Below are 71,629 nucleotides of genomic sequence, written 5' to 3' on the forward strand. Positions count from 1 at the left end.
AATAAGGCAAGAGCTACAATAATAAGATATTCACTGTAGGCACATGCACCTCTTGATGGCTCTGCTGTCTACTTCATTTTAATTGATTTGTGTAGGTGGCAGAGGAAAGTGGAGCCCGATTGCACCCTCTTCATCCAGGCACAGAGAGGAGTCTCTCCACACTGATCTCACCCCTCCTGTGGAGAAGGTAGGCTCCAGCCACCTCTGTGACAGTTTTCCCCCTTCCTCAGAGGACTCTCTGAAGACATAGGGATGGTAAAGGCACTGAGCCAGAGAAGAAGCAGGCAGGCAGGGAGCTCTTTGTCCTCTTATTGGCCCCATGGAGACAGGGGTAGAAAAGTAATACAGACTAAGGCTATAGTAATAATGATACATGATACTATACTTCATGCTTCTATAGCATTCGCCATCCAGCCCCAGGTTACATGGCATGTCCGTGGCAGAGCAGGGCATAGACCCGATCTATTGAGCCATGCTGTCTCCCCTTTTGATTTCCCATGGCTCCACTCTATGGTGAAGATTCCCTTTCAAAAGGAGTTGCTGGGGCAATTAGCAACCAGGGAAGCCCTGACAATGCAGCTGCAATGGACGCCCTCCTGCAGTTGTCCCTGGGATCCATGGGCAATCCCAAGAGATCCAGGAGTTTGGAGGCCAGCCCCATGGCCAGTCCCACCAAGTGAGACCCTAATGCTCCTCCTTCTACCCTCATCCACCTGAAAGGGCAATTCAGGAGAAACCCCTATGGGAAGAACCTTCCTACCCACCCCCTTCCTGTTGTCAGACCTTGAGGTTTCTGGGAGGATTTCAATGCAAAGAAGCTGGTAACTGGGAAAATATGTTGTAAAATCAATATTTGTAAAACACTGTTAGTAAATGAAGCCCTGCACAGCCATAGCCCCCTTTACCTATGGGACATGAGCACTCTGTAGACACAAATCCTCTTGATCCCCTGTGACTATTCTAATCATCCCCATTTCACCTATGGGGAAAGAGAGAGAATGAGATTAATGCATCTTGCCCGGGACTGTTCGGGAAATCTGGGACAGAGCTGGGAAAAGACCTTACATCTCCTAGCTACCAGCCCCACGCTTTGACACTAAGACCATCCAGCAAATGGCAAATTTTAACTGAGCTGTGACTGAGGATCACTTTGGGCTGCCTTGGGCGGCCCCCTGGCTTGACTGCTATAAAGCTGAGCTCAGCTTTGCCTCAGGGCCAGTTTGAGTCTTCCGGTGTTTGAATATTTTAGAGAGTGGGTGAAGGTGTTTGGTTTGTTTGTTAAGGGAAGCTGCTGTCACTCTTTTAACTGGGTTTAAGAGCAGATCAAGGAGATTTCTGAGCTGTGGTTGGGCAGCAACACAAGGGAGCCCAGCACAGAGGTTCAGTCATCACTGACGGAAGAGGGGAGAACAGGGGCTGCAGGTTTGTATAATTTTTGGTGGTGCCCAGAACAGGTCCAAATCCCCCCCGACACACACACACACACACGCATCTGCCTAAGGCTCTGGGAGGGAGTTTGGGTGCAGGAGGGGGTTTGGGGTGCGGGCTCTGGGCTGGGGCAGGAGGTTGGGGTGTGGGAGAGGTTAGGGGTTGGGCTCTGGGATGGAGTTTGGGAGTGGGATGCAGGCTCTAGGCTGGGGCAGGAGGTTGGGGTGCAGGAGGAGGTGCAGGGGGTGGGCTCTATGAGGGAGTTTGGGTGCGGGCTCTAGGCTGGAGCAGGGGGTTGGAATGCGGGAGAGGGTGAGGAGTGTGGCACTTACCTCAGGTGGCTCCCGAATGTGACCCTTACACCCCTCTGGCAGCGGCTCCTAGGCGGGGGAGTCAGGGGGTCTCCGCGTGCCACTGCCCACAGGCACCGCCCCCGCAGCTCCCATTGGCCACAGTTCCCGGCCAATGGGAGCTGCGGCGTCAGCTCGGGGCGGGGACAGCATGCGGAGACGCACACCCTCCAGGGCCGTAGGGTCATTCCAAAGCCACTTCCAGGAGTGGCGTGGAGCAAGGCCCGGCAGGAAGACGCCTTAGCCACGCTGCGCTGCCGGTGGTGTCGGTGGTGGGCGGGGGCCCCCAGGCCCTTTTAAATCACCCGGGGGCAGCAGGCGGGACCGGGAGATGCTCCAGGGGTGGCGCACAGGCAGGGCCAGCTCTAACTTTTTTGCCGCCCCAAGCAAAAAAAAAAGAGCGCCGCCCTCCATAGTGCTGCCATAACGCACACCCTCAGCACCGCGGCGCCGAACCCCCCCGCTGAACTCCCCCAGCCCACCGGCGGAGAGCCGTGCCGCCGAACCCCCCAGCCGCCTCGCGGAGTGCCGCCAAACACACCCCCCCCCCCGCGTAGCGCCGCGCCGCCAAACCCCCCCCCCGCCGAGCCCCGCAGCCCCTCGCGGAGTGCCACGCAGCCGAACACCCGGCACCCCGCCGGGCGCCGCCGAACCCCCCCCGCTGAGCGCCGCCAAACACCCCCACCGCTGAGCTGCGCTGCCAAACCCGCCCGCCAAGCACCGCGCTGCCGAACCCCTCCGCCGCCACACACACCTCCCGCCAAGTGCCATGCCGCCAAACACCCCCACCACCGAGCCCCGCTGTCGAATCAGCCTGCCGAGCACCGCGCTGCCGAAGTCCCCCGCCACCACACACACCTCCCGCTGAGCGCCGCGCCGCCAAACACCCCCACCGCCGAGCTGCGCTGCTGAACACACACACACACATGGCGCGCCCCGCCACGCCACCACACACACCCCCGCAGAGCGCTGCTGCCGAATCCCGCCCCCAGCGCCCCCAGCCGCCAAAACAAAATCAACCCACCCCACCCCTAGCGCTGCCCGACCGAATCCAAAAAAAAAAAAAAAACCCTGAGCGCCCCCCCCCCCCCGCGACCCCCAAGATTGGCCGCCCCTTACCAGGAGCCGCCCCAAGCATGTGCTTGGTCGGCTGGTGCCTGGAGCCAGCCCTGCACGCAGGGCCAGAAGGAGGGGCCGGGGGAGAGACCCATCCCTGAACATTGGTGGAGCCGGGCCCCCCGGGCCCTGAATATTCCTGGAACATGGGCACCACAGGCCCATAAAGAGAGGGAAAGGAGGTCGCTGGAGAAGAGTATACACAGTTAATACAGGCAACCTTATTTCTGGCCTTTCCTACATTTTGAGTGCTTGACTTTTCCACCTTAATAATGTCCCTTTAATTTATTTTTGTCTGTACTTTCCTAGGTTTTTATAAAGGAAACTGAAAAAACAGAAATTCCATCATGTAGCATCATATTGACACCTACATGGTTCATCAGCAGGGCTGGAACCTTTAGATTCACCACACAAACTTCTGCCACTTGAGTTGATGGAGTAACTGATAGCAGTAGTGGGTTGTCATCATCCTCTATGTGGACTAGCATTAGAAGGGGCTGGGCTATTTTGCTAGTGGGTTTCACAAATATTTGCTGACAGCAGAGGAATGATGAAAGTAGGTTCTATTCTAGGCTCTGGAGGAAAGTGTGCTCTAGTGGTAACAGACTCTTCTGTCCATTCCCCCAAGCATGATCCATTCTGGCCTGTCCCCCGCAACCTCTCCCTGCCCCAGTCCTCTCTACTTCCCACCCCAGATTCTTCATAGCCCCCTCCATTTCCATCCCCACCTCCTAGTCCCAGTCTCCTTGCCCAGCCAGTCCCAGTCTCTCTCCCAGTCCCAGTTTCCCTCTTCCCCCACCACCAGCTTCTAGTCCCAATTTCCACCCTCCCTCCCATGCTCCATGTCCCATTCTATTCTTCCCACCACCTTTGCAGGTCCCTTCTGCATTCGAATCAGACAATTTAGTTTTCACACTGCCTGGGCCCAGCATGGAGGGTCACTGACAGCACAGGAGAGACGAACTCCTTGCTCTCAGTTCAGATGCCTGAACCGAACAAGGAGTGCAGCAGCCCAGAGCCACAATTGCAGGGAAAGTCCTGCTCAACCCTGGGCTGGAAGCATGCCAAGTGCATACAGAATCTTCTAGAAATTTAGCTGTTAAAATCTGTCTCTACTGAGCATGTACAAACTGTGCTTTTTCAAAGGCCTCTAACTTGGCCAAGTTTAGATGGATTTTCATAGTGATGGCAGAAGGCATATCCCTGATCCAAAGGCCAGCCCCTCCCTGGCAAATTTAAAAACCCTGCTCCACAGCATAGAGGTTCTCGGGCTTTTCAAAGAAAAGGTCACCAGAGTTTTTTAACCTGGGCAAAACAATGTCTTTTTCCCTAGCCTTGTTCTTGGAAATGGCTGAACTGTTTTGGATAGAATTTTCTAAAACTTCAGCTTGAGGCAGACACCCAGCACAGCCAATTTCAGCCCAAACAGTTACAGTTTGTCAAAGTTATAAGCTAGTGCAAACAAGGTCTTATAATGGGAAGTGTCTGGCAATCTTAATAATTGGCGGTGCCAGGAAAAAAACTATATAATGGATCAGCTATCCTAGCTGATGTCTCTGCAAATGTCGGTGTTTAGGGAAACTCTTCAAATCCTTATATATTTTTTTGGTTTTAACTTGTGTGTGTTTTCACCCATAAATCACCTTTCTCTTAAGAGCCAGGTTGGACAGCACCATTCTCCACCCCTCAACCCACAGCATCTTTATCATCACACTAGCTTTTCAGATCAGCTTACTGCAGACAAGTATTTGTTTAGACAGAAACAAGTATTCAGTACTTAGTACAGAAGCAGACATGATAGTCACTTGAGCCATCAGCCCTCATTTTCTTGGCTAATACAGATATTATGCCAGTCTTTCCTCTAAAAGCCAATGTGTTTTTTGAAGGGGCCTCCCTCTAAGCCTCAGGGTTTTCTGCTAAGTCACTCCACGCATTTATTACTGCATATAAAATGTTACAATATTTTTCTCAAAGGGTGGACATTGTGTCTAAATGGTTTTTCCAGTGATCTGGAAAGCTTTACATTTGCCATCCAGTGAATGTAAACGTACAAGACTTCACTTTCCCTGCTTACATTTACATAGGCCTCAAAGAAGACAGAAACACAGATTGGGAGCCAAATTGGCCACAGCTTTTAGAAGCGTTTAGAATAAATAAATGAGCCAATTGACCAAACCTAAAATCCAACAGGCAATTCCTGCCAAACTTGATGGGCCACATCATCATAAAACCTGTGCATGGTTTCACGCCCATATCTATGCCACAGCACAGCCCCACTGGTGTGATCTCTTGTGTACTTGAAAAGTAAACAGGTGCCACAGGTGTCCCACTTTGGAGCTGATTGACTATAGCCTAAAAATGGCCTAACATACTACGCTGGGCCTTTGTACAGATGTGCCCCACAATCACTGTTCATTTTACATAACACTTGTGGCTCTGTATTTGGTAATGATACAATCTATTCTCATGCTTCAGGGCTTCATCCAGTTGCCTACGGGTGTCAGGAAGGAACTGCTTCACCGAATGCATAATCATAATCTGGGAGGAGTTTTTTGCCTTCCTCTGAAGCATCAGAGATTTGCCACAATTGGAGACAGAATACCAGGATAAGAACTGCTATAATTGGCCAGACCAATGATCCACCTTGTCCAGTACCCTGTCTTCTAACAGCCAGATGCTTCAGAGGGAATTAACTGAACAGGGCAATTTCAAGTCATCCATCCCCTGTCATCCAGTCCCAGTTTCAGGCAGTTGGAGATTAAGGGATACCTGGCGCATGAGATTGCATCCCTGATGATCTTGGCTAGTGGCCATTGATGGACCTACCCTCCATGAACTTATCTAATTCTTTTTTTGAACCTAGTTATACTTTTGGCCTTCACAAAATCCACTGGCAACAAGTTCCACCATCAACAATGTTGACGGTGCCTTGTGTGAACCAGTATTTCCTTATGTTTGTTTTAAACCTGCTGCCAAGTTTGGGTGACCCCTAGTTCTTGTGTTATGTGAAAGGGTAAATAGCTCTTGCCTATTCACTTTCTTCACACCATTCACGATTTTATAGCCTTCTAACATATTCCTCCCTCCCTCCCCCCAGTCCTCTCTTTTCTAAGATGAACAGTCCCTGTGTCTGTCCTGGTCTCTGCCTGTAGCACGCAACAGTTTAGTCTGCTTTGGACCAAAATGTTTGATTTAACTGAAGTTGTTGTGGACTCAACATAGGGGTATTTGGAGGAAATTTCATGGCCTGTGTTATGCAGGAGGACAGACTAGACGGTCTAATGGTCCTATCTGGCATTAAACTCTATGAAACGGACAATAGCAAGCTCTTACCCACACTGCTACAGGTTCCAAGTCCCGTCCCTGCACATGCATGGGTTGGAGGGCAGCTTCTTCCCTGGATCCTGCTTTATCTAATAGGGCCATTTGCCACATTATAAACTGAGCACAACTGAAGTCCAAATGTGAAAGATTAGCAATATATATGTGAGTGTTCAGAGTCTCTGGATCACCAAGGATAGACAGAGATAGAGATAGCAATTCACAAGAGGGGTGCCAATTCTTTCCTTGACCCATTAAGGTAATCTGAGCACGTTATGCTAAATTCATGAAACACAGCTTAAAACAAAGGTCTTGGGTGACATTTTCAAAAGTACCTAAATAATTTAGGAATCTATGTCCTACTGACCCCTTAAATCACTTAGGTGTTTTTGAAAATTTTAGCCCTTGCCTACTTGCATGACTATTAAAAGAGTTTTTTTTCTTTTAGCCAAAATTTCCCCTTCTCCCACTACTATGTGCCAGTTGGCTTCCCTACTCTGCCTCCATTTCAGGGAGTTGCATGCAGGTAGGTTATGAAGCACTTTGTGATCACTTGGGAAGAAAGGACACTACATAAGTGTTAAATATAGCACATCAAAATCAAAGAGCAGATGGACAACATATATGGAACCCTTGCACATTAAAGACTGAATTAGTAAGAGCGGTTCTACATGGAAATCCAGCATGTGGATGGAAAAGGGAGGCAGAACCAAGTGTTGAAACAGGAGAGAGGCCTCACTGAACCTGAGGACATTCCTTTCTTACCAGACCCAGGTAGCTCCTAGCCATGCAGGCATTAGACCCTGGGCCCAGCCAATCCAGTTCTGTAGTATAAAGCAGGCCAGAAATTAAACTCTGACAACAATAATAACTGGGGACCTGATCCAGTGAGAAAACTTCAATTGCCATCAGTGGGCTTTGAATCAGCTCTATAATGCTGTAGGCACAGATGCACACTTCATCTGACCTTGAAGCAAGAGGAGGCTGCCGAGAAAGCAGAACTACAGTAGCCAAGAAAAACAGGTTAATGATGTAATTGGAGGGACCAGCTCCTTGCTCCTTCAGGGTCCGAAGCTACAAGCTGTTCCTTGGAAGGGGCATGCTTATGATCAGGCCCTTACTTAGTACTTGAAACAGAAAGACTGTCATCTCCCAGTTTCCCTGATTGCCTGTCTCAGGAAGCCCAGCTTGTGAGGCAGATGTGGCTGCCGCGAGCCATAAGGAACAGGTGCCAAACTCCTTCTGGTGTAAGCTGCAGAAACAGAGTGAGGAGTGAAAGATTATAAAGAGCTAGTAATGCAGGCTTCCCGGCCCTGTGAAGAATCAGGAGACTAGCAACCCCAAACAAACCCATGGATTCCTACTCCTTCGCAGGGAACCAGGGACCTCAGCCAGAATTCATTTGGAAAGTCCCAAGTGGAACTCAGCACTCCTGGTATGTTATGCTTAATGGGGCCCATAGCCAGTTCAATCAAACTACCCTCTACAACAAATCAAAGTGCTCCTGTCACTCCGGGATCTCTGCCAATGCTACTCCCTGTTCTCCAGTCTCCATGAAGAACCCCAACACTTTATGTATTGGAGGTTCTTTGAACCTCCTATTGGAGGTCCTTGAATCCAAACTTTGGGAGTCAATGAGTCCCCCTCCAAGCCCCTGGCCTGCATCAGCCAGTCAATGGATTTTGCCTTCATCCAGCCCTCCTCAGCACTCACCTGCAAGAGTCTGCAATTGCCAGGTTCCAGAAGGCCTGGATGAGCCCGGTTGCTAGTGTGTTTGATCATCTCCCACACAAAGATAGCCAAAAAGACAGTGGGCACTTTGATCCCTGAATACAAGGCCGTAGGAGAAGCCTAGTCATTGTTAAATTGCTGCTGCTGCTCACCCTGGAACATACCTTCCAATAGGTAGCATGAGGAGAACTTGCTACAAGTATCAAGACATCCCACTGCCTGGGAGCAGGAAGATACCCCTACCAGGCAGGAGACAACTGTCAACAAGACCAAATGCTGAGAAAATTGAGCACGGGATCTTCAGGGTTGAGCCACTCAGCCTGTAAATTGTGTTAGACTTCCTTGAGTGCTCAGAACTTCATCAGTCCTGCCCTATAGTGCATGCAGAATCTTCTGTTTAGCCCATAACAGCAAGGCTTGGAGAAGAAAGAAAACACTTGCCCACTCATCAGTAAGGAATAACATACATTCTCTGGCAAGTGCAGCAGCAGCCTGTCTGGTCAGTTCCATTGCTCTCACAGCCTCCTGAGCAGCAATGATATGAGCCAGAGCCAGACTCTTTTCTGACTCTACAGCTGCTTGGGAGGCTGTGTACAGTAGGGACTCAGTCCTTCACAGCTGGAGGCACTCTGCAAGAAGATCATATGAGGGAGGGAAAGAAGAGATGGAGGAAGAGACTCCTCTTCACTAGACGTATTAGACTGAGCACCTGCCTCTGCTGCCCATAGGATTCTATCTTAGGGATTTATACTGGTGCCCCTCACCTAAAATACTGGCAGCAATGGCAGACTCAACTTTAGCAGTGGGGGAAAGTGTGTGAAAGTAGGATAGGCTGAGGGGAGACAGAGGTGGAGTGACATTATGATTAGACTAATCACGATATATTTGTGTGCAGACACTATCATTAGTGTCTGCACTAATGAATAGATTACATCCAACTGTATACAAGCTTAGAAATGAGGGAAGGCTGTAACCACTGAGGACTGGCAGGCAGAGTGGTGCTAGGTGGTACGATAATTAGCAGTACATGAAATGAAATTAAGAAGGGGAAAGTGCGTAGTGAATATCCTGGTGAGATTTACTAGACAGTGGAATAATCTCCCAAGGGGAATGATGGAAGGCCCATTACAATAGGCATTTCAAAGTATACAGGGCAATGCACTAGCACTGCACATTTGCTGGAGGGAACAATCCTGCAGTGGCAGGAGATGCCTAGACCTTTCCTTCTCTTCTTTATATTTCTAAACTCTCCTTCAGAGAGGAGGAGACTGTAGACAAGGCTGCAGAGAGGGAGGAGAGGACACAACGTTATCCCACAAGCCAAGAAACTGGTGGGGGAACTCCAAATATACCAGACATTAACAAACTAGGGTCAGTGCAAAAGATAAAGCACACCCACAAGCAGTCTTCAGGAACATCACTGTAGTGCGATACCCAGTGACTTCCCCTCTGCTCCATTCCCAGCAGACAGGCTGAGAAGTAGTGCAGGAAACTTCACCAGGGAACTCTCCCTGGACCTTGCTGGACCTTCCCCAACAAGCTATTGTATCAGGTCCTAGCTAATATGTTTGGCTACTGGGTGGTAGTTGGCTCATATTTTTTTCCTGCATCAGGGACCAGTGCGAGTGACTGATCCACCTATTGTGTGAGCTCCCCAAAATCCTAGGTAGCAAGACAGAGAAGTTTAGAATAGACTGCTTAAAAAGTACTTATCCCTGATCCAGCCATCTCCAGCAACAAACTTGATGCGACTGGGGCAGGCATCTATCTAAGGTACTCACAGTCTATAATGTATTTAACCTCACAAAACTCCTGTGAGGTAGGGAGGTCTTATTATCCACATTATACAGATGGGAAACTGAGGCAGAGAGACACTAAGGGCATGGCTACACTTGCAGATGTAGAGCGCTGGGAGTTAAACCAGCCTTCGGAGACCGCAGCAGGGAAAATGCTGCCCTGTGTTTACACTGTCAGCTGCAAATGCACTGGCATGGCCACATTAGCAGCTCTTGCAACACCACAAAGAGCAGTGCATTGTGGTAGCTATCCCAGCATGCAAGTGGCTGCAAAGTGCTTTTCAAATGGGGGGGGTGGAGTGTGACAGGGAGTGTGTTGTATGTATGTGGAGGGAGAAACAGTGGGTTTTGGGGGGGCTGAGAGCATGTCAGCACGCTGTCTTGTAAGTTCAGATAGCAGCAGACACCCTCCCCCCGCTTCTCTCTCAAACACACTCACAGCAAGCAGCATTCCACAGTAATGGTTGCTTTGTCCCGGAGCATATAAGCAGCCAGCTGTCAGAAACGGAGCTTTGAAAGGGCATATCCGCATTCCTGCAGCTGATTCCAAAACAATGAGAAGAGTGGCCACTTGACTTCTGGGGATTATGGGACGTTTCAGGAGGTCAATCACAGCGCAGTAATGCAACACCTCGTTCACACTGACACCTGGGCGTTTTAGCAGGGCTGCAGCAAGCTCTATGCTTCTTGTGGAGGTGGAGTATCAGGAGCGCTCCAGCTGCGGGGTCCAGGCGTTCTACATGCCTTGCCAGTGCAGACACATCGGGAGTTAGAGCGCCCTGGGCTGCTTTAATGTGCTCTAACTTGCAAGTGTAGCCAAGCCTTAAGTGACTTGCCCAAGGTCACACAAAAAGTCTGCAGCAGAGCAGGGAATTAGACTTGTGATCCCAGCTAGGCCCCTAATTCTGGACCATCCCTACTCTCTGCTCCTCTGTGGGAAAAAAAGTAGACAGTAAAGAGAGGAGTTGGAGATGATAAAATGGGGCAGAGGAGAGGAGGGGGAATAGTGAGCAAGGCACAGGAGAGGGCTAGAGATGAGAAAGAAAAACAGAGAAATGATTGCCTCCCTGCCGGGGGGGAGGGATAAAGTGTGGGAAAGGAGAAGGACAGTCATCAGGGAGAGTGAGTGGCAAGATTTAAGAGGAGATTTTATGGGTAGGGGGCCAGGGATAGAGTGTGCTCACTTTTGGTTTGTGCCTGGGATCCAGTCAAATCTCATTAGCACTAGGCACCGCCCTGGGGAGGCAAGATGAACTGGGAAACTGAGAACCTCATCAGATCCCAGGTCTGCTAGCAGCTCTGACTCATGTCTAGGGCCCACCTTTGGAATGTCCTCACTCTGGACCTGATGGAGTGATCCCTTAGGGCATGATGCTTGTACTTTGCTTAGCATTTCATTAACTGTAATGTGGTTTTGTTCTCCTTTTGTTTTCTCCTCTTGAATCACAGCCCCAGCTGCCACTCCAATAGGGCTAGAAATTAATCCAATAAAAATCTTTCCTTGTGGAATCAAAACTGCGTGCTGACGTTTATGTGATTGATTTATTCCAGACTATAAACTCATTTTGCACAGTCTACATTTCATGTAGCAAATAATAACAGCCCAATAATCAGGGTGATTTATAACCCTGATCCAAAATTGCAATTCACGTGAACGTCTGCCGTCTATAGAGTACATGGCCAAAGGCAGAAGCACAACACTGTACACAATCCTCCAGTGCAAACACTGATAGAACAACGAAAACGTTCCTCCTATTAGTTCCAGTCTTTGTTTTCATCGGGTTTTGATCAGCCTACTCTTGTGGGGTTTGACAGGTTAACCCCACACATCCTCGGCTGTGATCGAAATGATTAAACAGGGCGATTGTTTAGTCCGCAAAGCGTAAGGAATTCTTTTGTTTTTGGAGATCACTAAAGGCAGATCAGAACCCTCCATGAAGCTGCCGAGGAAAGAGGGACCCGGGGAGATGAAAGCAGCATTTCAATAGAAGGAGAGGTCATTCCATTCCTCCCCAGACTACGGAATCCGGGTTGGGATTGCTTTCTGAACTCTGTGTTGGGAGATGTGTGCGCAGCTCGGTGAATATATAAAGCAATATGTTCCTGTGTTCCATACCCACGCCTTTCCAGGGCCCCCCAGAGGATTCAGGGGACCTGGGACAAAAGCAATTTCGGGGGGGGGGGGGGGGGCTTCCATGAAAAAGTTGCAATACTATAGAATACTATATTCTCGTGGGGGCCCCTGCGGCACCCAGGGCCTGGGGCAAATTGCCCCACTTGTCGCCCCTCCCCCAGCAGCCCTGCGCCTTTCAGACAGCTCAGTTGAAGTCAGATGGTTCTGCTCTGAGCCCCCTTCTAAAGAAATTAGACCAATTATTTCAGGGCATGGCAGCAATGCATTGTTTACGTGTTGCCTGCAGTTAGGGAAAGACTCCGTGGTCTAAACCCCACACGGAGTCCCAATCTGCCTTCACATTGGCTGCACGGTGTTCCCAGTGAAGCTCAATGGCGCACGGATCACAATATTCCCTCCTGACAAACTAGCCCATTTCCCCTCCATCGGGATCATCATAGGGTTGAAAAGGTGTGGGGTGAATCCACTCAGTGAGCCCTATGGAAAATGAGATTTACAACCTGGAAACTGTAGCAATTGTGGGGGCCGGAGTCCAATGGAGATTTACCTTCTTTCCAAGCGCACCTTCCTGCGGTGGAAACTAAGATGGTACACGCAGGATTCTCACGGGAGTTTCTTTCCGAGATCCGAAACTATCCTAAGCAGTCGGCAACCTGCCCCCACGTGGATGCCCTGGCCCCCCTGTGGGGTGGGGGGGCATGTCCCTGAGTTTCTAGTGCTCTGTGAGCCGAGCCGCCAGCAGAAAGTCCGCGCATGCTCTAGGAACACTGACCAGTGTGTCTTTCACTTGGAGGTTTATGTCACCGATAAACCAGGTAGCGTGAGCTTGTGACTTTCACATCAAGCCAGGGTGAGGAAAGCGCTTTTGCGTTATTAATAGGACGGGTAAAGTAGGGTGGTTAGCTCAACCAATCCCAGGAGTCCTCTCCTTTTTTCAACGCCGAAGCCCATGGTTTTGCGACAAACATCCGTTTATTTAGCGGGACTGGATCAAAAACGGGGGGTTATTTAAGACCTGAGTTTCTTCCGCAGTTTCTAGATCAGATATCTGTGAGAAACAGGGTAACGGTGTGAACAGAGAATGAGGGTTTCACGGACCAACCCGACCCGAGTAGCTTTCTCTTTGACTAGATCTATCGATATCTAGACACATAGATATTTAACCGCAGACTGTCACTAGGCAATTTACCGGCCATCAGTCCAGCTTGATTGTTGGTGACACGAAATTAATGGTATAAAAATGTTTTCACTTTTTCTTCGGAGAAATTTCTAACACCAGACTTCAGTTTGCACTGGGCAGAATCCAGGTCCTAAAGTGTTGTGGCTTAGAAACCATCACACACAGCAGGCTTGATTTCCATATCAAAAGTAGATCGGGGAGGGTTTGGAAGCAGAAAGCTCAAGCCATCGGACATGAAGAAATGCCTGCTTCTAGAGTGCTCTGCGACTCCACAATAGTGACTTTATGCAAGAAAGCCAGTAAATTATTAATATCCTGCACAGCTATGGAAAAACCTCCAGTTGTCTGCTTCAAAGAAATTATGCGGTGTGAGAATCTCTATTAGTAACAATACGAACAATTTGCAAGAACATATGTCCCCACGTGAATCAATCAACCGATCTGGACTGTTTAACTAATATTTCAGAGACGGGTTTTTAAAACAGAGTTTCCGTATGTTTAATTTTTTAGCTGTACAAAGAATTCTTCTATAGTTTTTTATAACCTTGTGAATGGATTATCTCCAAGCTACGATACATTACGTTTGCTGGGAAGGTTTATACAATACAGTGATTGATATATATTGCCAAAAATCAAAACTGGTAGGAACAGACAGAAAGACATACAGAAAGAAAGGATATTCTGCCTCGCTCTACTTCTAAAGGGTCAAGTGGAACAAACACCCCATTGGAACTCTCTGAAAAACGATCGAATTCTGTATTAGACATAAAAATAATGCCTCTCAAAGCCTCTTCTGATTTATTCTTGATTATGCATTTAAAATACACTTCTTTCCACCGTTTCTCTTGTGAAGTGCGTGGGAGGCAAAACATGGTCCTGTTTTATTGACTGATTGATTTATTTATTTGTAAAGAATAAGAACGCCTCTCCTTCTCTTAGAATAGCGCTGCCTTCTCAGCAAAGTCTAGTTTCCTTTCCTGGCAGAGTTAATCCTAATTAAAAATAAATTACATGCTGTATAGAACTTGAAATGGAAAAGATAATCCTATTACATATGAGAATATATCCTGCTTCTCTTTCCCTCTAAACTGTGGGAGATATCAGATCAAGCTGAGCCACCCATTGTAAACTCTTTGAAAACTTTCCTATAGATCTAATCCATCACGTGACGGCCATGTCAATCTTGCTGTCTGCACGCGAGTTTCACAATGCTGGTATTAGGCAGAGTCAGAGAAATCCAGCTTTTCTGAGCCCACCACATTTGCATTCCGAGAAAATGCCAACCATTGTGGCCATGTTTGTTCTCATGATCGCGAGACAGTTGTCTGCTAAGTTGCTAAGATAAAGAGAAAGGGACTCCTTTGAGACAGCCAAAGCCTTTTGGTATGATAACAAGGCGATTTGGGGCGCTTTTGTTGGACCAGATCAGCGCTGCGCGGATTTTTTTTCCCCCCGCTCTCGGTGAGGATTTGAGGGAGGCGCTGATGCGCTGTTTTAAATCCCATTTCCATAATCTGGCTGCTGCCCGCCAGGCTGGAGAATGCTGGCAATCCGCAGGCACCCGAGCTCACTTCACTCGCGTGCCATCACACCACTCGGGGTAATTACTCTTAACACAGCTCCTCGGCAGTAATTAGGAAGCTGGGCTTTGGGACGCTTGGCACGCCCTGCTGCTGAAAGGCAGCAAAGCGCCTTCCTCGCATTATACCAACTCGTTTTAGATCTGTCGGTTCGCCACAGCTTTGAGTCAGGTGCCTGAATGATCCGTGCCGTAGTGATTTCTTTGGTAGTTTGTGCCACTAAGAATTAGGACTACCGCAGCTACGACCAGATATGAGACTAAAGCAAATGTCATTCACTGGCCAAGCACACCCCGATTTCCGGATCAATGTGATTGTCAGATGTGGGGCCAAATTACCCTCTCATTTACACCTCCGAAGCCCTATTGATTTCAAAGAAGTTACTCCGGATTTACACCAGATATATCTGAAGCTGCCCAGTAATTATACCGGATTGGTAACTGTGTAATTGAAATCAGAATCCGGACTAGCGGGAACAGATTTTGGACCATTGTCTTCAATTCCCTTAAAAATAAACCAACTTTGTTCAATTTCCCTCTGGTCTTTTTTGCTCCAGTGAGATCCTTTGTGTCCTCGGCTGAGGTTATGCAAAGGCTGTGAACACTGAGAAGTCGGTAGTATTAAAGCAAACTGGTAATTTAACTTGGCGATCAGATCTGGATGTCAGGAGAGGGCCTTTGTGGCTCACATGGAGCCCGATCCAACTTCCCTTGAAATCAATGGGAGTCTTTCCATTGACTTCAGGGGGGATCCGATCGGGCCCAGGGCGTGGCTCATGCGCACAGCTGGAACAAATGGACAGATGTTTCTATTCACTGTAAAGTACTAATACAAGTCAGCTTTGGCTGCATTAGTAACCAGCCCTTAAAAGCTCATAGGATGCCTGTTGTGACTAGGGCTGTATACAGATGTACATATAAGTACTGGCCAGTGACAAGTTCGTTGTCCTGCAGGGGTCCCATTAAGGCACGATCAGCCCCAAGGAGGAAGCCTCTGGTGACAGAGGGATTAGGGAGGACTCCAGCTACTAGAATCGGACATTCTAGTCAGACGGGCGGAGGGGATCGATATGTGTGGAACGTGGGCAAAGGGGGAGAACTATTGCAATCCGCGTGAGGGGAAGGTTACTAGCGAGGATGTCACGAGACCAATGTGCTGTTGAGGTAGATGCTTTGTATTTCCTATACACAATGCCTGCTGCAGCTGCTACGGCAATTGCTCTTTTTCATCCCTGAAATACACAGCGAAGGGATACAAATAAAGGGGAAGAGCACCAGGAGGCAGAGCGCTTCTGGGCAGCATTAACTCATGCCGCCTTGGGTCTGTAGACGTCTTTACATTTATAGATATACTCTGGTAAGGGCTCTCTTTCTTGCACATTGTAGAAAGCTTGGCGCTTGCCTCTCCCCCAATCTTGCAGCCTGATTCTGCTTTTTCCTACTAGCATGGTAACCGCTTGAAGTGCTCAACCGAGCGGATACTTTTTATACAAAGTTTACAGATCAAAACAGCACTCGGTTCAATTTAAAGTGCATAGTGTCTTTTTCTTTCCTCATCGCGCTACACAAAAACACGATGTACCAATTGCAATGTGTATTTCTGTTTCAGAATGTGACCTAAAACGTGGAATCCATTTAGGGGTCGGTCCCCCAGGAGAGACTATTGATACAATGTTCTCTCTTCTCCCACTGACTTTATTTGAATGGTCTCTTTCACCAGGACCGTACCTGATATCAGGTACGCATTCTCTTTGCCCGCTATTCCCGCACAGTGCTTAGACCTAACATGCAGCTGGGGGGTGATGGGGGGACCCAATGAATGCACGTTGCATGCGCTGTCTCAGTATCCCCTCGGACTGCAGGACTAGTAAAACTTGGTGACTCGCTGCTATGTCTTCATACTTTTCTAGGCAGATGGTTTAGTTCCCCAAGGTTCGTGCCAGGTTTCAACCTCATGCTGTTATTTTGTTCTTCTGGAACGAGACTAGTGTTGCTTCCCAGAGAGGCCCTATTAGGACAAAAAGAAAATCCTCTAAATAGGCGTAACAGGGCATCAGGAGGGATAGATCTTAAATGTATTTTAATATGAGCTGGGCATTGTGTGTAATTCAGCGCCCATCATCGTTTAGTCAAAGAGTTATGGCAGTGATTGGGAATGAATAGAGGGACATAATGGATACATGTGGCGTTTGCTCATTATATTCAACTTAGCCCAACTCCTCTGTGGAAACTGTTCAACTTTCTTTCCCTTTAGCTTGTCATAGTGAAATAATACAGACATTGGTGCCTCAAATGGGATAGCCTGCCATGCTATTATATTGCTACAGCTAACGAGAGCTTCATAAGCCTTTGATACAGTCTGATCTTTGAAACCTTTCCAAATCTCCTCAAGCTTATGCTAAATCCTATTTGGAACTTTTTTTTTCTTTTTTTTTTTTTGCCTGCTAGTGCCCAAGGCTTAAGAAAGCCACTTGGGCAGTGACATGCATACTAAAGCACGCTAGGAATATCTTCTGGAAGGCAAACTACAGGTCTGATCACAGGATCTCACGCGAGTAAAGCACAATTATGTGGACAAATTTGAATAAAATCAATTCTCAGTTAATCCTTCAATCTCGTTTAGGGGCTTGCTATGATTATCAATACAGAAATCAACGGAAAGAAAATCAACCCCCGCTATATATGCATTGTGCAACACTTTATTAATCGATAATCATAGGCAGACGCATAATAAATACACATTCACGCACACACAGCCCAAGCAAGCTATTTCTCTGCGTTTTTAAGTGACTAGCTCAGAAGAGCAGATATTTGCACACTAGGCACCTGTTCAACAGCAGGGTGCTGTAGTGGTACAATTAACAAAACACTCCGCGCATTTTACTCCACGCTCCCTGTGCCAACTCATTTGCAGCTCGCCTTCAAAAAAAAAGAGTTAAAGAAAACAAAGAAGCGATTCCCTAATTTTCCTTTCTTGTTTTCCTCTCTAAGCCTTTTCCACATTAAAGGGATTTTCTGGGAGGCTTTCAGGAGAGCAGTGTGAAAAGAGTGCCTGCCATTGGCTGCTCGGCTCCGTAAAATTTGCATATCCGCGTCTATTAAAGGCCCCCAGGAGACGCCGTCCGGTTTAGAAGCTGGATAAACTGAGCCTGGCGCACCGGCATCGCTGGCACCTCTCGGGTTAGGGCAACTATAAGCAATCGGCTCATTTGCCTTGCAGAGCAGAACATGCATGATCTGCACCTGGGAGCAGGAGAGTTACCCTCCCATCTCCTCCTGCTTTAGGGGCAGACTCACTTCCCTAACAGCTGGACAACCGTTTCTCCGCATCTTCAGCCCCGTTCAGGTTAGCAATTCATTGCAGGTGACATGGGTCTTGATAGGGACAGGCGCAGCCTCGCCTCTCCGCCGCGCCTCGTCTACCTCTGCTGCCTGCTCTCGGTCACCTTCTGCAAGACGGTGAGATACCGCACTTACGAGGAGGACGCGCCGGGCACGGTCATCGGCACTTTGGCAGAAGAGATGCACGTGAAAGCGCCCGGAGAGATAAGTTTCCGCCTGATGGAGCAGTTCAGCAACAGCTCGCTGGTCCGGGTGCGGGAGGGGGACGGGCAGCTGAGCATCGGCGAGGAAGGGATCGACCGGGAGCGGCTGTGCGGCCAGTCCCTCCAGTGCGTCCTGGCTTTCGACGTGGTGAGCTTGTGGCAGGAGCAGTACCGGCTGGTGCACGTGGAGCTGGAGGTGCGGGACATCAACGACAACGCGCCGCGCTTCCCCCAGGCGCACATCCCGCTCGAGGTGTCCGAGAGCGCCGCGCCCGGCACCCGCCTGCCGCTGGAGATCGCCGTGGACCCGGACGTGGGCTCCAACGCCATCCAGAGCTTCCAGCTCTCGCGCAACAGCCACTTCGGCATCGAGGCGCAGACGCGGGCGGACGGCGGGAAAAGCGCCGAGCTGGTGCTGCTGCAGGAGCTGGACCGCGAGACCCAGGCCGCCTACACCCTGGAGCTGGTGGCCCAGGACGGCGGCAGCCCGGCCCGCTCGGGCACGGCCACGGTGAGCGTCCGGGTGCTGGACGCCAACGACAACAGCCCGGCCTTCCCGCAGGGCTCGGTCACGGTGGAGCTGGGCGAGGACGCGCCGCGGGGCTCCCTGCTGCTGGACCTGGACGCGGCCGATCCCGACGAGGGGCCCAACGGGGAGATCGTCTACGGCTTCGGCAGCCAGGTGCCGGCCGAGGCGCGGCAGCTCTTCCGGCTGGACCCGCTCTCGGGCCGCCTGACGCTGGAGGGGCCGGTGGATTACGAGCGGCAGCGGACCTACGAGCTGGACGTGCAGGCGCAGGACCGGGGCGCCAGCCCCCTGGCGGCCACGTGCAAAGTCATCGTGCGCCTGGCCGACGTGAACGACAACGCGCCGGGCATCAGCATCAGCCCCCTGAGCGGCGCCCCCGCCGGCGCCGGGGTGGCCTACGTCAGCGAGGCGGCGGCGCGCGACAGCTTCGTGGCGCTGGTCAGCACCTCGGACAGGGACTCGGGCCCCAACGGGCAGGTGCGCTGCGCCCTCTACGGGCACGAGCACTTCGCGCTGCAGCGCGCCTACGCCGACAGCTACGTGCTCGTCACCGCCGCGCCGCTGGACCGCGAGCGCATCCCCGAGTACAACCTGACCCTGGTGGCCGAGGACCTGGGCTCGCCGCCCTTCAAGACCATCCGGCAGTACACGGTGCGCGTGAGCGACGAGAACGACAACGCGCCGCTCTTCTCCAAGCCCGTCTACGAGGTGGCGGTGCTGGAGAACAACCCGCCGGGCGCCTACCTCGCCACCGTGGTGGCCCGGGACCCCGACCTGGGCCGCAACGGGAAGGTCCTTTACAGGCTGCTGGAGACACAGAGCCCGGGCGCCCCCATCTCCACCTACGTCTCTGTGGATCCGGCCACTGGGGCCATCTACGCCCTCAGGACATTCAACTATGAGATCCTCAAGCAGCTGGACCTGAGGATACAGGCCAGCGATGGGGGCTCTCCTCAACTGTCCAGCAGCGCCTTGATCAAAGTGAGGATGGTGGACCAGAATGACAACGCCCCGGTCATCACCCACCCCGCGCTCACCAACGGCTCCATGGAGATTGGGGTCTCCAGCAAGGCACCCCCCGATTTCCTGGTGGCTCAGATCAAAGCCAGAGATGCGGACGATGGGGTCAATGCGGAGCTCACCTTCTCCTTCGTGGAGGAGCCGCAGCAGCAGCCAGAGCTCTTCGCCATCAACAAGAAGACAGGTGAGATCGTGCTCAGGGGGGACCTGTCTGAAGAGCTGGGGCAGGTGTTCAAAGTCATCCTCAGCGTGACTGACAATGGCAGGCCCCCCCTTGTCACCACAGCCACAATCAACTTCCTGGTGACTGCCACGGCACCCTCCAGCAGCCATGAGGTGGCCAAGCCAAGCTCCTGGGAGGAGAAGGCTTTGGAGTGGGACATTCCCCTGATTGTCATCATCATCCTAGCTGGGAGCTGCACCCTGCTGCTGGTGGCCATCATCACCATTGCAACCACCTGCAACAAGCGCAAGAAGGAGACCGAGATCAAGAACAACGGGCCCCTGACGGAGCGGATCGACATCTCCCACCTAGAGAAGGGGATGCAGGAGGATAGCAGCCCCAGAGGGAATGCGTTTGAAGCACGATCCTTTCCCAGCAAAGCTTCTTTCACTAACCTAGCCCCTTCTCCACCTGCTGAAGAAGTCTCCTCTTCTGAGACCAGCACTGTGAATGCCTGTCTCTACGAGGGTCAGAAACGACTTAGGGCAACTAACGGGGAGGTAAGATCCCACTGCACTTGTTTGTGCTTTAGCTTGGGGGACTGGAAGGAGGTATGGGGTGGTTTGTAAGAGGGGAATCTTGATAAGGTTGTGATGTTGACATATGCTTATTTCTCGCACACTCCCAATCCCCTCCAGCCCTATGCCTCTTCTCCTAATTATAGCAAAGAATCCACCCCACCTGTGGCCATCTGGAAAGGTCATTCTTTCAATACCATATCGGCCCGAGAAGCGGAAAAGTTCAGTGGCAAAGACAGTGGCAAAGGCGACAGCGACTTTAATGACAGTGACTCTGACATCAGCGGGGATGCCCTGAAGAAGGATCTCATCACTCACATGCAGAATGGTAAGGGTTCGGTCAATTTCACAGCACAGACCGGCTGCAATGAAAATAAAAACTGGCCCAGGAATAAAAGGATCTATCTATCTATCTAAGGTACATTGAGCTGACTGGACCAGTTTTATAGCAGTCACACCATTTGCATCTTTCCAAGGCAGCGCTCACTGCAGGAGTAGTCCTGCCAGCATTTTCACAGCATGCAACTTAAGTATCTACGTGCATGTCGAGAACATAGTGCAAATTAGAAGCAGCTAGCCTATTATAAAATTCATTTTCAAAAAGCTCTTCCTGCTGACATACATTGTGAGTTAGGGCTTGCTAGCTAAATGGAATAATGATAGCTTGCAGAGTGTGCTTTGCAGCAGTGTCCTGAAGTATTGTTCCTCCATCTCCCCCATCCTCATCTTAGCTTTTGATGATCTGGGCAATAACTCTCTGATGAGCTCAGAATTATGTGGCTGTTTCTCCAGCGATTACAGGTCTAAAGTTTTTGTTTGTATTTTTAGGATTATGGGCTTGTACTGCTGAATGTAAAATCCTGGGCCATTCGGACCGCTGCTGGAGCCCATCCTGTGGCCGATCCAACCCTCACTCATCTCCTCATCCCTCAGCTCAGCTATCCACCTTCTGCAAAAGCACCTCCTTGCCCAGGGACCCCCTTCGCAGAGACAACTACTACCAGGCCCAGCTGCCCAAGACAGTGGGTCTGCAGAGTGTCTACGAGAAAGTGTTACACAGAGACTTTGACAGGACAATCACATTGCTGTCCCCTCCTCGCTCTGGGAGGCTTCCAGAACTTCAGGAGATGGGGGTGCCCCTATACCAAGCCCCCTCGACTAGATACCTAGCCCCCCAGACTGACACTAGCGAGAAGGTTTAATGCTGCACGCTCCCCATCCAAGCACACACATACACAAACACTTCTAGGTCACTCTCAAGAGCCCTTAAGTTATTGACCAGATTCAGTGTTGTACATATAAATATGCAAGACGTGCCTTAAAAATGAAGTTGTTGGGAAAGATTTCCAATCACATTGATACTGTTTGGTATTTGCAAACAAAAACTGTATGTAGTTAATGTAATTTTTATGAAATGTGCAGTATTTAATTTTTCCCCTACCCTGTTCTTTTGCTTTTAGTTCACGTATGGCCTGCTATTTTTGTAGTGTTTTTAACCTGTATATTGTGTAATGTAATGTTTGTATATAAGGAAAATTCGTTATATTTTTATATAATAAAAGCTAAACAAATTGAAATTATTGCCAAAGGAATTGTCTGAAAGACACAAAATAATAATATCCTGAATTACTTAGAATCAAATAAGGGAAATTCCTCCTTCACAGTGTAATAATAACCTAAGCAACCCAGTGTATTGAGAAGTTTGCCTTGCCAACTGTGACCTGTATTTCTTGAGTCTGTGGTCAATTTCAAGTTAAATGTTATTTAATTCCATTTGGTTTCTGTAATCTGTGTCACCAATAAACTCACTAATAAAGGTTTTGTGATGTGTTTGAGGAGTCTGCTTGTGGATTTCATCCTTCAAAAATTACAGCCCTCTACAGGTAAACAAAATCCATTTGTATAAAAAATTATACCTTAATGAGAATTACTGTTATACTTTCAGAGTTACCCTTTACTTTTGTTGAGTGGCACCTTACTCCACATTTAGTCCCATTGATTTCAATAGCACTACTGGTGGATGAAGATGCTACTTAACAAGATCAAGAACGGTAGAATCTGGTGGTAACTTCGTGTCCGTGGAATCTCTGCCATCTCAATGGCCTATAGCCAGATCCTTAGCTGATGTAAATCAAGGTAGTTCCATTGAAACCAGTGGAGCCATGCTGATTTACACCAGTTGAAGATCTAGCCCTTAGTCTCCCTTGCCTTAAAATGGTTTAGGATTTGATCCTGCAACACTTATACACAAAAGTAGTTTTACTCAAGTGTGTAACTCCACTGAAATAATTGGATTTACTCATCTGAGTACAGTGTGTGTGTAGGCTTGGATCATTGTTATAGAACATTAATATGTATACACTAGATCAGGGCTCGGCAACCTTTGGCACGCGGCTTGCCAGGGTAAGCACCCTGGTGAGCCAGGCCAGTTTGTTTACCTGCTGTGTCCGCAGGTTCAGCCGATCGCGGCTCCCACTGGGTTTGCCATCCCAGGCCAATGGGGGCTGTGGGAAGCGGCGCGGACCGAGGGAAGTGCTGGCCGCCGCTTTCCACCACCCCCATTGGCCTGGAGCGGCAAACCGCGGCCAGTGGGTGCCGTGATCGGCCAAACCTGCGGACGCGACAGGTAAACAAACTGGCCCAGCCCGCCAAGGTGCTTACCCTAGCGGGCTGCGGGCCAAAGGTTGCTGATCCCTGCACTAGATTAAGAACAGAAGGCAAGGCGGCCCAATATACATGTGTGATAATATGTCACAATATAGATGTAATAAAACTTTTTTTCAAGAGAAAGAAAAGTTTGAAAAAAATTATATTTCACTTTCAACGCTACCCCCATGATTTCATTCTCAAATAAACAGACATTCTTGAATCTTAAATGGAATGACATTTAAGAAATACCAGGGGTGTAGAACAAGATGATTTTTTTTCCCTAGCCAGTTGTTCAAAAATGACCTAATAGCTTTTAATACCAGTGTTAACTTTTGCAAAGGACAGTTGCATACTCTGAGTTAAATTATACATGTGCACATGTTTTGCATCAAACAGTAACATTTTGTGCTAGAACATTTGCAAAAGGCAATGCATGTTGGTTTTATTTGCAATTATTCAGTGAGAAAAGTGTAATATTAATGACTATATTCATACTGTCTCACACAGAAAAATTAATGACCTTTGAGTTAAAGATACTAGACTCTATGACCCACGAATGCAAATGAAAATTCATATCTCATCAAAATTTCAGTCATCAATTTCCCTTCTCAACCTCACCCAGTTACCTTCCAGTCCCACAGTGAACATCTCTCCACCGTCATCCTGAACAAACAATGTGTTATGTGCTGACTATATAAACATATATGTGTGTTTTGAGAAGTAATACAGGTTTCATGAATTACATTGTATGTAGGTTTAATAAATTACATTGCCTGTGATTTTGTATCATTGTGTGTAAGCAAGTGAGGTGCAGTATCAGAAGGCCTGATCCACAGCTCACTGAAGTCAATTGGAATCTTTCCATTGACTGGTTCAGGACTAGACTGTAAATGGTGAGTGTGCTGTATGTTTTTCTGTAGTGTTTGGGAAAATTTATGTGAATGGGTGATATGTATCATTGGTGAGTGTTCTAAATTTGGTAGTAATAATTATGTAGCAATTACAGAACTGAAATTTGCATTACATTATATTTAGGGTGGAAGTTAAGGCTGCATGTTGGTCACTAAGCAGGGTGGAACTAAATCATTTTATTGACTAATTTTCCATAGCTCAAAAAAGTAATTCTGAATGTAGTGTAATTAGTTCTGGTGGATATTGAAAATGAATCTCTTTGTTAAAATTGGAATGCAGTCCTAAAACAGTTAGGAGTCCTTAAAGGAAAGAAACTAGATTATATTGGTGTGACTTCCTTAACTCATATTTAAAGCAGTTTCACTGTATATTTTGCTAATATGTGCTCTTAACATTTTTAAGAGACTACACATTTTCACCATATATTAGCTTTGTGCTGCACTAATAACCCTATAATAAACTCCTAGACAAACTAACCCTATAAGCTACTTAAAAGTCTGATTCTGTGTGTCAAATTCTCTGCTGGCATAACTCCACTCACTGCAATAATGTATTGCCAGCAGAGAATTGGTCCCAACAAGTCTATCACTATGTTCAAGAAAGGAGGACTGGATGTCCCATGAGGATGGGGATGGACTAGCTCACATCTGGTCCATTTTATTGTAGGATATTATGCTGCATGTACAGAAAAAATGACTACCGTGCAGCTGCCTCACTCTGCTATATGACTGCTACATGGGAGTTCATTTCTACGTGACTAAGGGATTGACCCAGAAGAGGAGTTGGAGTCAGAACAGAGGACTAGCTGCTCTGCATAACACGCCCCTTTTCAGCGCACTGGAACTTGTGATGCAAATGTTATCATAAGTTACTTCGGTCCTGTTTACAAAGTTGTACCTCTCTTTGAACAGATCACAGAGAGGGTATCAATGGGACCAGCCAACGTTCACGCAACAGGGATTAACACTAGGCTGCCATTGATATGGGAGGTGTTAGCAATGGGGAAAGGCTGGGATCTATGGCTCACTTATTCCCATGGATCTTGGCCTTATATGACAATAAGCAGTCTTGGCTGTGGTTGTTCAGTTCTATCACCAGCCCTGAAGCCCAGAAAAAAAATGCATCTCTCTGGATGGCTAAATCCACCTTCTATATTGTTATCTATGAAAGGAACAAAACCCACTAATATCAGATGTCTCTGACACATGCATCATCCACAAGACATACCCATATTTTTGTAAATATTGTCCTCCAACATTGCTTTTCCAGTGTTTGTAATCACCACTTGTCAAGTTATGTCTTCATCAGGCCCCTATCCTGCAAACTCTTACTCAACCTAGCAGTCTCAGAGAAACCAAATTCTGCCATGAACTTCAGTGGGCTTACTAGAATGAGAACTAGACACATGAGTAAAGATTTGCAAGATGTGAATTCTTCAGATCACAGACCCTGGGTGAAATCCTGGAAATCAATGGGACTTTTGCCACTGACTTCAATTGGGACAGGCTTTCACTTCTGTATTTGTATTTGTCTAGTAAAAGTAGTGCTTATTTGTGGCATTACACATAATGATAGCAATGAGGGCCACAGTTAGTAGTGACCAAAAGTCCCAATGGCTATTCAGTGACATATATGAGTTGGTGGGCTCAGTCTAGTTCTTAGCAAACAGCTGTTCACCTCCCCCAAACTGCCAGCAGAGTTGGCATTTTTGTGGCAGTCCGGTCAGAGCGGACAAAGACTGAATGAACAATGAGTTTAAACACCCTGGAGATGGCCCATCCATAAATTAGATGAGGCATAAACGTGGCCAGAGGAAGGACTGTTTTGATGGTACACATTACAAGTTCTCATACAGAGGTTTAGCTGCAAGGCAAGGGATGGGCTTCATTACAGTGCTGTCATCTCTGGATTCTACCCACAGAAATAAAAACCACTCAAGAGAGAACACAGGGAGTATGTGGCTAGGGTTGGAGGGGACTCAGCCACTCCCCGTCCTCAATCTCTCTTTTGTCATTTTCTAAGCCACCCCACCACCAGTGGGCATGCCCAACTCGGGCAGGCAAAGCCCTGTGTCTGGCAGCACCAGGGCCAGGAAAAAGGCAGGGAGGGATTGGGTGAGACACCATACGGAGTAGGGGCCCTGCCTGTATGGGACCTATTTGGAGGGGAGAATCTTGAGGTGATCGGGGGGGAAAGGGGTCACAGAGGAGGGGGATCCTGAGATGATTGAGGTAAAGTGGGGGTCCTGGAGCAAGGGGGGCTCCTGAGGTAACTGAGGTGGGAGAAGGGGGTGCCAGAGAAGAGGGATCCTGAGGTGACTGGGGGGGAAAGGAGGATCTTGGGGAAAGGGGGATCCTTAGGATGTTGGAGGGGAGAAGGCAGGTCCTGGTGGCGGGAGGATGTGAGGGAATGGGGGTGGGGGAGATGGGGTGTCCTGTAGGAGGGAGGGATCCTGAATGAGTGGGGCAGGGAAGGGGGGTCCTGTGGGAAGGAGGGGATCCTGAAGGTATTGGGGCAGAGAAGGGGTGTCCCAGGAGAGGGGGGACAGGGCCAGAAAGGGGGGTGCAGCAGGGCAGGGCCTCCACACTGACCCAGACATTAAGTGACACTGTGGCAGGCTCCTCCAAATCTGTGAGCAATAAGAGTCAAAGGGCCAGAGCGGGAAGCTGGGCCCAGCCCCGCTGTGCAGTTAGTGTGGGCAGTGGCGTATTAGCTACAAGGCCCACAGGGCCTGTGCCCAGGGACCCCGGCCAAATGGGGGGGCCCTGGAAAAAATCCGCCACCTGCGGCGGAAGCCTGGAGCCCCAGCCACCAGGAGGGTGGGGAGGGGGAAGCCCTTGCGACCCGATTCTGCTCTGTGGCAGCAGTGCTGGGCGGGGGAAACTCCTCCCTCCCCAGCGGCCTCAACCCCCTCCCGTAGCAGCCGTGGGATGGGGGAAGCCCCTCCCTTCCCAGAGGCTCCAGACCCCATCCCCAGCAGAAGCCGCGGGATAGGGGAAGCCCCTCTCCCCTCTGTTAGGCCAGTTCATCATTTTTTTTTTTCACAGTTGCTGTTTCCCTCCATTTTGGTCCCCTGTTCTTGTTCGTTAGTCGGCACTCTTTTTGAGCTAAGGCGGGGAAAATAGTGGCAGGAAAGAGTCATGTGATATGGGTAATCTACCCAGCAACGGATTATAAAGGAATGGTGCACACAGTATCAAGGGCTGTCTGCCCCAGGGGCAGCTGTGCTTGCAGTATCATCAAGAGAGAAGAGGAGAAGACTTCACTGACCTGCCCTGCTACCATCCTGTTCCCTCCTCTTTTGATTCTGATCCTTTGTGGTGTCCCTCCTGATTCTGTGTAGTGTTCCAAGTGGTCCTTGGTGCCATCGTTTCCCGGTGGTTGTTTGTGTTCCAGTCGTAGTCCATGATCTGTGGTGTTGCCGGTCCCAGTGTGTCTCTGTGGAGATGGTGATGTACTTGATTATTTGGTTTTCTCTGTACCCACTTATTTGTTCTGAGATCCTGGCTTAATGCCAATATTAGGGTGTTAATTACTGAATGGTTTTATAGTTTGGGGTGGCTTGTTTAATAACATACTTGGTTGTTTATGCTATACCTGCCTCTCCACTGCATTATTGGGATAAAGGAATCACCACTGGTGATAGATACAGTGGAGGAAAGACCTGTGGCAGGGAGGGGTCCTTTATAAATATTGCCTCCCTGGGTTAAGCGACTATTCTTGTAGTTTTTTCCAGTTAACACCTCCACCCAGTGGCCCCCAACCCTGTCCCCGGCAGAAGTCACGAGGCGGCAGGGCAAGGCCCCCCCCACAGCAGACCCCGTCCCCAGCAGAAGCTGCAGGGCAGCAGAGCAAGCCGCTGCGCTCGACCCGCTTTCTGGCAGAAGCCCCAAGCAGGTACGGTGGGAGAAGCCCCAGTGCCCCAACGCTGGTCCCCCGCAGAAGCACAGGGGGTGGCAGGGGAAGCCTCAGCTGCAGCCCTGGGACTAGAGGAGCTCTCACTCCCCGCTGCGCAGGGCCGGCTCTAGGTTTTTTGCCGCCGCAAGCAAAAAAAATGTTGGTTGCCCCCCCCCCCCCCCCCGTCCCAGCTCTGGGCTCCTCGCCGCATCCCCCCTGCTGCCCCAGCCCTGGGCTCTCCCCCCCACCCACACCCCCTGCCGCCCCAGCTCTGGGCTCCCTCATTCCTCCCCACCATTGCCCCCCACACACACCTCCTGCCGCCCCAGCCCTGGGCTCTCTTCCCCCCCTCCCCCCCACCTGCACCCTCCTTCCGCTGCAGCCCTGGGTCACTGGTAACTCGCTCCCACAGCAGGTCATTCAGCAGGAATTTTGGATGTGCACAGAACACAGACAGGATTGGTTCCCATATGGTTACAGAACTGCAGTAAAGAGGAACAGTTTTCAGCTTGTGTGATTGGAGGATATCTGGATGCATATTATAAGACTGTCCCACATAAATGAGGAAAAGTTGAGGTGCCTTTATTATTCTTTTCTTCCACTCTTTCTTTCTATGGGGAATTTGCCAATGCAATATCACTGTCTTCCTTTTAAACAAACAAACAAACAAACAAACAAAAAGGCAATGGCTGTTGAAAATAGCAATTCCAGTCCTAATAACCACTGGGAAGCATTTCTTGCTCAATTTTATCCTACTTTTTCTACAGCAAGTTACAGTGGATCAGTATATTTGATTTGGGAGAAATGAAGTAACAGTCGCCCAAAGAGACTCCTGAATTTTGAGGTGTTCAAATCTGGAAGGCAGGTGCTGGGGGGGGGGGGTGCTGTGGCTCTGCGGTGGAGCACGGCAGCATGTATGCAGCAGTGTGTCTGGCGCTGCGTGGAGCCAGACATGCTGGTCTGAGTGGCACGGTAAGAGGGTTGGGGGGTTGGATGGGGTGGAGGTTCGGGGGGGCAGTCAGGGGCAGGGAGAAGGGGGGGTTAGATGGGTCAGGGTTTTGGGGGGCAGTCAGGGGACAGGCAGCGGTTGGATAGACGTGGGAGTCCTGAGGGCTTGTCAGGGGACAGGTAGGGTGGGGTCCTAGAGCAGAAGTTGGGGGGGGGTCTCAGGAGGGGGCAGTTGGGGACAAGGAGAAGGGAGGCTTAGATGGGGTCCCAAGGGGCAGTTAGGGGCAGGGGTCCCAGGAGGGGGCAATCAGGGAGCAGGGGGGGTTGGATGGGTTGGGATTTCTGTGGGGGGCAGTCGGAGGGAGTGGATGGTGGCAGGGTGGAGCTATCCTCCCTCCCTGTGGAGTGTCCTATTTTTTGAATGTTAAAATATGGTATCCCTACTCACAGTGCAGCTCTCCATTCAGAGCAGGCTGCAACATGAGGTCTCAGCTACCTCACTCCCTCGCCCTCTTTCCTGTTGGTAGTGGCCAAGGGAATGCTGGGAACTGTAGTTCTTTCCCTGCTCCAGGGCTGGCTCTATAGGCAGGGAGCTAACCAAGCTAACTACAGCTCCCAGGGCCCCCTGTTGTTTCTGAGCTCCCATGCTGGATCCCTGCCGCCCCTGCAAATGGGCTGCTCCAAGCACGTGCTTGCTTTGCTGGTGCCTAGAGTCTCCCCTGCCGCTGCGGCTCCCAAGGCCATGGTGCGGGAACAGAGCTTCTCAGGTCTTGGGGCTGCAGTGTGGGGGGGAGGGGCAGAAAGGGGCAAAAGGGGTTGCGGGGTTGCAGTGTGGGGTGGAATGGGGGGGGACCGTGACTGGAACAGGGCGGGCCCCAGAAAAGGGGCAGAAAGGGGTGGAGCTGTGGGCAGGACCGCAGGTGGAAGGGGTAAGGAGGGGCACCCCTTGTTCTGGCCCAGAGCCCCAGGAAACCTTAATCCACTTCTGAGTGTGGGATGGGCTCAGTCCCCCCAATGAATACCTTCACCAGCCACCTATGATGTGAACTATTTCCCAGGAACATTTGTGTTTAAAATGGCATCTTTGTGAAGCAGATTCAAAACAGACCATTAATTCATGGCAAGATTGGGGGGCTCGTAGGGGGTTTTCCAACAAGCATTCTCCGAGTAATAACTGCCTTTAGGAAAAAGCAACAGAGGGTCCTGTGGCACCTTTGAGACTAACAGAAGTACTGGGAGCATAAGCTTTCGTGGGTAAGAACCTCACTTCTTCAGATGCAAGTGACTTGCATCTGAAGAAGTGAGGTTCTTACCCACGAAAGCTTATGCTCCCAGTACTTCTGTTAGTCTCAAAGGTGCCACAGGACCCTCTGTTGCTTTTTACAGATTCAGACTAACACGGCTACCCCTCTGATACTTGCCTTTAGGAACATTCTTTAGGAAACCCATCTCCCTTACAAGGGAATCTCTCAGTAGAATATATGTAGGAAGTGATATATTTTAGAATATAAGTCTGCAGTGCTTGGCAAGGAAGGGTCCAATGCTCTTAGACAAACTGTGGACATGAATTCCACTGGCTGAAATGATTTACAGTGGGTGGGATTTTCAAAAGAGGTCCACATAGATCTAATTCTGCTCCCATTGAAATCAGTGGTAAAACTTCCATTCACTTCAGTGGAGACACTGAGTATTTTTGAAAATCATGCCTAGTTTATTGTTAGTAACCGCACTGAGAACACTGAACTGAGTATACTGACAATATAACGCATACAAAGATTTCTCACCAAAAACTAGTTCCCAACTCATCAAGACAATGTTGAATAGCCGGGCCACTAGAAAGCAAGCAAACTCTCATCCTGATGTCCATGCCAATATATTGCAGAAGTAGGAAAAATCTACACTGAGGAGTAAGTAAACCACAGCATGGCCGAGGCAAACACCAAGCAGTAGTTTATTTCTGCCTCTGCCTCAGACTCTTCCATGTGACTTTGAGCAAGTCACTGAGGGTGCATCCAGCCTGTAATAAAAAAACCTGTGGCACTGAACCTCAGATCCTGGCTCCAGGATTAAAAATAGCAATGTAGACGTTCAGACTCAGGCTGAACCCTGGGCTCTGAGACCCAGCCCCCTTGCAGGGTTTCAGATGAGCAAAGTCAATGAACTTTGGGGGAATATCTAGAAGGAAAAGAAGACCTACCTTCATCCTGCACCTAGGAAGTAAGCAGATAGCTCATTTGCATGCATGAAACTGGGATCTCAGCCAACCTTGTTTGGAAACACTGAAGAGGACGTTGAGTGAGATAAATTTCTTTAGTCAAGAGGTTAACCCACTGTGACATTCTCTGATTAAAATATGACCATGTAGATCATTGTTGCTACCACTGTTATATAATTGTAACAAATCTTATACAGTGTGTTAAGTAAGGCATCAATAGACAGGGTATGATTTGCTGGTTATGATTATGCTATTTGTATGCATGTACCATTTTGGTATTTGAAGTTATGACTGTTGGCATTATACCTGTATTTCAAAATGTTTGCTCCTGGGTAGCGCCCACAAGGTAGTTACCCAGCACATCTTGGAGGGACTATTCAAATTGAGTGGCTCATCAAAAAAACATTTAACTCACAATAGAAGTCACCTACCTACCCTGAATGGACTTTCCTATGAACTTGCTGTTTGAGGTATAGGTAATGACTTCTACTGTGACTAAGCAGAATCATGCATGGACATGTGACTTGCACTCCAAACACCATCTTGTCACCTGTGATTTTCCACCAGCTGTGCTGAAGGCTTTGTTTGAAACAATGGGTTTCCCGCCACATGGCAGAAGCTATAAAAGGCCCTGAAAACACCTCCAGTTTGCCTCTTTCCTGCTCCAGTCTCTGGACTATGGACTTATACTAATGAGAGCATTCTAAGCAAGGAATCGAGCTGGCTGTATTTTAAAGAATCCTTATTGAGGTTGCAGGAACAAACCATCCCGATGTGTAGAAAGAATAGTAAATATAGCAGGCGACCAGCTTGTCTTAACAGTGAAATCCTCGCTGATCTTAAACACACACAAAAAAGCTTACAAGAAGTGGAAGCTTGGACAAATGACCAGGGAGGAGTATAAAAATATTGCTCAGGCATGCAGGAGTGAAATCAGGAAGGCCAAATCACACTTGGAGTTGCAGCTAGCAATGGATGTTAAGAGTAACAAGAAGGGTTTCTACATGTATGTTAGAAACAAGAAGGTCAGGGAAAGTGTGGGCCCCTTAATGAATGGGGGAGGCAAACTAGTGACAGAGGATGTGGAAGAAGCTAATGTACTCAATGCTTTTTTTGCCTCTGTCTTCACGAACAAGGTCAGCTCCCAGACTGCTGCATTGGGCAGCACAGCATGGGGAGGCGGTGACCAGCCCTCTCTGGAGAAAGAAGTGATTCAGGACTATTTAGAAAAGCTGGACGAGCACAAGTCCATGGGGCAGGATGTACTGCATTCGAGGGTGCTAAAGGAGTCGGAGGATGTGATTGTAGAGCCATTGGCCATTATCTTTGAAAACTCATGGCGATCGGGGGAGGTCCTGGATGACTGGAAAAAGGCTAATGTAGTGCCCATCTTTTAAAAAGGGAAGAAGGAGGATCCGGGGAACTACAGGCCAGTCAGCCTCACCTCAGTCCCTGGAAATATCATGGAGCAGGTCCTTAAGGAATCAATTCTGAAGCACTTAAGAGGAGAGGAAAGTGATCAGGAACAGTCAGCATGGATTTACCAAGGGCAAGTCATGCCTGACTAACCTAATTGCCTTCTATGATGAGATAACTGGCTCTGTGGATGAGGGGAAAGCAGTGGACGTGATATTCCTTATCTTTAGCAAAGCTTTTGATACGTTCTCCCACAATATTCTTGCCAGCAAGTTAAAGAAGTATGGGCTGGATTAATGGACTATAAGGTGGATAGAAAGCTGGCTAGATCATCAGGCTCAACACGTAGTGATCAATGGCTCCATGTCTAGTTGGCAGCCGGTATCAAGCAGAGTCCCCCAGGTTCGGTCCTGGGGCCGGTTTTGTTCAATATCTTCATTAATGATATGGAGGATGGCGTGGATTGCACCCTCAGCAAGTTTGCAGATGACACCAAACTGGGAGGAGTGGTAGATACGCTGGAGGGTCGGGATAGGATACAGAGGGACCTAGACAAATTAGAGGATTAGCCCTAAAGAAATCTGATGAGGTTCAACAAGGACAAGTGCAGAGTCCTGCACTTAGGAAGGAAGAATCCCATGCACTGCTACAGACTGGGGACTGAGTGGCTAGGCAGCAGTTCTGCTGAAAATAACACTCGTTACAGTGTACGAGAAGCTGGATATGAGTCAACAGTGTGACCTTGTTGCCAAGAAGGCTAACGGCATGTTGGGCTGCATTAGTAGGAGCATTGCCAGCAGATCGAGGGAAGTGACCGTTCCCCTATATTCGGCATTGGTGAGGCCTCATCTGGAGTACTGTGTCCAGTTTTGGGCCCCACACTACAAGAAGGATGTGGAAAAATTGGAAAGAGTCCAGTGGAGGGCAACAAAAATGATTAGCGGGCTGGAGCACATGACTTATGAGGAAAGGCTGAGGGAACTGGGATTATTTAGTCTGCAGAAGAGAAGAATGAGGGGGGATTTGATAACTGCTTTCAACTACCTAAAAGGGTTGGACTAGATGACCTCCTGAGGTCCCTTCCAATCCTGATAGTCTATGATTCTATGATTGAGGACCTTCCAATGATTTGAAAGCAACCAGAGCCTTGATTTAAGCCAGCAGTTGATTCCATCACTGCTACAAGCCTGATCCAAGAACTTTGCAATTGTTATATATATTTTATTCCTTTAACCAATTTTAACTCTCACCTTTCTTTCTTTTTTATAAATAAACCTTTAGATTTTAGATACTAAGGATTGGCAACAGCATGATTCTTGGGTAAGATCTGAGTGATGTATTGACCTTAGTGTGTGGTTGGTCCTTTGGGATCAGAAGGACCCTTTTTTGATGAAACTGGTTTTAAGGAACCATTCATCTGTAAGTCTAGTGTTTTGATGGTGATACAAGGACTGGAATACCTAAGGAAATTGCTTTTCTGACTTCTTGTTAGGCAGTGTGGTGAAACAGAAGTTTACTTTTGTTGCTGGTTTGATAAATCCTATGGGGGATTAACTACCAGTTTTGGGGTGTATCTGCCTTATTTTTCAGCAGTTTGTCCTGAATTTGGCATTCTCAGTTGTGACCCACAGAGGCATGGTTATACCCGCTAGTTAAGTTTAGTCTCCAGAAAGCGTGTTATGATTTTGTCTGATATGTAACCATTTGTTTCTAATGTTCTTACTCACTATCTCCTGAATCTCTAGTCTTTGATCATTCATTTATTCTCATTGTCACTATAAATAGACCCCAGTTCTGTGGTGTTAAGCAAAGTGCTAGTCCGGAGATGAATCTTACAACCTGGTGTTTACACTATTCCTCCGGGAACAACAGGCCTGGTATTTCTGTGAGGGTTCAGTGGAAAGGGGCTGGACACTACAGGAAACACTCAAAGCGGGTTCGGGGGTTGGTGTGTGCCGTTCACTGAACTGCACACAGGAAGCAAGGCCTGCAGAGGTCTGGACACAGTGTGTGTGTTGCCAGAAGCTGCTGGTTTTAGGGAGCCAAGTCCCAGCAGGCACAGACAAGACTTCTTCATGCTAAGGACAGGAGGTGGTGAGGTGCCTGAAAACCTGGAGAGCATCACAGGAGATGTCAATAAGAAAAGACCAGGAATCACTGGGATTAGGAAATGGAAGAAGAGAACAGAGCAAGAAACACACAACATGTAGCTCACTGGGAAGACTTGATTTTATTTGTGTTGATGTATGTTATCTCTTCCTGGCAGACCTCCTTTAAGATGGGATAAAAGGGATTGGTAACTATTCTGACAATCACTATTACTGCGTACTCTAGATTCTATAGTAAAAAAAACTGGAGGCAACCTCCCGAGAAAATGGCCTAATATTCACCAGAATATACACAGTTCCCCTTCAGCAGCTGATGGCCTAAAGGCCCCCAGCAGCGGCGGCTCTATATATTTTGTCGCCCCAAGCACGGCAGTGAGGCAGGCTTCGGCGGCATGCCTGCGGGTGGTCTGCCAGTCCCACGCCTTCAGCGTACCAGCCGCTGAATTGCCCCTGGAGCTGCAGGACCAGCAGACCTCCCGTAGGCATGCCGCCGAAGCCTGCCTCACTGCTGCCCTCACAGCAACCGGCAGGCTGCCCCCCGCGGCTTCCCGCCCCAGGCACACGCTTGGTGCACTGGTGCCTGGAGCCGCCCCTGGCCCCCAGCCACCAATATTATTTTGTAGAACTGCCCCCTAAAAATAACCCTCAAATGTTGTCAACTTCATATGAACACCAGCAAAGACAGCGAGGCTCCATTTTTCCTGCAACAAAGATCCTTCTTCCTTTTTATTCAAAACGAGTCAGTCACATTTGGGGAAGTCAAAGAATCCTCAACCTGACCCTTCCAAAAACCCTCTGGCACATCTTAAAAGCAACTTTGCTTGACAACTGACTAAAGGACAACATCAAAAAGCAGTAACAAACACTGGTGCTTGTCCAGAGGCCTGGTCCTGAAATCTTTTTGCATGTGAATCTCCCATTGGCTTCATCTCAATTTCTACTTCTGGAACAACTGTGCAGTCAGCATTTTCCAACTGGCCTACAGTGAGATTGCCCAGAGACTCCAAAGATCCCCCCAAGCTGTGGCACATGTAGCACTGATCCATTTGCTCTGTGGATTTAAGGCTTGATTGTGCAGCGACACAGCCTCAATAGAACCCACAGATCTATTAGGGAGGCCCATCACTGGGAAAAATGTGGGGCCAGGTGACATGGGAAGTAGGATTCTGCTGGGGTTGACTTCTGTGTATGAATTCAGCATGCTGCTGAGTTATGCATGATGGGATGAAATCTGATACACCCCATAACGCAGGGCATGGCAGCATGCTAAATTGAAACACAGTAATTAATAACACCTCGGTCTTACATAGCATTTTTCATCCATAGATCTCAGACCATTTTCGGTTAATATTGTTAGCCTCACTTTACATGGGAGGAACACTAAGACACAGGAAGATGAAGTGATTTGCCCAAGATCCTACAGTAGGTCTGTGACTAGAACCAAGATCTCATTGCTTACAGGCCAACACAAAGTCTACAATACAGCCACAACCAAGATAGAGGCAGCGGGTCCACCAGAGAATTACAACATGAAACAGGAGCAAAGGGGCTTCCACCCTCTTAATATGAAGGAAGAAAAGACCATCCCCATAGCATGGTCCACCCCAGCCAAGATCACACTTAGAGGCCTTTCCTCTCTGCTTGTCCTCCCGGCCCTTGGCTTTCCCATATGATGCTAACAGGCAGGTTTAGTTAAGACATTCAAACAGGCTTATAAATTCTGCTCTGGAGCCTACCATGGTTAAGACTTCGTTAGATTTTATCACCTCCACATGACCTGATTTTTATTGGAGGTTGTTTATTTTTTTTTATTTTATTTAACTGCACAACTGATTATCCGTGTAACAACTTTAATCAATTATCTGTGGCAAAGAACTTCTATGCAAGTTAATTAGCATCATTCTTCCCTGACCTAGCAATATCTGATTGCATCATAGAAGAGCTTAACTTTGAAATGGCAACACACTTCATTAAAAATAACTAATAGCTTCAGGGTTTAAAGATGTAAATGTTCATTTTCTTAATGAGAAAAAAAGGAGTGGGGGCACACACAGACTCTACCTGTCTATATTCATTATACTATGAACACATGGGATGAGTCACATTTGCAAAACTCAAGTTTAATTAACAGGCTTATTTTACAATGATATTTCTCATTACACTAAATTAAATGTTTAAACAGCCAGTGCAAACATTTTGATCCAAGACAAAAATGCTTGCACAGTGCTAGTTTAAGCATTTAATTTATTATAATCCTTTCCATAGGAAATGCCTTAGAAGTTGGTTTTTGCACCATGAAAGGCCATTAGTATTATTTCTTCTGGTCATGTTTAATCCAAGACCATCAAAAACGTTAGGCGTGAATGAAATTGGACTGGAAGCAATGGTGATAAATGAGATAGTAAAGGAATTTTCCTTCCTCACTGGCTGCTCTGGAGCCTGCGGCAGGTGCCAGTTCTGGTGCTAAGCTAAGCTCTGTCAGGTTGCATTGTCATTAAGAGATCAGACAGAAATTAATCAAAGAATGTGTGTGAGTCCAAAGCATGTTTTATTCTGTGATCTCTTACCTTCACCCCATCTACCCTACTTCTGTTCCCCATGGGGACAATTTCTGGAGGAGATCTCATGCAATAAGTGTGCTTTATTTTAAAACCCTGTAACCACCAACAATTCCCCTAGGGATAATTTGATAGATGTAAATCCCAATGAGATAAGAAGCGCAACATCCCAGTGCTGTGGGTTGCCTGTGATGAATAATGTGGCCTTTGGACTGATGGAAAAACTCCAGTATAACTGCCTATCTGCCTCCTTTCAGGGACAGGGAAGCCAGTAGGTGGCGCTCTAGTTCTTGCAATCTTTGACCTGTTTGACATGGACAGTCCAGGACACAAAGGAAGTGAGTGGATTTTTAACTTACAAAAATAGTAATAAAGATAATTTAACAAATGAATTGAGGCGGCATCATGATACTTCTGCAAATCCTACTGCATGAAAGCTGAAAAGCAAAATCATAGGTTATTCTGTAAGAAAGAAGCAAATACGATACTGCAAAGCTTTAAAATTAACTTGAGTTCCTTTTAATTTTATTACATTTCTGCCCTTGATTGAATTTGTGTGAGATGCTAGGCTGACTGTAATGAAATCAGAACCCTTCTTTAGGCCCACAGAACAGGTGTAAGCTTCCTCTCACTGCCCCACTAGGGTGCCTTGTATCCTGGAGATATGCGATCTGGTTCAATCTCTATTAAGTCCTTGGTCTTTCCTATGAGACTGCTGAGAAATGTGATTATTTTTTCTATGTGTGATTTGGACACCTGGTTATTGAGTCTATCGACTGCTTTCACACAGGCTGTCAAACAACCATCAAATCATAGAATCATAGAATATCAGGGTTGGAAGGGACGTCAGGAAGTCATTTAGTCCAACCCCCTGCTCAAAGCAGGACCAATCCCCAACTAAATCATCCCAGCCAGGGCTTTGTCAAGCTTGACCTTAAAAACCTCTAAGGATGGAGATTCCACCACCTCCCTAGGTAACCCATTCCAGTGCTTCATCACCCTCCTAGGGAAAAAGGTTTTCCTAACATCCAACCTAAACCTTCCCCACTGCAACTTGAGACCATTACTCCTTGTTCTGTCATCTGCTACCACTGAGAACAGTCTAGATCCATCCTCTTTGGAAGACCCTTTCAGGTAGTTGAAGGCTGCTATCAAATCCCCCCTCATTCTTCTCTTCTGCAGACTAAATAATCCCAGTTCCCTCAGCCTTTCCTCAAAAGTCATGTGCTCCAGCCCCCTAATCATTTTTGTTGCCCTCCACTGGACTCTTTCCAATTTTTCCACATGTACAATCTACCAGGAATGTGGGCAGGCCCCATGTCCTATTCCATGGGAGCAGGAATCTCCTCCACCCCCTACATGGGAGGAAGTCAGCAAGAGAGTCCTCAAAATACCATGGAATTAAAGCTGCAGAAAGAGAGAGAAATGCAAAAAAGGATTTGGGGTACTGTTTTGCTGATCCTATTTTCTGATTTTCTATCCCATTTACTATTTTTATTCAGTTTTGCAAATGTAGACCATGCAATATTATGCAGCCATGTCAACAGAATGACAAAATAAGAATGATCAAACAACCAGCTATGAGATGCTATTTTTCCAATAAAATATTAAACCGTGATAGTTAGGCAAGTGGAAGCAAACAATCCAGCCTTCCTTTTATAGGAAAGATAATGGTTTTGACCAGCATCATTCATTCATACTCTCTCTTCCTCCTACAATATAAAGCCACAAATACACTGGCACTGATGTAAATAATTGTAGTATTTTGGTGCTGTTGAATTTGCCTGCATAGTCACTCCAGTTTAGTACATTATTAAAAGGTGAATAATCAAAATTAATAAGTAAATCCCTTTAGGGAATCTAATTATGTTGCAAAGAGCACTATCAAAATGCAAGTTGTTGATCTATTTAGTCAGGTGACAATGAACTAGAAACCAGTCAATGCAGTGACTGGTTCATGCTGAATTAGTCCTCAGCAAAGGAGAACCAAATAAATATTTCCTGGCTTTATCTTAGTTGAATGATCACACACCAGAGTTGTTGGGTTTGTTTGTTTGTTTTAAACAGACATCTTAAATATTTAGCTACAAACTACTGAATCTACCCAAACTGCAAAATTAAACTCAGGATCTGCTTATGATCTGACAAATATTCTGCCAGCAGGTCTCCATTTATTTTTGTTTTTTTTCCTGCTTCACAAATCACTGCTTTTACAAAAACTAAGCAGATTAACAAGCTGATCCCTCTGCTTAACTAATTGGCAATTGGGAACAGCAAAAATTCATTCCAGTTGGTAAGATGGTCATTACAAAAATATCAGCTTAGTTTGGAAACTGGGGGTACAGTCTTTTTCCTAGGATACTCAATGGGCAGCTTTATCTAGGCCACAAAAGGCCTTAGGTATTTCTTAGTGTTTTCAGGTTTATTCATCTATTGTTTCCTTAGTGTAGATATTCAGTATATCTTTCCAGCAGGCAAGAAACTGAGACTTCTATGTACAAGTTTCATCTGCTGAGACTGTGGGGGGAAAAAATCTCATTAGTTCATTCTGGTACAGTGGAAGCAAAGTGTGAAAAAACTCCAAATATGTAGATTTAAAAAATAATACACAAAACTCTTTCTTCCCTAAAAGGGAGTTGGGGAGATGAGTAGGCTACAGAAGGTCTAGACTTTGATTGTCGAGATGTCTAAAAAGAAATGGTGGCCTGGGGTCATTTTAATCAGGTTGCATGTCAGCTTGCAAAATCTCTAAATTAGCTACTGCTCGAGGAGATAAAGATGTTTTTATTTCTTGAAGAATGCAAACAGATTGCTGTGACATGTTCTCAGTCATTATGACAGATCAGATCCACTCTTTGTGCTGTGAGTTTGAGGGAAAAATCAGCCACTCTGGTGATTCCTACTGAGATTTGGGTATCTCCCAATTTGTAAGAGACATTGACGGAGTTTATAAAAATCCTTCTGAAAGTGAAGTTTATATGCAAAGACTCTGATAAAAGAGATTGACCGTAATTGGGTAGCAAGTTTCTTTCACATTTTTAATAACCTCCGGGCCTTCATAGCAGTCTGATGAAAGGGAAGTTGTGAAAAGAAACAATCTGTATTTATGCAAAAAAACCAATCATATCTTGAGTTATGCAGAAAATGACAAGAAACCAACTCAGCCTTTAAAAAGAAGGATTCATTTTCCATTTTCTTACTGACTTTTTAAAAACTAAGTTTCATGGGTGGATTTCAAGGGAGCCAGGATAGTTTAGCTGGTCGTTTAGCCACAATCTCAGGAGTCGTAAGACCTACACTCTATTGTAGACTCTGCCCCGTGCCAGTGTGTAGTCACTGATTTTGGGTGCCCAATTTTGGGATGCCTGACTCAAGAATCATAGGCCTATATTTTCAAAAGTGGCCTTTGGCTTGGGGTGCCCAATTTGATGTCTCAAGCAGAGCACCCAAAAACTGAGGCATCCACATTTTTTAAACATGTGGCCTGTGTCTCAGGTCCCCCATTTGTAAAATGGTGCTGATGATATTTACATACCCATACAAATTGCTTTGAGATCTTTAGATGAAAAGGCACAAGGTACATGTCTTTTGGGTCACCCCTTTCACACGTTGCAGTTCTGTCCGTGTGTAGCTTCCCTACTATTAGCAGGGAAATAATGAGTTGTGAAAAAAGCAAATCATAAGAAGTTTTAATCACAAAGGACAAAGCAAGGAGGAATGTCAGGAATGGTAGAAGTGGCTATTTTTAAGTGTACTCCTAACAGACCACTGATGGATCAACTGTGTGAGAGTTCAGGATAACGGACTACAGCTAGTTAACCAAGGGCTCAGTTCTGACTTCAACTATGCACCTGTGAAAAGGAATAAGAACCTCTCTCCTTATGTGTCTACACAGGCTACCCAGAATCTGGTTTTAGGTCTGTAGGCCTCAACCCATTTGCCCAATTACTCCCTTCCCAGGCCAGAGCAGCTAGGTTGGGAGGTGAAGAAGTGAGTGGGGAATGGGTGAAGTCTTGGCTCCACCTTCTATCTGGTGGCCAGGGCAGTTGAGCCAAACTGTCAGTAGATAGTAACTTACTATTGATGTATGTCCTAGGTGTCTTCCCTGGGAAAAAGAAAGAAGAAGGAGAGGAGTTGTGATGCTGAAGTATGTCTGAAGCCAGGGCCGGCCCAACCCATTAGGTGACCTAAGCGGTCGCCTAGGGCACTGCGATTTGGGGGGCGGCGACCGCGGTGGTATTTCCGCGGCGGGACCTTCCGCCGCCTCTGTGCGGGGGCGGCATTTCGGGGTGGGACCTTCCGCCGCCTAGGGTGGCAGAAAAACTGGCGGCGCTCCTGTCTGAAGCACAGTGCATCCTGGGAGTAGTGCAGCTTCCACACCATCCTTTGCACAGGGCTATGTGAAGTTACAGTCTAGGCCCAAGGACGTAGAGGAGTTATTTAGAGTGCTACATGGGGCTAGAATTAGAAGTTATAGGGTTAAATTAAGAAAAGAAAAACAGGATACCATGAAAAAGTCACATGCGAGTGAAATGTTTGCATTCAGCTATCAGAGTCGTACCAAAGAAGTGGAGTAAGCATCGTCTCTTGGGACTTTTAAAACTAGATTGGATGAGGAGCCAGAGAACGTGTTGTGGGGACAAGCCCACACTGGCAGAGCAATGGTTGTTTGCTAGTTTGCTAATAAGTTGTTAGCTAGTTTTTCCATTTCTATGATTCCACAAGTGAAAAGAAGTCGAGATTGTTTCCTCCTGATGCAAACTGCCGCATGCTTTCTCCCAAAGGCCCTGCCAATGACAGCAGAAAATCCTCATCTTCCATGTTATAAGAGCTTTAGGATTTTTCTTTGGCTTTCTGCCATCATATCTTGTGGGAACCCAGGGCAATGAGGCAGTGCCAGAGCCCAGATGTCATTGATGTATTAATTCCAAGGGACAGTCCCCTGTGGGGTAAGAATCTTGCTGAAAGTTCTCCAATTAAGAGGCTTACCTTATACTTTTGCCTCTGCATATCCATTTTGGAAGGTGAACCTAACATATTTTAGTCGTTGTGCCTTCTAGTTAAATTAGTGAAAAGCCTGGGATGTGTGTGTGGTGCTATTACTGGTTATACAGTATAGTCAGCACACTGCCTCCACTTGATTTTGCTGATAAAGTTGCAAGATAAATCTTTTGACTCTGCATTCTTCTTTCACCAGCATTAGCCCCAAGAAGCCCTCTGATGTCGAAGTCTAGTGACTAGAGCAAAGGTTTGGGAACAAGCGTCCTGAGTTCAAATCTTAATGAGCCTCCTGTTCAGTGTATTATAATTAGACCTCAGGCACTTGACCTCTTTGTACCGCTGTCAACTCTGCTTTAAAACTGGCTAAAGGGTCAACCTCATGGAAACCAGATGCTGCATCTCAGTTGAGCCTGGAGTCGAGATTTTTGTGGGTAAATAGATTAAAATTGTTGTTGATTTTTCTTTTTTAAGTGTGTAGCGACCCTGATACAATATCATTATAATATCCGCTTTTGCCATTTCAGTGACAGTCAAAATAAAATGAAGTGATGTCAGAGAAAGCTATATTAGAGTAAAAATAATGTCACATAAAACTGCATTTCAGCACAGTCAGAGCTGAGTCCTACCCTGGCCAGTGCAGCGATGAGGAGCAAAGATGGCACAATCCCAACAGCTGGGGGAAAAGATCCCTCAATGTGAGCCTGGGCTAGCAGTTCAGGGGTGCACTTTGCTGCCTTACTTCACTGCTCTTGCCAGTCTCCTGTGATCTACATCCAACCCCTGGTTTCTGCCTTGCTCCTGCTCCATTCCTGATCCTTGCTTCATCTCTGGTTCCCGCCCCTATGCTCCACTCCTGACCATTGGCTACCAGTCCCGGCTCCGATCCTGGTTCATCTTCTGGCTACCGACTCCAACTTGACTTCCGAGCCCTTATCCCAGCCCTCCCTCCTGGGCCAGACTGCCTACGCCCCAGTTCCTAGCAGTAAGTTGCTGCCATGAGAGGGTCTGACTTTGTCACTGGGTGGAGCATTTCCCTGCAATATTACACAGCATCCTTTTCTTCAGGATTCAAGGGCAGGTCTGAGAAGGGCAGTTGCATTAGGGCCAGACTTACAACTTGGTGGGCCCCAAGCAAGAGTGAGGCCCCCAAGCTGCCAGGGATTTGGATCAGGCCATGGATTGCCTCCTGATCTGGTTCAGCTGCCAGAGGTGGGTGTGTCTGGCAGTGAGATAATTCTTCTGCCTTTTGTCCTCCTGCCAGAGATAATGATTGGACAAAGGGCATGGGATGTGGGTCACGCCAGTGCCCATATATTTACTTATGCTTAAGATTATTCACAAGTTTCTTTACCAGTCACATGGAGAGAGTGTCTCTTGCTAGTCATAGCTCATTTCTGATCAGTATCTGCAGCTTCAGTGGTGGTGAATGCCCAGATTCTGTCCTTTCCTGGAGGTGGGTGGCGGCAGCAGCAGCAGTGATAGCAGGAGAGATGTATTCACTCCATTGCAGTCCATCAGTCCAGCCCTGTATCAAACCAAAGCAGTAAAGAAGTGGGCTCCATGTTAATTGCACAGGGTCACACAACAGCTCAATGCAGAACTGATTAATACTGAAATTTTTAAACCTCTCCGGGGCCCCCTTTGCAGTCTGCTTAGGCCACTTCCATATAATGGCCAACCTGTTAGACAGCCATCAGGGCTATGTGTGCTTAAAGAACACATCTGTTTGGAGAACAGTAATCATTCTCTTTCAGTACCTAGGGCATATTTATTAAATACAGTCAGCAGTCTGTGCCCCTGGTTAGCACGTTTTGCTCCTTAACAGATGTGAACAGGCAGCTAGTTCTCTGGCACAGCTTGCTTCCTATTTAACACCTTCCAAGTTTACTGGCAGAGAAAGTAAACTAGCCATCAGGCAAGAAGGGTCCAACACCTGCCCACTCCAGATCAGGAAAATCAGGATTTTTTTCCCTCAAAGTAAAAAACTTGTTAAACATCATGGGCCAGATCCTGAGCTGGTGTAAATCAGCCGATTGACAGCAGTTGAGGATCTGGTCCCTTTACTGTTCAAGAAAGCAGAGACAGTTCAGCATGCAGCTGATTCCACACCTGCAAAAGTCAATGGGTTGTTGACTTCAGTGGGTGCAGGATCAATCCTTTTTTGAAGCAGCTATTTGTCTTGTTTGTTTTTACATTTTTGCTCTGGAAGTCGTCGAATTTAAGGCCAGAAGGGACCACCAGATCACCTAGTTTCACCTTCTGTATATCATAGGCCACTAAACATCATCCAGCTCCACCCTCACAAACCAAGCCCAGAAACCAGAATTAGATCAAAGTATTACTGCCTTCAGGAGACTAAACTATTGTGTGCCACAGGCAGAGAACAAGAGGGACCGAGGTACACAAGTGCCCAAGGCCCCTGCAATGGCAGGGAATTGATGAGATATACCCAGCTGGTCCAAGCAAGTGACCCCACACCACCTGCTGCAGAGGAAGGTGAAAACACCCAAAGGTCACTGCCAATCTGATGTGGGAAAAATTCCTGCTGACCCCACATATGGTGATCAGTTAGACCCTGAGCATATGAGCAAGACACACCAGTGAGTAATGCTTCACTAAATAGTATTGACAGAACAATGACAGTCAAATGAAACAGACATGTTAGCTCATCTGCCTGCCATGTTCCCTACAATCCAGTCTCTAGTGCTTTGTCATAGTCTAGTATTAGTCGGGTTGGGTTTTGAGGTGGTGTGAGTAAGTTCTCTATTTTAATAAACTTCCTCCATATCAAGCACATACCAATTACACCCAACTTATTCATTGGGAACATTTAGGCATCACAGAGGAAGTGGGTCTTGAGGAGGGATTAGAAGAGAAAACAGGCAGGGCTATGTCCCATATGCATCCTTTGGAGTTGGAAAGCTTAGTGTTTGCCCTGATTTTTCAGCCTGGAATGAAAAAGGATCAGTGTTCAGTGCTTGTGTGCAAACTGAGTCCCTTGCCACACAACAGAGAGCTCTATTTCTGCTGTAAGGATCCTTCTGCAGTAGCTTTTCCATCCCTCAAGGAAAATATTTTATCTAAGTTTAAATAATTAAACAAACTATATAATTTGAAAAACTCAAGCTGATCTTTAAAATGCATTATCCGAAGGACCTGAGAAAATTCTTTCTACTGCTCAATGCTTTCCACTTTCTGTGCCCCATACTGACATTAACTAATTAATTACATAAAGGAAAGGGACCACCCTGTTGCATCCCAGAACCATCGGAGGACGAAGAAACCAGTTACATCAATCTCTCAAACCAGTATTACCACAGCTGGGGGCCAGGTTCCTTCAGTGTAAACAAGGGAATACAGAGAAGGAAACAAAGCCCTTTTCATTAAACTGAGATGGTTTTGTAAAGGGCAATTCATTCACACAGGGGCTCGTTCTGCTTTTAGGCAAAGGGTAGGTTTCACTTAGTCCATTTAAGGACCAAAAGCAGCCCTGATGTAATCAAGTGTGGTTCCTTCCAAAAGAGTGGAGTTGTGCTCACTCACACCAGGACTGAATTTAGCTCTCTGGGATTCTTGTAAATGGGGAACTCGACAACCTTAAACTACTGCTGTCTCTGCTGTAGATGCAATACTCAGTGTAAGACTACAAGGAAGATCATAAAGAAGCTGGGAGGAAGTTCTATAGGGCCCAATCCAAAGAGCTCACTATGGTCACTGATTTATCAGGTTCTTTTCCGAAGTAACCCCCAAAGCTACCCAGATATAGAACTTGACTGTCTCTGTTCAGACAGCCTCTAGAAAGACAAGAATGAGCCACTTGAGACAGCATCTCCAGTTAGTGTCTGGAACAGCTATAAAAGAATGGTCTTACCTGACAGTGTACTAGAAGGGGGCTGTTGTGCTTTACGGTCAAATCCAGCATTAATTCCCCCATTGTCTGGCGGGCCACAGCACCCCTAAAATCTCACTGAGGCCCAATCACTTGGTGTTTGTTCATTTGAGCTTCCAGTAGCTCCAGCAAAGGGGAAGCTATGCAGGATAGCCTCTGCTCCCCCGCTGCAGTTAGTTTGGCCGCATGTCACCATGTTTTCCACTCCTTGGCTCCCTTTCCATGCCATGCCAGGGCCCTAAATAGTCAGTTCTAAAGGAATTTATAAAATGTGATAAGAACATAAGAGCTGCCATACTAGGTCAGGCTATAGTCTAGCTTTCCCAGTATCCTGTCTGTGACAGTGGCTCGTACCAGAGCTTCAGGGGGAGTATACAGAACAGGGCAATTATAGAGTCATAGACTTTAAGGCCAGAAGGGACCATCATGATCATTTAGTCCAGTGGTTCCCAAACTTGGTTCCCAGCTTGTTCAGGGTAAACCCCTGGCAGGCCGTGAGACATTTTGTTTACCTGAGCGTCCGCAAGTACGGCCGCTTGCAGCTCCCAGTGGCCGTGGTTTGCTGTTCCCAGCCAATGGGAGCAGTGGCCTGGCCCACGCCGCTTCCCGCAGCTCCCATTGGCCGGGAACGGCAAGCCGCGACCACTGGGAACTGCAAGCGGCCGTACCTGTGGACGCTCAGGTAAACAAAGCATCTTGCAGCCCACCACAGGCTTACCCTGAACAAGCCGTGAACCAAGTATGGGAACCACTGATTTAGTCTGAGCTCCTGCACATAGCAGTCCACAGAACCTCACCCACCCACTCCCGTAATAGACTCCTAACCTCTGGCTGAGTTACTGAAGTCCTCAAATCTTGATTAATGGACTTAAAGTTACAGAAAACCCACCATTTACTCAGATTCAAACCAGCAAATACCTGTGCCCCATGCTGCAGAAGAGTGATTATGGAGTGATCTACCCGTCTTCCACTCCTGACTTCTGCCAATCAGAGGTTTAGGGTCATCCTGAGTATGGGTTGCATCCCTAAGCATCTTGGCTAACAGCCATTAATTGACTTGACCTCCATGAACTTATCCAGTTATTTTTTGAACCCAGTTATACTTTTAGCCTTTACAACATCCCGGGCCAGTTTCTTTACCTGCCACACTTGCAGGTTCGGCCGATTGCGGCTCCCACTGGCCATGGTTCGCCGCTCCAGGCCAATGGGGGTTGTGGGAAGTGGTGCAGGCGAGGGATGTGCTGGCCGCGGCTTCCTGCCGCCCCCATTGGCCTGGAGCGGTGAACCATGGCCAGTGGGAGCCGCGATCGGCCGAACCTGCGGGTGCGGCAGGTAAAGAAACTGTTCCAGTCCGCCAGAGTGCTTACGCTGGCAAGCCAAGTGCCGGAGGTAATGGAGAGCGGGGTCTGGAAAAGTTGGCTGTTGGAGGGATTAACTGAAAGTGCAAAACAAAGAACAGACTTGGAGTGAGAAGTGACATGATTTGGAATAATGATTAATCACAGTCTGTCCCCCTCCTCCCACCACCATCATCTCTCATTCACTATCAAGCTGTTGATGCTCACCTCCGATCAGCCTCCATCACCCATTTGTTATATTTTCAAATGAGCACCTTCATGCTTTCTTCCATGTTGCCCCACATGCTTGGGAGAAGCTCCCTGTAAACATCTGCAAAACTAACTCATTAGCCTCCTTAAAACTCTCCTTTACCATGATGCCTACAAAAAACTTGATAGTGGCTGGTGCACTCAGGCCACTGCCTAGCACATTGACCGATATTGCCTCATGGTTTCCTTGTACTCCCCTGTCTGTCTGCATCTGTTGTCTCTTGTCTGATACTTAGATTGTAAGCTCTTTGGGGGCAGAGACAATCTTTTTGTTCTGTGTTTGTACAGCGCCTAGCACAGTGGGTCCTGGTCCCTGACAATGGCTCTTAGGTACACAATCATATAGATAATAAATAATCATTCTTATTTATATAGTGCTAGTAGGAGAGCAGCCCTCCTGACCAATGCTGCAGGGATTGAACTAGGGACCTTCAGAGTTAAAAAGTATAAGTTGATATAGCCTGAGCTAAAGAGCCTGGCTTTTTAGTAGGGGGGCTGTCATATACTCAGGGCTGGCTCTATGCACCAGCAAAGCAAGCAGGTGCTTGGGGCAGCACATTTGCAGGGACGGTATTCAGGCCATCCTTTTTTGTTTGTTTATTTGTTTGTTTGTTTTGTTTTGTTTGGGGGCTGACCCTGTGGGTGCTCACCCAGGTAGACGCTGTCCCGGCCCCCAAGCTGACGCCGAAGTTGAGGTGGAAGAGCCGCAGCGGGTGGCCAAAGCTGGCCCCGGGACTGGGTTCCAGCAGCAGCAGCGTGTCGTGTGCGGGGGGGTGCCCTGGGGTCGCTGTGGTTCGTGCCGCCGGCTACGGCCGAGCCATGCGGCAGGCTCCAACACGTGGAACGCGGGACACTTGGGCTGGGGGCCGCCCCGCAGAGCGCACGGAGCCGCCTGCAAGTGCCGCAGGGCAGCTGCCCCCCAGCGCCGCAGACAGGGCTGGGCGAAGTGGCCCCGAGCCACCCAGGGGCTGCAGCAGGGTGGCCAGGAACAGCAGCGGGGCCATAGAGGGGACCGGTGCCTGGGGCGCTGCCGTGTCTGGCCCACGTCCGGGGCTCCGTTCCCCGCCGGCCACTCCCTCTGAGGCTGCCCTGCCCCGGCTTCTCAGCCCCCTGCTAGGGCAGTCCCCCCGGTTCTGCCCTCTCAATTCCCGGCCGGTCCTGGAGGCAGGAGTCCCGGCTGGAGGGACCCTAGGCTGAGGCGCGGCCCGGGAGCCCCGCTGCTTACCCCGACTGTGCCAGCACCGGACCGGCTGGAGGTGAGGGGGGAGCGGGAGGAGTCAGGGCCCCCCTGGGCACCGGGAAGGAGTTGGGTGGATGCAGCCTCCGCCCCTGCTAGTGTCATGAGTGGGATGCTGATTACCTGCCCTGGATTGGGCACAGAAGGGACACATAGGTTACATCAGCACTGTGCTAGAGTCCTTTCAGACATATGCCCTCTAATTTTGTGTAACTTAATTTCGCTGCCTAGGGCCTGATTTTGAGTTCTGAAGCTCTCATTGACTTCAACTGGAGTTGTAGGTGCCTAGCATCATCTGAAAGGCCCTAGCTGTCTAGAAATGTAATCACAAAAACTTAACAACCACCTTTGAAAACCAGGACCCATACAAACACAAGAGAAGGGATGTGAAGTGACAAAAACTGGGGACTGAGCTGCAAAGTTTAGCACACAGTATCTCTGTGATTTTTGATTGGTTTCCTTTTTTCTCAATTGTCTAGTTTCTTAATTCCTGTCTGAAGGAAGTTATTCTGGAAAACTGTGTATTTTAAGGAGGGACTTGAAGGAGGAAGGGATGGAGGAATGGCAGTGAGAGCCTGGTTTAAGGAGCTGTATGAAAGAGCTGAGAGAAGGAGAAAAGAGAGAATAATATACTGAAATCAGTGATACAGTGTGTCACAGAGGCAAAAACTATTTCATTGGTGTTCAGAATTGCAAGTACAATATACATTTCAGGAGACTGCATTTGTGAAAGATATTCTGGCATTGCAAATGGCTCGTTTGAAATATTGTTTTGAGTCTGGTCATCAAATTATTAGAAGATTAGTGCAGAGATCAAAAAGGAGAATAGAATTGTTTTATAGGTGCCTTCTAATGGGAAAAATAGACTTGGCCTGTGCTACAGAGAAAAAAAGAAACTTAAAAAGTTCTCCTCAAAGTGTAAGACGCCTCCAGGAAATGAACAGATTGATACCACTAAGTTGTTTGAGATAATAACTACCTCCCAAGCACAAAAACAAGGTTTGAGGTTAAGGAGGAGACTAGCCTACAAGCAATTTACACAGAATGGCTAGCAAACAGAACACATTGCACATTGTCAAAGGCAGGAATAGAAGCATGCAATGTCAATCAGTTATTTTATTTTATATCTTTGGTTCAAGGAAAACAGAAGGCATGGCTACTAGCTAAATTTGGGGACATAAGACGACATATGGGTTGCTTTGATTCAACCTTGGGGAAAAACAAATTAATCTTTAGTGTCTCAGGATTATGAAGAGCATACTTTGATGGGCCATATGTCCTTATCTTGTCCCATGAGATGAGAACAAGGTTTCAGGTTTCTAACTGTCCTGAACCAATATCTAAACATCTCTTACTGAGCCAGTACTTTAGAATGTTATTACCACAATATATTGCAGCTTTTTGCTGGAGAATATTTTGGATCTACTGTACCTCCAGAGACTGAACCTTAGAGTGCAGTTCTACTCAGAAAAGCAACAGTAACACTAACATTGTGTGGATCTCTCAATACCTTCCACATCAATTTTTCTCATCTTATAAGTAATATATATATATATATATATATATATATATATATATATATATATATATATATATTTCTAACTGCCAGCCCTGCCAATACAGTTTGAGATCTGACAGCCAGGCTAGATTTGCTCAGGTTTCACCACCATAATCCTGATCCAAGTAAGGTGCATTATAATTGTATGCCCCACTTACACCTTTACACTTATAGTACATGAAGATTATAGAGAGAGACAAAGGAATACACTCAGAGCAAAAGGGGGCATGAGAACACTGGGGAACAATGGTAGAATAAAGGAAGGGCAGCAAAGGGGAAGAGACAACCTAATATGGGAATTAGTAAAGGGGTGAACAGGAGAAACTGAGGTTAATAGAGAAGAGGAGGAAGGGAGATGCTGCTTTTCAAAGGAAGAAAGAAAGAGAGGCTAGACAGAAGGAAAAAAGGAAAGAGGATGATAATAAAAACAAGTTACTCTCTGCATCTCTAGACACTGCAATTTATGTAGTCCTTTCTCACAGGGTTTTACTGCATGCAGCAATTTTAAACTTTCCTTAAAATCCTTTGTACTGTACTGTCTAGGCACAGGAAGGATAAAAACATGGAGAGATGCTCAAGCCAGAATTTTCTTATAACTAATCATATTTTCCCTAATGAACCTAAATAGTTTATTTTTGAAGTAATATTTGTAGATGACACAAGTCCCCCAGTAAATGTGGTCAGTTCTCCACATCAAATGGATATTTTCATACATGTGGCTTGCTTGGCTACTGACAAAGCTTCCTCAAGCATATTTTATGTCCCTCAAATACCTGAGGAAATCATTATAATGTCATAGCTTTTTGCATCTTTCCAGTCATTCCAAGGTTGGTGCTTGAATTACCCAATTTGCAAAGCACCTAGAGCAGATAAGGAACTCTGGCCTATTGCACTAAAACTGTCTCTGAGAATCACAACGCTCCTGAGAAGATTACATTTGTTTATCTTCTTTGGTAAAATATAGGGCCTGCATCAGCATTGAGTTACTCCATATTTATGCTGGTACAAATTCACTGGGTAACAGAGTGATTAATCATGCACTCAGTGTCATTATCTCCTGGAAATTTTTGTTATCTAATGTAGATTTTAAAAATACATTTGTGGCACTTAGAAAATCAGCAGTAATGTAAATGAAGCTACAAAAGAAATATTGAAAGATTTATTTCATCCAACTCGCAGGACACTTGTCACCATATATTTCTCATGTGTTACCCCTCTTCTTCCTCTAAACTTTTTAGACATCTGAAGAAAATAGGAAAATATGTTTTCTTGAGACAAGCAAGTATTTTCAAATGAGCAACATCACATTCATTGTTACATTCTAAATACTCTGGAATGCTTTTCAGTCCAGGGGATAATGGTATTAGGCTATCTAATGTCTCATAAAAGACTATTATTACAACTGTTAGTCTGAGACAGTTGGTTTAATCCAGCTGAGCATACACACACGATTTAGAGAGAAGACTGCTTTCAAACATCAGTGTCATTACCTTCTTTATTTCACATGAAGGATTCACCGGTGAAGGCAAGTCACGTTTTTGTCCTAAGCCCTGCAAACACCGCCTGTTACACTAGTCTTTATATTCTACAGAAAGCATTTGGAGTTGCTGAATGGTAAGCCATTTGTACTGCTTTTATATCTGTGCAAAATCCTCTTTTATCTGTTGTCACCTAATCAGTCAGATGGCAAAAAGTGTTCTCTTTACTTCTCCATGCATGGGCACATGCAAACGCACATATAAAAGACTTGGCATTTCAGAGCCATCATTATAAGGCTTGACTAGGGATGGTAGGCAATGGGACCTACAGTTATATTCCTGTATCTGCTTGAAAGATAGTGATAATTTTGATGTATGTGAGTCTGGAGGCAGGAGGGAGACTGAAGGAAACAACCAAATGAGTCAGTGATGCTTACATTGTTTAAAAATAAAAGATCCAACATTGTTCCTCAATGTGAGGAAAATGTGTGCAGAGAATTAGAAACTCTGCAATGTTCCCCTCCAAGAGTTGTCATTACATTGCTCCATCAGGGAGGAGGGGGTTCAAACACCTGCAGAATGCAAATTTGCAGCATTTCCACAGAAAGGAGATTTTGGAGTATGGAAGGAAACCTGAGGGCACAGGGAGAGTCCTAGCCACAAGTTTTTCTCCCCAATTCTGGTTCCTCCAAAAAAAAGAAAATCCTCTTTAAAAAGGCTCTCTATAGGCCTTCCATTTTTGGAGCTGAAGAAAGGAATACCCAGTCAGAGTCATGAGGTGTGGCCTGCACACTTATGTACATTCACTTTCTGAGCCAGCAGTGACATCAAGCATCCTTCATTTCCCTGGGTAGATTATTCCTGCCCCTAGCAGGAGGTCATTGCTAAGGGCTGTTGCCGTGTCTATAACTTTGAATCTAGAGCCTATCTATGTTGTCCAGACCAAACACTCTGCTTCTTCCACAATGCTGCTGGTCCCATGCTGCCACAGGGAATCAGGCACAAATTAAATCACTCAGAAGGAGCCACTGATCTTCCAAGTGAAGTTCTCATCCCCCAGACATTTTTACACAGGAGATGAACATAAGGTCCTTAAAATAAATCTGTTTGTTTAAACCAGAGTCTAATGGAAGTTCAAGATCAAAGGCTGATATTCTCACATTTTGCCAAGATATCGGTGCACAAGATTTTGGGGTAACAAAATGCTTGCTAATGAAGAAGATCGTAATGCTTATTATCAGAATGGCATCCAAGAAAAGGCCAGACTATGCCCTAGTTTTAAAATCATACATCATACTTTGCTTTTGATCTAATGAGCTGTGATTATGTTTATTTTCAGCACCATCTCTGCTTGTTAATATTTTTTTTAAATCTGATAGTTAATGACAGAAATTGACAGCAAGGATCAGCCTGTGTTTAAGAAAAGGGAAAATTCTGATCTAGTCTCTAAGATTTGTTTCTTAACAATATGGTGGCATAATGCCCAATAGCTCTTGAGTTTATTCTTATTTTGGACAACTTGATATTTTTTAAGCTACTGGTCATGGCAGTGATGTGTTCTGAAGAAATGAGAAAAGACAAAGATTTGTGCATTTATGGAGCAAGATTCAGAAGAAAGAGAGGTTAATTGTGGGGGCCAGATCCTGCTGTCCTTTTGCATACAGAGCTGCAGGCTACAAGGGGACTTACAGGCATGGAAGGGTCTAGACTCAGGTGTTTTGACTGGCTAAGAGCTTAGAAGGATTAGGATGCTACAGTGCTGTTTGACAGGAGGTTGATTGTGCATGTCATGGAGCTTCTATAGGAGCTGGAGAGATGAGGGGGCTCATCTTCAACTCTGGACCTAAGAGACACCACAGGCCTCACCAGCTTTCATTCCTACTGCAAAGTGAATTCTTTTTTACCTTGCCTTTTCTCAGATAAACACATAGCACAGTGTTCATATCATAATAAAAGCCCATCCTGCACCCACTATTTTTCTCCTTTTGAGAGGATGAAATAGAGTGAAAGAATGAACCACACAAGACAGATCTTAGGCCCCGTCTACACTGGCAAGTTTCTGTGCATTAAAGCAGCTGTGAGCGCTGTAACTCGCGAGGTGTACACACTGCCAAGCCACTTAGTTCACAGAAACTATGCAGTTGCAGCATTCTAAAAAAACACCCTGACAAGAGGCGTAGAGCTTTTTGCGCCAGGGCTACAGTGCTGTGGTGCCAGCGTAGACACCAGGGCGATTACGGCACTGCAACTGGCCTCCAGGAGGTGTCCCACAATGCCTGTTCTCACCTCTCTGATCATCGGTTTGAACTGTACTGCCCTTCCCTCAGGTGACCAACTGTAAATTCCTTTGGAATTTTGAAAGTCCCCTTCCTGTTTGCTCGGTGATGTGTACAGTGGTCTCAGAGCATCTTTCCAGATGGCCATGCCTGCTCTATGCGCCAGGCGATCCCCTGCTTGGAGCAATGCTGAGCTGCTGGACCTCATCAGCATTTGGGGAGAGGAAGCTGTGCAGGCAGTCCCAGCTGCGCTCCAGCCATAGGAATTATGATACCTATGGACAGATTTCACGATGCATGATAGAAAGGGGCCATGACCGGGACACGCTGCAGTGTAGGGACAAAGTGAAGGAGCTGCAGAACACCTACCACAAGGCACGGGAGGCAAACTGCCGCTCCAGTGCTGCGCCCAAGAGCTGCCGGTTCTACGAAGAGCTGGACACGATACTCGTGGCGACCCCACCTCCACTGCGAAGGCCCCTGTGGATACTTCGTTGGCTTGCGTACCAGTCGAGAGTGGACCAAGCCAGGAGGAGGAAAACTTGGACGAAGAAGGGGAGGGGACCCAGAGGCAGAGGATGGCTCGGAGGCCAGAGATGCATGCAGTCAGGAGCTCTTTTCTACCTTGGAGGAGCCTAGCCAGTCACAGCAGTCGGATCTTGGTGAAGCGCAAACAGGAGAGAAGGCCCCTAGTAAGGGATCTGATTTTGGGAATTGCTGAAGTGATTTGTGGGGGGCAGGAAGGTTGCAGAAATCAGGCTTGTCTCCCACTGCATGCCTATTCTGAGCAGTGGAAAAGACTGTTGATAGACTCCCTCACTTCACGGGAATCTCCCTCAGAGATCTCCAGGAAACTCTCGTAGAGATACTGGGAAATCCGCGGCTGCAGGTTCCAGGATGGAAGCTGCAGGCTTGGAGAGGACCCTCCCTTGATTCCCTGCTCACCCTCAGCAGTGAGATAACTTCCATAATGATCACATCCTGTGGAAAGTGTGGGGACAGGAATGATTATCAAGCCCCCCCTACAGTGCTGGCTCTCCTGAAGAGCCACATGCCCAGTGTACAGCAGGGTCCGGGAAGAGTGATCCCTGCGGCTACTCACCATTTTGGGGGTCTTATGGCTCATGTGTGCTTGCCTGGGGTCAGCTGGTTGCTGATAGGTATGTGAATAGTGGCTGTGTTTTAAATCACTGAATCAGTGGTCTGTGTGTTGCAAACAATACTGCTTCTGTAAAATATTGCATTTAAATTTCACAGGGATGACCTTGGGAGGCCAGCCTTCCTTATCAGCAGCAGAACGGTTGCGCAGAATAAGAAAGTGGCCATGAAGAACTAAGAACTAAGGAGGACTTTTTCCGTGAGGTTATGATGCACTCCGCCACTGAGAAACAGAAATTGAAGGAGTGGAGGGACAGTGAGAAGAGGGACAATAAGGAAAACGCAGCACACCAGAAAGAAGCCATGGAGTGGCTCTTAAACGTTATGGAGCACCAAGTGGACATGCTCCAGGCGATACTAGTTCTTCAAACCGAGCAGTTCCGCGCTCCGAGCTCAGCTCCCCTGCAGCCACTGTCACAAAACTGTTTCCCATGCGTTCCCCACTGTCCCACCTGCACCCCCGCGCCAAGACACTGTTATCAAACTCCTGGCTCCACTCTCCACCTGCAGCATTCCACTCCTCCCTCCTCACAATCCAGCAGTGTGGACTCCCACTACCCACTGCACTCAACACCCATCCCTCTGAGTTTGGCCCTGCTGAAGTACAGCACCCACTGTATTGTACTCCAAATGAGAAGGTTGGGTATGATCCTTGGATGTACACAATTCTGTAGCCATCACAGGACCCCTCCTCCTCTTGATACCTTTTCTTCCCCCATCCCCCATCCCCATACAATTATGTTAAGGCCCCTTCTTGCATCATGTGCCACCAATTACCTCCTAGCATTACAAGCACTGCAATCCCGAGCATAGCAACAAATATTAGTGGCTTTCAGCCTCAAATTTCTGCCTCAAGGCATCCCTGATCCTTATGGCCATGCGCTGCACCCCTCTAATAGCCCTGGTCTCTGGCTGTTCAAACTCAGCCTCCAGGCTCTGAGCCTCTGTGGTCCAGCCCTGAGTGAAGCTTTCACCCTTCCCTTCACAAATATTATGGATTGTACAGCACGCAGCTATAAGCATAGGTATATTGTCATTGGCCAGGTCCAGCTTCCATAGAGGCAGCACCAGTGGGCTTTTAAATGGCCAAAAGCACACTCAACGGTTATTCTGCACTTACTCAGCCTGTTGTTGAACCGCTCCTTGCTGCTGTCAAGTTGCCCTGTGTAGGGCTTCATAAGACACAGCATTAAGGAGTAGGTGGGGTCTCAAAGGATCACAATGGGCATTTTGACTTCCCCTATCGTGATCTTCTGGTCCGGGAAGAAAGTCCCTGCTTGCAGCTTCTTGAACAGGCCAGTGTTCCGAAAGATGCGTACGTCATGCACCTTTCTGGACCAGCCTGCGCTAATGCCAGTGAAACGTCCACGGTGATCCACAAGCGCCTGGAGAACCATTGAGAAATACCCCTTGCGATTAATGTACTCAGTGGCTATGTGGTCTAGTGCCGGAATTGGAATGTGTGAGCCATCTAGCACCCCTCTGCAGTTAGGGAAGCCCATTTGTACAAAGCCATCCACAATGTCACGCACGTTGTCCAGAGTCATGGTCTTTCGGAGCAGGATGCGATTAATGGCCCTGCACACTTCCATCAACACGAGTCCAACAGTCGACTTTCCCACTCTGAACTGGTTAGCGACCGATTGGTAGCAGTCTGGAGTAGCCAGTTTCCACAGCGCAATCGCCACATGCTTCTCCAACGACAGGGCAGCTCTCATTCTCTTGGCCTTGTGCCACAGGGCTGGGGCAAGCTCATCACACAGTCCCATGAATGTGGCTTTTCTCATGCAAAAGTTCTGCAGCCACTGCTCGTCATCCCAGACGTGCATCACGATGTGATCCAACCACTCAGTGCTTGTTTCCCAAACCCAATAGTGGCATTCCACTGTGGTCAGCACTTCTGTGAAAGCCACAAGCAATCTCGTGTCATAGCTACTATGCGTGGTAAGATCAACGTCACACTCCTCTTGACTTTGTAGTTTACAGAATAACTCCACTGACACTCGTGACATGTTGGTCAGAGCGAGCAGCATACTGGTCAGCAGTTCGGGATCCATTCCTGCAGCCTGAAAGAGGCAGGGCGCACAGTACACAAACCGTTGAAAGATGGCGCCAAATGTGGACAGAAGCACAGGGTTTGCTGGATGCGAAGCAATGCATCATGGGGCATTGGGACTGGACCCAGGATGTCCTGCGACCCCCTCCACCTTCCCACAAGTCTTAGTGGCAAAAGAGAAAGAGGTGCTCTGTGGGATAGCTGCCCAGAGTGCACTGTTCCAAATAGTGCTGCAAGTGTGAACACGCTATTGCGCAGGCAGCTGTCAGTGTGAACACAAAACAGCAGATTTTCTTCTGCGCTCTCTGAGCGGCGCTGTAACTGCCGGCGCTGTAACTTTGCTAGTCCCTTGGCCAGTCCGCTGTAACTTTGCCACATCCCTTGGCCTGCACCGCTTCCTGCAGCCCCCATTGGCCTGGAACGGCGAACCGCGGCCAGTGGGAGCTGCAATCAGCCGAACCTGCGGACGCTGCAGGTAAACAAACCGTCCCGGCCCGCCAGCGGATTTCCCTGATGGGCCGTGTGCCAAAGGTTGCCGATCCCTGTTCCAGAGTTTCCCATTTGTGATCTCTTTTAAATCTGGCTCCTTCTGAAACTGCTTTTGTTTGTGTCTGGCTCTGTGAGGGACACTTTGCACTGGCCATGGGCTTGTGTTTAATGATACTAATATCTAAGTTGTCAAATACTATTTATTTTTCCAGATTCAACAGAATGGGGGTGTGGGGAGGGGGGGAGAGAGAGCGAGAGAGAAAAGATACAGGGTATGTCTACACAGCAAGTAGACACCTGCAGCTGGCCCATGCCAGCTGACTTGGGCTCACGGGGCTGGGTCTGAGGGGCTATTTCATTGCTGTCTAGATGTTTAGGCGCCAAGGCTTTAAGACATTCCCACTGTTTGTGCCAATGTCATTAATGAAAATGTTAAATGTTAAATAAGTGGTCTCAAGATTGATCCCTGAGGAACTTCACTAGTAACCTCCCTCCAGCCTGCTAGTTCACCTTGCTGTATGACCTCCCCTTTAACCAGTAGTCTCCCCTTTAACCAGTTCTTTGTCCACTTTTCCATTCTCATATTAATCCCCATCTTCTCCAATTTAACTAATAATTTCCCATGTGGAACTATATCCTGTGCCTTACTGAAATCTAGGTAGATGAGATCTACTGCATTTCCTTTGCCTAAAAAATCAGTTATTTTCTCAAAGAAAGAGATCAGGTTGGTCTGGCACAAAACATTTTCTGGAGTCAATGGAGCCGCATTGATTTACACCATTTGAGGATCTGGCTCATTAGCATTTACCTTGAAACCCTATTGTGTGTCAGTATAAAAACTCCTCTCTCCCCACACCACAACACTCCATCCAAACCACAGCCACGGAAGGGCAGACCACAGTCACGTCACATATAGCTTGAATCTCTGCACTAGTTTCCATTTTCTTCCAGACTCTGCTTCTCATTCTCCCTAACTTATTTACCAGTAACTATTGAGGTCACGGATTCCATGACTTCCAGAGACCTCAGCTCTCAGCTGCTGCAGGCAGCCGGGGGTACCCAATGCTCTGAGCCATGGTGGGGGCCTCCGCAGCTCCAGTCACTGCAGGCAGCAGGGGAACTGCAGAGCTGTCAGCCAGAGTTGGTGGGTGCTGGACCACCCCCCACTCTCCTTCCACAGCAGGGCTTGGGCTCTCTTCCCTGCATCAGACCCATTTTGTCAATTAATTTTAGTAAAAGTCTGGGACAGGTCAATGGCTTCCGTGAATTTTTGTTCATTGCCCGTGACCTACCCTGGACTTTTGCTAAAAATAACCATGACAAAATCTTATCCTTACCAATAACCATTGTCTTCCAGAGAGGTGAAGAGGGCTCAGCTTCCCTTCACCCATGGAGCTACCCAAGATCTTGAGGAGCTTTCACCCACCTGTTAGTCTCTAAGGTGCCACAAGTACTCCTGTTCTTTTTGCGGATACAGACTAACACGGCTGCTACTCTGAAACCTCTTTCCTTTTGATCATTTCTCCCCCCGATTCCTCTTCCCCGTTTCCATGTCACCGAATCCAGGAGCTGAGAGGACGGGCACAGCCTAGGCAGGGTCATCCTACCTCGGGCTCTGGGCAGCTGCTCAAGGAGCCCCCCAAAGGTGTGAAATCCTAAGGTTTCTCCACTGCTGAGGATTGCCAAGCAGCCGCAGGTGGCACAGCAGGCACCAGGCATAAGCAGACTAAGCAATTGCTTAGGACTCCAAGCAGCTCAAGGGGCCCCCTGTTAATTATTAGTATGTGTTGTGTGTGTGTGTGGGGGGGTCTAACATATTCCTGCTTAGGGCCCCCAATGGGCTGGGCACTGGGAGGCGGGCCAGCTCTGAGCGGGCCCCAGATAGCACCTGCAGTGCCGGCCAACACACCCACACTTTAGTGGCTTTCCCCTCCGCGCGCAGAGTTACGCTGCCCGGCGGGCGGCAGCAGCCTGGGGCCCCGGGAGTTGATTGAAACCCTGCTCGGGTTGAGGCCGGTCGCTCCGGCCCCGCAGGGCAGCAGCGTTCAAAGGGGACCATTGTATCCCCAGCCTGGCGCTGCGGCTGGGGCGGGGAGGCGCGCCTGGGGGCGGGGAGGGGCTGTGTGCAGCCGAGCCTGGCCGTGCTTCGCCCGCTGGGGCCACAGGAGCTCCGGGTCCAGACGTGCGCGGGCAGCCATGGCCGAGAGCGCGGAGAAAGTGCCCATCGCCCTGGCGGGGCCGGAGGACGTGGAGCGGAGCCTGCCGCCGGTAAGTACCGGGGCAGAGAGAGTCCCGCCGCCGCTCCCCGCGCTCAGCCGCAGCGGCCTCGCGGGGCAGGTCACCGCTCTGGGGAGGGCGGGAAAGCGGCGGGGTACGGTGGGGTCCGGCAGGGGCTGACGCCAAGTGCCAGCACCGCGCGGCGGGAGGGGGGGGGGGGTTGCTGCTTTCCTCGCCCGCCCGGCGCGGGGCTGGGCTCCGGGGGCAGCTGGGCTCTGAGGCGAGCGGACTCCTGGGCTGCCTGTCCCCCTTTGCTGCAGGCCTACACGGCGGTGCCGGTGAAACCCTCCAGCCCCGGGCGGCTGCTGAAGATCGGGGCCGTGGTGCTCATCGCCGGAGCCCTGCTGCTCCTGTGCGGAGCCATCGGCGCCTTCTACTTCTGGAAGGGGAGCGACCGGCACGTGAGTGGCTGGCGCGGGGCGCAGGGGAGGCGGGTCTGATGGAGAGCCGGCCGCAGGTTCCTTGGTTGAGGGTCCGGCGGGGCTCAGTGGTTCCTCTGGCTGCACCGCTGTGAAAAGCTACCCCCAGGCACCCCCCGCGGGAGTGAGCAGGACAACAGCCCGCACAATGGCTGGGGGGAGGGAGTCCCTGGGTAGCAGCCTGCAGAGGAGCTTGTGGGGAAAGTTGGCTGTGGCAGTGCTGCTCAAGGACCAGTCAAGCGCTGGTCCCTGAAATCTCCCTGGCAATTTAGGAAGGCAGCAAGTTGGTCCCTGTTACCAAAAAGGTTGAGAAACGCGGGTCTAGCGCATCTGTGGCTAGTTTAAGACGTGTGCCAGCGGCTGGGCTATACTCTTGCTCAGTTTGAGAGTCAAGATCCAGAACGTTTAGCTACAAAACACGATCAGAATTCTAAACAAGCCATTCTTCCCCCACCTGCCATCCAGAATGCTTGGTAAATATTCTGAAGTGGTTGGAGCATAGAAAATATAGGGGAACAACAATCAGAAAGCTCAATCTTGGAGTAGTGGAAACTGGGTCACCTACTTAGAGTATTGCTAACTGGAACAGGCAATAATTAAACAAAGGTGGGCAGGAGGTGTCAATTCCAACAGTAAACTCATCTGTTTACCAAGCAGGATAGTTTGTCATATCATAGAATGTCAGAGTTGGAAGGGACTCCTCTTGTAAGAACATATTGTTTCATGGAAGTTTTTTAATCTGGTTTAAAGTCAGGTCCGGGATGAACTGAGTGAAACAAAGACAAGAATTATGAACCCAAGTATTTACATTTTGGAAACATTTTTCTATTAAACCAATTTTTAAATTAACTGCTTGAATTTAATGAGACTCACAATCACACTGGAAACCTTTCTCGATTGGTTGCCAAGTTCTGTAAGTAGTATACCTTCCCCACCCCCACCCCCCATACCTCAGTATAAAAATTCTTTCCTGTCCATTTGGTGTAGCATGATGGAAGCTGATTTTAGGAATAAACATAAAGTGTATCCTTGGGATCACAGACAAAAGCTACATTTATTTTGCTCATAAATCTTCAACGCATTCACTGTTTCCCCCCATTCTTTCCCAGGAGATTCACATAATAAGCAAATTCCAAGCATCAGGACAAAATGGTGGTGAAAGAAATGCCACGTCATCCAAATGCTGATTGCAGATCATACTTTGACAGTTAAATATGTGGTGCACCAGGCTATATTTAGTCTATTCATAGGTTTGATTAAGGACCAAAATTATTTCACTATGTACCTAGTAGTTTAAATGTGTGCTGAACATGGACACGAGCTCATAGTATATTAGTTGCAAAATGATTTTAAAAATCTTGATAACTTATATTTGGGCGGAGAGAACTTTTCTGAATTTAGGTTACATGACAAAATACTGCATCAAAAGGGACAGAGATGGAAACTAGAGTTTTAGTTTAAAGAAGCAAACTTTCAAGGTGTAGTGATCATCAGAGTAATTTTAAATATTATCTTTCCTTTATGTTTTTAAAGATTTTTATAATATGAAATGCCAGATTATGTGAATTTGAGTTTCATTTGCTCATCAGTGACAAGAAGAATGAGTCTCATTGAATTTGCCAAGGAGCCTATTCTGCACTCCTGGCTCAAGCAAAACTCCTATTTACTTCAGCAGGAGCCTTGTCTGAGTAAGGAGTGCAGAATCGGTCCCTTAATTTATAGGTAAAGTGTTTCAATCTGATATATATTTTAGCCTGCAGGGTACAACTGCTTGACATTTAATTATTTTTTAAAGACAATTTATAGCAAACCCAAAATCCAGAGAGAGAAGAAAAAAGTTACAGTAAAAGTTATGTTATCCAGCACTTTACCAACTGTAAAGCTCTAGAAACCAGCATTTCTGATATCTCCCAATACAAATCTTTAATAGAGTTGCTAGGTGTCCGGTTGGCTCGGGGCCGGCAGGCTCCCTACCTGACTCCGCGTGCAGGGGCGGCTCTAGCTTTTTTGCCACCCCAAGCATGGCAGGCAGGCTGCCTTTGGCGACATGCCTGCGGGAGGTCCCCGGTCCCGCGGATTCGGCAGCATGCCTGCAGGAGGTCCGCCGGTCCCGCGGTTTCGGCGTACCCGCCGCCGAATTGCCACCAAATCCGTGGGACCGGTGGACCTCCTGCAGGCAAGCCGCCGAAGGCTGCCTGACTGCCGCCCTCGCAGGGACTGGCAGGGCACCCCCCGCAGCTTGCTGCCCCAGGCACGCGCTTGGAGTGCTGGTGCCTGGAGCCGCCGCTGTCTGCGTGGCTCTCTGGAAGCGGCAATATATCCCTGCTGTTCCTAGGCAGAGGAACAGCCACAGTGGCTCTGTGCACTGTCTCTGCCCCGCCCCACCCTGAGCGCTGGCTCCGCAGCTCCCATTGGCTGGGAACCGAGGCCAACGGGAGCTGCATGGGCAGCACCTGCGTGCCAAGGCAGCACACAGAACCGCCTGGCCGCGCCTCTGCCTAGGAGCAGCAGGGACATGTTGCTGCTTGCGGGGAGCTGCCCGAGGTGAGCGCTGCCCAGATCCAGCACCCCAAAACCCCTCCCGTGTCTCAACCCCTGAGTCCCCTCCTGCACCCAAACTCCCTCCCTCCATTGGTAAGTATAACTCTTAGTTAACTGGAATTTTTGACTAACCGGCACCCCCCATTCCCCCAACATGCCGGATAACACAGCTTTTCCTATACGTAGTAAGAAGATAGGCTGCTTCAAGACACAGTGCAAGACTCATTTGCTTTTCTAGGCTTTTGAAAAGGGAGAGGGGCCTGAATGGGTAGATTGGCCAAAGAATGTGTATGGTGTTATAGTCCAGTTTGCACTGATGGTTTTTATAAATAGATAGGAGATCAATCATAGGACAGAGTCTCATTTTTTGGTCTGTTTAGTTTCGCAACACTTGCATTATTTTAGTGTATATGTGCTTTTTGTTCAAATAGATGCATTACAAATATCTTATTAGTAAGTGGGTTTCTTTTCCCATCTCAGGAAGCTGGTAGTAATGCCATCATTTAAGAACTGAATCTTTTTTTAAAAAAGAGTAGAGTGTATTCTGATTGGTACAGAAATAGATAAAATGTAAACCTTAAGCTGCAGAGTCAACACCCAATTGAGAAGCATGGGGACACTAAGCTATTGTTTCAGACTGCCCTCAGACTCAGGAAGGCAACGCTTTGTTGATTCACATTTGGAAGGTTTTCTTTGCAACCACAAGACTTATGATTTTTTTAAAATAAAAAAAAACTTGAATTCTACTGCAACGAATGGGGCTTACATAAAAGTGTTATCATCTTATACCAGCTCAGTCTATATACTTTAGATATGGAATTAAGTACTATCTATATAGGCCAAGTCTTGCATTCCTCATGGAAGAATTCAGTGGAAGTCTTGGATGTATGAATAATACAGGATTGAGTCTCTATTTGTAAAAGACAATCAATTACCTTTAGCATTTTTCCCTAACAAAGAGTTGCAAGCAGAAAAAATTGATTTCTAGACTATATTGTGAATTTTATTCAAACTGTTTATATACAGACTTTTTAAGAATATAAGTAAACTCCTTGTGTTGGTATTTATGGAAGTATTGATATTTAAACAAAGCTCACCCCACTCAGAGTCAACCACATGCAGCTTGCTACATTCAAGAGACTCTCTTTCTAAGTACCTATACAGTATCAAACTTCTCCAAGCAAGAGTGAGTTCCAACAGATCAAACTGAGGGGTACAATGGGGATGCCCTCTGGGGGAAATCAGCTCTTTCTGATCCTCCCATCCAATATGATTTAGACAGTTCCTAAACCCCATGTAACCTTGGAACCAAATTATTCTACATTCAGTGCGTATGGATGTAAAGCTGTCAGGACTGATATTGCCTGAAACCATCAACGTCTGTTTTATTAGTATGGTCTTGACTGCTGGGGATTCTGTAATAAAAGTGTAAGGATAAAAGTGTATGGATAAAAGCCAGTAACTTGAAGAGGGACATGACAATCAGATTGGCACCAGACTTGTTCTTGATAAAAGCTAGGAAGATACAAAAATGCATGCTAATGTTCTTTATTCAATTACAGATTTACAATGTCCATTATACTATGAGTATTAATGGAAAATTACAAGAGGGATCAATGGAAATAGATTCTGGGAACAACCTAGAGACCTTTAAAACTGGAAGTGGAAATGAAGAGGCTATAGAAGTTCATGATTTCCAGATAGTAAGTACATTTGACAGGTCTTGCAGGTAAGGCATTGTCCAGTGTTGGATTCTAAAGATATGTCTACACTGCCATTAAAACCCCATGGCTGGCCTGTATCAGTTGATTCAGGTTCCGGGTGAGGGGCTGTTTAATTGCGATGTAGACGTTCAGGCTCGGGCTCGAGCACAGGCTCTAGGAGCCCTGTGAGGTGGGACGGTCCCAGACCTCAGGCTGCAGCCCGCACCCGAACATCTACACCGCAGCTAAACAGCTCCTTAGCCCGAGCCCAAGTCAGCTGTCCCGGGCCAACCATGGGTTTTTAATTGCCGTGCAAACAATTGCCTAAGAAGGGGCCCAGTCCTACACCTATTGAAGTCAATGGCAAAACTCCTATTGACTTCAAAGGGAGCAAGGTTGAGCCCTAAGAGAGGTAAAGGCAGCATCTAGAACAAAAGAAACCATTACCTCCAGGGAGGGTTGGTGAGGGAAGCAATGTAGGCTTTTCTGGCCCTGCCCCTCCCCACCTGTTGGTTCCATGAACAAGGCGGAGGTAACTGGGTCTCCCTGCTTTAGCACAGGCCCAGGGAGAGCCACACACACGTGGGATGCATAACCCCCACATCATCTGAAAGCTGCTCTTCAGCCCCTTGTGAAACTTGTGGTAACATCAACCTTACAACTTTGTTGGCAACTATATTAAAACGCTGATGATAAGCCTCTTGTCATTTGCCTTCACTATTCCATATCTGCACAGAAGCCCCAGCTCAGTGGAGAGTCCATGAATTCTTCCATCCTTGGACCCTCATGACAAATATGAGCTGCTGGGTAAGTGCAGCTAAAAAAACCCACCACAGACCAGAGCAATTGTGACAATGTGTTGTGCATCTAGGTTGATGAGTGTGGGGGAAAAAACTAGCACAAAAAAATACCTGCCTTCGGTTATTGAGGGCCAAGGGTCAAGCTCCAGGAAAGCAAATGGACCAAGCCCGTTAGGTTTTGAGCCTACAAGAAGTGTAAGCTGGAAAGAATACCCAGGAGATAAAGTACCTGTTGCAAATGCCATATACACTAGGTTCACATGCCAGCTTATCCTAGAGTTCTTATTTACACATTTGCAGCAATAGAGTTCTAAGCTAGGCAGAGCTGTGACATGGAGATGTCTAGGTTATCTATATCACTAAGGTAAAGAAAGTCTCCATATTTTAAGTGATCATTGGAGCAGGACCATTGAACAAGGCCAGGGTGACCATTTTACGAAAACAGCCTGCATCATGGGTGACAGGAAGGTAAAAAAGAATTACCCCAGTGACATTGTATATATCCATCAATAGTCAGCGGAAGGGCTCCTGTCATGCTGTAGCTTGTACATAAAGATCTGTTCAACTATTTCCTCTGAAGCGAAGTAGAACAAAATGGTGGATAGGACAAGACAATTGCTGAAATTAAAAGGGGAGGCTCTCTGTGTCCTGTAGGGAGAATCAAACCCACATGGCAGCACAGAAAATTCTACATTTGAATTGGAGGGAGAAGACTTAAGAAAGGCTACCCTGTAGTTACCATATATCAATGAATGGTCTCTAATGTCAATATGTTTGAAATACAGGGACTTTTTGGGTCATTTATTTAGGATTAGAAACAGTTATTACAACAACACTGGAATTCTGTCTTGGTTCTCATTTCATTATGAACTTCTGTGCATAAAAAGCATCACAGCATAGATAAAAATATCAAAGTTATATGTCTAAACTTAGGCACATACATCCATATGTGTGGCACCTACTATTAAAGATATGAAAATCAGGTCAGATGTAAGTCCAGAGGTCTATCTAGATTAGGAAAAAGTTACTAGGTTACAACACAAATGGCTAACATGATTTTAAGGATGTTAAACTGCGTCAATATTAGGTGCTAAGTGATGTGTCAAATCATGTTGGCTAACTCCTTTTTTCCTAGGTTAGACAGGCCCTCTCCAATAGAAGTTGAAGATGCTCAGCACCTCTGAAACTCGGGCCACTTCTTTGGGTGCCTAAATTAGGTGCCTTCATTTAGGAACTCAAGATTAAAATTTCACCTGGTTTGTTTAAACTTTTACACCTAAAATAGTGATACAACAGAATTTGGGTCAATTTCTGAGTTGACTCTGATTTTTAAAAAATCAAAAATCATGTTTTATTGTCAGTTTGTGGTTGTTTTTTTAAAAACCAGGAACTCTGAAGTCCCCAAATTCAGTGAATACCTTAATGTTACGTGAACAGAGTTTATATTGGGGTTTTTCTTTAAGCAATTGGGTGACATGTCCATGCATGTAACCATAAAAGGTCTATTTTGTAGGGCATAACTGGAATCCGTTTTGCTGGAGGAGAGAAATGCTACATTAAAGCACAAGCTAAAGCTCACATCCCTGATGTCAATGCCATGACTAAAGAAAGCCTCTCGTTTGATCTGGTAGGGAGCAATTTTTTTAAAATACTTAAAAATATCAAATGATCTAGTAGGTCTTTTGGGGTCCTGGAAGGGAGGAGGGAGTGCTTCTGGCAGGCACTGATGGGCATTGCTTCTACTGTTGCTGGGATGGGTTGCATGAGAGAGACTGTAAATGTCTAGCTGAGACTCACAGAAAATCATCCCTGAACCAAAACTCCTGCCTCGTCATCAGGAGAGGAGAAAATCATGGTGTACAAAAATTGCAGAACCTCCAAAATGAGGATGTCCCAACTCTGCCTATTTGCTGTAATCTAGAATATGCAGTAATACATACTCGTTTACTTAAAAAAAGAAAGAGAAAACTCTCTAAAACCAACAGGGAAAGTGCCACGGGTCAGACCCAAAGTGCACTGAAGTCAGTGGGAATATTTCCAGTGACTTCAGCAGGCTTTGGATCAGCCCCCAGAGGTAGGTACTGAGATCGTCTCTACCCTCCCTCGTTATTTTAAGGATATATGGACTGCATAGCCTAATTGGAATAATTTAACATAATTAAGCACAGGCAATTTTTCTTTTTATTAAAAAATAAAAGGATGTTACATTCATCCAGTATTAAATTTCCACTGTTGAAAAATATTTGGAGTCAGGTTTGCAAAGTTAAGGTTCCAATTCAATATTAACTTGGTCACATTACAGATGTGTAGTTTGTTCTGTTCCTGCTTTCTGTATAATTTGGGGGGAGGAGTAGCTCAGTGGTTTGAGCATTGGCCTGCTAAACCCAGAGTGGTGAGTTCAATCCTTGAGGGGGCCACTTAGGGATCTGGGGCAAAATCAGTACTTCGTCCTGCTAGTGAAGGCAGGGGGCTGGACTTGATGACCTTTTGGGGTCCCTTCCAGTTTTAGGAGATAGGATATCTCCATATATTGATGTATTATATTAATTTTGCTGTTTCTGTCATAAAACATGAATCAAATAGATGGGATGGGCAACTTAATGCTACTGTTAGAACATTAAGCTTTTTTGCTGCCTAATTTTTCTGATTAAGTGTGCAACCATATTGTTGCATTAGTCTTTTTTAATTTATTTATAGTAAAAAAAAAATTAATTAACTTGTTTCTGGTCTAATACATACTTGATCATGACCAACACTGACTACAAAATGGTAAATTAAAGTAAATGTATAGCTACCTAGAGTACATTTGCCCACAAATTTGGGGTAATTTCATTTAAGATAAACAACTGGATTCTTTTTATCTTCAAATGTTAGCTGCAGTTAAGTTATTTCAGATGCTGGCAAAAGCCCAAGTGGGAGAATATAAATGATGTGCTGCTCTCACTGGATAGTGAATTTAGATGACTCAAGACATTCTACAAAAATCAATAAATACATTAAAGGAACAACTTGGCAAAATAAATTGATCTAGTGGGTTATCAATTCAAATATCAGATACTTATATGGAGGGAATTCAGAAGTTTTACTTCAAAATCATATTGATTTTCTTGATGAACAAGACTTTTTAAAGATGTTTCACTGCTGCTAAGAAATAGCTAACATGTTTTATGTAAAATAATACTTTGAACTAAAAAGTATAAAGAATAAATCACTGGCATTTTCCTACATTACTTTGAAGATATGAACCCAAAACCTGCAGGGTACACTTCAAAATGAGGGCTTCTTTAACTTCTAGCTTTTGGGCAATTGAATTGCTATTATTGAACAAGACCTTTAGTCAGACCCATCATGTTAACTTAAAATTGTAGCTGTACGCAAAAAATTTCACTAACTCTCAGGAATATGTCTATTATGGAAGTGCCCTAACATTTATATGAATTCAGAATAACGCAAGCAAACATACCCAAACATTATGGGCCAAATTCTTAGCTGGTATAAATCAATATAGTTGTTCTGAAGTCAGTGGATCTACACCAATGTACACCAGCTGAGAATCCGGTCCTATGGGCTGACTATTAGCCCCATTAAAGACAGCGGAGGTGAAATCCTGGTAGTTTTGCAATTGATTGTAGTGGTGACAGAATTTCACCCCAGGAGTCTTTCCATTGATTTCAATTGGAACAAGATTTGGCTGGGGCGTGTACTACACGAAACAAAATAGCACTGTTTGGAACAACATTTCATATCAGTTCCAAGCGAAGCTTCTGTGTTTGGCATTTGGCTATTAACAGAAAGCTGCATCTACAGAATACACAGGACCCCTGTTCATTGAATTAACAATGGATTTTATGCTGCCTACTTACAGGAAGATGAAATTATGCCAGTTAAATTTGATGAAAATTCCCTTATCTGGGTGGCTGCAGATCAGCCTGTAAAGGATAACAGCTTCCTAAGTCCCCAAATTTTAGAGCTTTGTGGCGATCTTCCTATTTTCTGGCTTCGACCAACATATCCAAAAGGTAATTTTTCTTTCACTTGAACAAACACTACCCTTTTTCCACCCCTCCAATAAATGTACACCAGCAGATGTCTAGCCATTAGAGCTGCACAGTTGTGGACCCCATTGCTGGTGTTGAACCCCCACCTCCCACCCCCAGTACACACGGAATGCTAAGGTCCCCATGTGGAGCTATTCAGTCTGGGCTCCCCCTCAAACAGTCCCACCACACAACTTCAGCGGAGAGGAGGGCTGAAGGGTTTAACACCTCAGGGATGGCCAGAGATGGAGATGGGACATTGGACAGAGGTCTGAGGTGGCACTGCACATTCTCTCTCTCAGGTGGTTGGCTGACTGGTTCTTGCTCACATCCTCAGGGTCTTCTAACCAATCACCCATATGTGGAGTTGTGAAGGAATTTTCCCCCAGAGCAGATTGGGAATGACTCTGCAGTGTGTGGGTGCTAATCACTTGCCAGGATTATCTGGGTATATCTCACTTAATCATTTGCCATCATGGGGGCTTTGGGCACTGGTTACATCTGTGGCACATAATAAAGTAGGACCTCATTTATCTGTGCCTCCATTATCTGGCTGTCTGTATTAACCAAACCACCAGCTGCCCAGGGCTGACAGTGGCAGGGCTCAGGCTCTCAGCCCCTGGCAGCTGAGGTTTGGGCTGTCAGCTGTGGGCATTGCAACAGCCCAAGCCCTGCCATGCGCGGGGCTAACAGATGGAGCCCCACCACCCATTCTCCGGTTTATCCAGATTTTTGGTTATTCAATCTGACCCTGGTCCCAATTAGATTGGATAACCGGGGTTCCACTGTAGTCTAATCTCCTGTGGGCTGTAATAGTTTGGTCTCATTTGGGTTGGTGGATGTAGTGTGTGGGTGCTGGATGGTATTGGTGGCCTATGATACACAGGAGATCAGGCTAGATGAATTAGTGGTCCTTTCTGGCCCTAAACTCTATGACTTCTAACTTCCTAGGATTTGTAGGTAGCCTTTGGGGGACTGAGGGCATATACTTGGCTAGGGAGATCTTGTGAGATTGGCGAGGCAGGGCCGGCAGCATAAGAGGATTTGGGCAGGGAATGTGATGCTATACAGGAGGCAAGGGGTGATGTTCAGGCACTTGCCAGGGAGATTAGGGAGACGGTCCTCATTTAGTCCAGGGGAGGGAGCAGGAGCTCTGAAGGAGGAAGGGATTCCTCCTGAGGGGCTGGAGGAAGAGGACAAAAGGGACCAGAGAAGGGTTTGCTGCTCCTCCTTAGTGTTCTAAGGGTATATCTACACAGGAGCTGTGAGCTGTACTTCTCAGCTTGGGTAGCCATCTGTGCACTAGCTCTGCTCAAGCTGCTGCCTAAAAATGGCAGCGTGGCCACTGCAGCATGGGCAGCAGCTCAGGCTAGCTGCATGAATATGTAGCCAAGGGGGGAGGGGCAGGACTGGACTCGGATGGCTAACCCAAGATGTCATGGCCACACTGCTATTTTTAGCATGCAAGCTGGGAATTACACCTCCCAACTGCTGTGTAGAGGTACCCAGAGATTTAATACTGATATACAAAATACAGACTAGGAAAGTGAAATAAGTGGCAATGTTGAGTAGTTTGGGGATGAGAGTTGCTAATATTTTTTCATGACTCATGGGAGCCACATTTGCTAGATTAAATTTTTCCACTGTTTTCCTGTGGCCTTGCACAGGGCCATTATGCATCAAAAGAGTATTGTCAAAGCTGGCCAGGAGTATTTTAAACCATGTTTACAATCCGGTCCTTTGGAGCTGGACACAAGTCTGTCGCCCTTCCAAATGTTTCTTTTTCTATTAAAAATGCACACTAGTGACATGAAGATAGTTGCTCTGGTTGAGTGCTGGTGCAGCTATTTCTTTCTTTTAGCATTACTGGCCACTCACTGGCTCCAGAGGCCCTTCCCGCAGACTGTTCTTTGGGCCAGCCACCCATTTG

The 71,629-nt window shown here is 47.2% G+C and overlaps 2 protein-coding genes and 1 long non-coding RNA gene across 3 annotated transcripts in view; 2 read left to right on the forward strand and 1 right to left on the reverse strand.

Annotated features, from left to right (window-relative positions):
• Positions 1-13,529: 13,529 nt before the first annotated feature.
• Positions 13,530-29,407, reverse strand: LOC135980866 (uncharacterized). The gene is made up of 3 exons (XR_010597773.1): positions 29,325-29,407; positions 27,302-27,469; positions 13,530-16,643 (listed from the first exon to the last, which is right to left on the reverse strand). It is a non-coding gene; the product is annotated as an uncharacterized LOC135980866 (long non-coding RNA).
• On the forward strand, positions 17,324-22,300 carry LOC101931785 (protocadherin-8). The gene is made up of 3 exons (XM_065581161.1): positions 17,324-20,452; positions 20,591-20,798; positions 21,299-22,300. The coding sequence occupies exons 1-3, from the start codon at positions 18,005-18,007 to the stop codon at positions 21,670-21,672; spliced, it is 3,030 nt and encodes a 1,009-aa protein (XP_065437233.1). The 5' UTR covers positions 17,324-18,004; the 3' UTR covers positions 21,673-22,300.
• Positions 29,408-59,916: 30,509 nt separating the features above from the next.
• CNMD (chondromodulin) overlaps positions 59,917-71,629 on the forward strand; it is an 18,153-nt gene continuing 6,440 nt past the window's right edge. Inside the window, exons 1-5 of the mRNA XM_005301463.5 lie at positions 59,917-60,190; positions 60,460-60,600; positions 64,722-64,862; positions 67,176-67,289; positions 69,528-69,681. Of these exons, the coding sequence (XP_005301520.1) occupies positions 60,119-60,190; positions 60,460-60,600; positions 64,722-64,862; positions 67,176-67,289; positions 69,528-69,681 (622 nt within the window). The 5' untranslated portion in view covers positions 59,917-60,118. The remainder of the gene's footprint in view (positions 60,191-60,459; positions 60,601-64,721; positions 64,863-67,175; positions 67,290-69,527; positions 69,682-71,629) is intronic.

The sequence above is a fragment of the Chrysemys picta genome, chromosome 1, assembly GCF_011386835.1.
Source record: "Chrysemys picta bellii isolate R12L10 chromosome 1, ASM1138683v2, whole genome shotgun sequence".
Classification (NCBI taxonomy): domain Eukaryota; kingdom Metazoa; phylum Chordata; order Testudines; family Emydidae; genus Chrysemys; species Chrysemys picta.

Bases quoted from the DNA above. Each gene is read 5' to 3' on its own strand.
- LOC101931785 (XM_065581161.1), top strand. From the start codon at position 18,005: ATGGGTCTTGATAGGGACAGGCGCAGCCTCGCCTCTCCGCCGCGCCTC. The intron at 20,453-20,590 runs GTAAGATCCCAC...AATCCCCTCCAG, and splicing joins TTAGGGCAACTAACGGGGAG to CCCTATGCCTCTTCTCCTAA. The intron at 20,799-21,298 runs GTAAGGGTTCGG...TTGTATTTTTAG, and splicing joins CATCACTCACATGCAGAATG to GATTATGGGCTTGTACTGCT.